This window comes from Oncorhynchus mykiss, chromosome 6 (assembly GCF_013265735.2).
Source record: "Oncorhynchus mykiss isolate Arlee chromosome 6, USDA_OmykA_1.1, whole genome shotgun sequence".
NCBI classification, from domain to species: domain Eukaryota; kingdom Metazoa; phylum Chordata; class Actinopteri; order Salmoniformes; family Salmonidae; genus Oncorhynchus; species Oncorhynchus mykiss.
Window position 1 is genome coordinate 71,187,830 of NC_048570.1, and position 60,948 is coordinate 71,248,777.

The following is a 60,948-nucleotide window of genomic DNA, read 5'->3' on the forward strand; positions in this document are numbered from 1 at the left end:
AAAGGGGCCGCAGATTGGGTTGGCTTCTGAGAATCTGTAGGCGAGCGAGTAAACTCCCACTGCCATCCGTTCTTGTTGCTAACGTGCAATCATCGACCTACGATTAAGATTATCCTACCAATGGGACATTAAAAACTGTAATATCTTATGTTTCACCGAGACATGGCTAAACGATGATATGGATAATATAGACCTGGCGGGATTTTCCATGCACCGGCAGAACAGAGAAGCTACGTCTGGTAAGACGAAGGGTAGGGGTGTCTGTCTATTTGTCAATATATTAATATATCATATATTAATATTAAAGAAGTCTCGAGGTATTGCTCGCCTGAGGTAGAGTACCTTATGATAAGCTGTAGACCACAGTATCTACAAAGAGAGTTCTCATCTATATTATTCGTAGCCATCTATTTACCACCACAGAACAAAGCTGGCACTAAGACCGCTCTCAACCAACTCTATAAGGCCAAAAGCAAATAAGTGCATCAACTACGTCGTCCCTACAGTGACTGTACGTACATATCCCAACCAGAAGCCATGGCTAGAGCTGCTGCTTTTAACCTTTCTGATCTCCCCATCCCGGATCCGGGATCGTGAATACAGACTCAAGCTCATTACCATAACGCAACGTTAACTATTCATGAAAATCGCAAATGAAATGAAATAAATATGCTAGCTCTCAAGCTTAGCCTTTTGTTAACAACACTGTCATCTCAGATTTTCAAAATATGCTTCTCAACCATTGCAAAACAAGCATTTGTGTAACAGTATTGATGGCTAACGTAGCATTTAGCATTAGCATTCAGCTGGCAACATTTACACAAAAAAACAGAAAAGCATTCAAATAAAATCATTTACCTTTGAAGAACTTCAGATGTTTTCAATGAGGAGACTCTCAGATAGCAAATGTTCAGTTTTTCCTGAAAGATTATTTGTTTAGGACAAATCGCTCCGTTTTCTGCGTCACGTTTAGCTATGAAAAAACCCCTGTATCCAGGATTGTGTAAATCTATCAGCAAGCTCATTAGCATAACACAACGTTAACTATTTATGAAAATCGCAAATGAAATGAAATAAATATGCCATCTCTCAAGCTTAGCCTTTTGTAAACAACACTGTCATCTCAGATTTTCAAAATATGCTTCTCAACCATAGGAAAACAATCATTTGTGTAAAAGTAGCTAGCTAGCGTTAGCATTTCGCGTTAGCATTTAGCGTTAGCATTAGCGTTAGCATCCAGCACGCAACATTAACAAAAACATAAAAGCCTTCAAATAAAATAATTTACCTTTGAAGAACTTCTGATGTTTTCAATGAGGATACTCTCAGTTAGATAGCAGATGCTCAGTTTTTCCAAAAAGATTCCTTGTGTATTAGAAATAGCTCCGTTTTATACATCACATTTGGCTACCAAAAAAAATCCGAAAATTCAGTCCTCAAAACGCGAACTTTTTTCCAAATTAACTCCATAATATCGACTGAAAACATGGCAAACGTTGTTTAGAATCAATCATCAAGGTGTTTTTCACATATCTCTTCATTGATACATCGTTCTTGGACACATGCTTTCTCCCCTGAATCAAATGGTAAAGTAGAAGCAGCTGGCAATTGCGCACCGAATTCGACGCAGGACACCAGGCGGACACTTGGAAAATGTAGTCTCTTATGGTCAATCTTCCAATGATATGCCTACAAATACGTCACAATGCTGCTAAGACCTTGGGCGAACGACAGAAAGTGTAGGCTCATTCGTTGCGCAATCACAGCCATATAAGGAGAGAATGGAAAACAGAGCTTCAGAAATTCTGCTAATTCCTGGGTGATGCATCATCTTGGTTTCGCCTGTAGAATGAGTTCTGGGGCACTTACAGACAAAATCTTTGCAGATTCTGAAACTTCAGAGTGTTTTCTTTCCAAAACTGTCAAGAATATGCATAGTCGAGCATCTTTTCGTGACAAAATAAAACGGGAACGTTTTTTATCCAAAAATGAAATAGCGCCCCTAGAGCTCTAACAGGTTAATGAGCAGGAGACTAATCCGGATGCTTATTAGAAATCCCGCTATGTCCTCAGACGAACCATCAAACAAGCAAAGCGTCAATACAGGATTAAGATTGAATCCTACTACACCGGCTCTGATGCTCGTCGGATGTGGCAGGGCTTGAAAACTATTACGGACTACCAAGGGAAACCCAGACGCGAGCTGCCCAGTGTTACAAGCCTACCAGATGAGCTAAATGCCTTTTATGCTCGCTTCGATGCAAGCAACACTGAAGCATGCAAGACAGCACCAGCTGTTCTGGATGACTGTGTGATAACGCTCTCGGTAGCCAATGTGAACAAAACCTTTAAATAGGTCAACATTCCCAAAGCAGCTGGGCCAGACGGACTACTTGGACGTGTACTCAAAGCATGAGCGGACCAACTGGCAAGTGTCTTCACTGACATTTTCAACTTCTCCCTGACCGAGTCTGTAATATCTACAAGTTTCAAGCAGACCACCATAGTCCCTGTGTCCAAGGAAGCAAAGTTAGTCTGCCCAAATGATTACCGCCCCATAGCACATGATAGTCATTAAGTGCTTTGAAAGGCTGGTCATGGCTCACATCAACAGCATCCTCCCGGACACCCTTGACCCACTCCAACAGATTGACAGATGTTGCAGTCTCAATCGCACTGCCCTTTCCCACCTGGACAAAAGGAATACCTATGTGAGAATACTGTTCATTGACTACAGCTCAACACCATAATGCCCACAAACCTCATCACTAAGCTAAGGATTCTGGGACTAAACACCTCACTCAGCAACTGGATCCCGGGCTTCCTGACCCCCAGATGGTAAGAGTAGGCAACAACACTTCTGCCAAGCTGATCCTTAACACTGGGGCCCCTCAGGGGTGTGTACTTAGTCCCCTCCTGTACTCCCTGTTCAACCACGACTGCGTGGCCAAACCAGACTCCAACACCATCATTAAGTTTGCTAACGACACATCAATGGTAGGCCTGATCATGACAACAATGAGACAACCTATAGGGAGTTGGTCAGAGAACTGTCAGTGTGGTGCCAGGACAACATCCTCTCCCTCAATATGAGCATGACTAAGGAGCTGATCGTGGACTAGATGAAAAGGCGGGTGGAACAGGCACCCATGAACATCGACGGGACTGTAGTGGAGCGGATCTAGAGTTTCAAGTTCCTTGGTGTCCACATCACCAACGAACTATCATGGTCCAAACATACCAAGACAGTCGTGAAGAGGGAGACTGAAAAGATTTGGCATGGGTCCCCAGATCCTCAAAAGGTTCTGCAGCAGCACCATCACGAGCATCCTGACCAGTTGCATCACCGCCTGGTATGGCAAATACTCGGCATATGACCATAAGGCGCTACAGAGGGTAATGTGTACGTCCAAGTACATCACTGGAGGAAAACTTCCTGCCATCCAGGACCTATATAAATATGTGGTCTCAGAGGAAAGACCATAAAATTGTCAGAGACTTTAGGCACCCAAGTTATAGACTGTTTTCTCTGCTACCACAAGGCCAGTGGTACTGGAGCGCCAAGTCTAGGACCAAAATGCTCCTCGACAGCTTCTACCCCCAAGCCATAAGTCTGCTGAACAATTCATAAAATCTACTATGTAGACTATGTACTGTACATGTGCTCTCCCCCTCCCCCCTCCCTTTTGTACACTGCTTCTACTCTTTGTATATTATCTATGCGTTGTCACTTCATCCCTACCTACATGTACAAATTACCTCAACTAACCTGTACCCCCGCACACTGACTCGGTACCAGTACCCCCTGTATATAGCCTCGTTATTGTTATTCTTTTTTATTTTAGTCTATTTGGTAAATATTTTCTTTACTCATTTCATGGTAAGGTCTATACTTGCTGTATTCGGCGCATATGACAAATAAAGTTTTGAATTGCCCTGGGGGGTACGAACAAAGGATTCGATTCGGGAAAGTCGTATTCCTGGTTGTAATGCTGGTAGTGCTGGGGAGTTACCACCGCTCTGATATCCAGCCCCAGGAAGAGTAGCTCCTGCTTTTGCAACATGGGGATCCTAATAAAATACCAAATACCAATAGTTCTTCCCGGCTGCATGTAATAACACAAAACATTTTCTGGGCTAATAATACTGCAAAGTTTCCTAAGAGCTAGCAGCACGGCAGCCCTCTCTGTTGGCTCCATGTGTTTGTATTGTACCGATGGCCAACCAACACCTACTCATTCGTCTGTATACCTTGTCACAACACAACTGATTCGCTCAAACGCATGTGGAAAGTCATTCCACAAATGTACTTTTAACAAGGCACACTGGTTATTTGAAATTCATTCCAGGTGACATGAAGCTGGTTCAGAGAATGCCAAGAGTGTGCAAAGCTGTCATCAAGGCAAAGGGTGGCTACTTTGAAGAATCTCAAATATAAAATATAATTTGATTTGTTTAACACTTTTTTGGTTACTACATGATTCCATATGTATTATTTCATTGTTTCGATGTCTTCTACAATGTACTGCATGTATATGCATATGCTTGCATCTGTATGTGTGCACGTATATGTGTGTGAGTGTGTGTTTAGGTATGTAAACGCAGGTACATGTGTCTGTATTGAGACTCTCTTTGCCTCTGGCTCATGGTGTTTCTGTGTGACGCCTATGGAGGAGTCCTGTGAAAGGGGGCATTGTGCCTGTGAGGAGTGTTCTCCTGGTGGGCAGCGCTCGTAAGCCGCTCCCCTCCACATGGGGCTTGTGGTCTGGGCACAGAGCTGCGGTCTGGATGGCACCAGAGCCTGTTCACTATGAGACAATACCCAGGGAGACAGAGAGAGGGGGTAGAGGAGGGAGAAAGGAAGAGTGGGGAGAGGAGGAGGGGGGTTTGGGGGGAGAGAGAATTGGAGAGGTTGAATCTGAAAATAGGGTACAATATTGGTCAGCGAGAGACAAGGATCGTATGTTAAATGGAGAGATGGAGACTTATGGAAAGAAGGGGAAAGGAGATGAGAAATTATGATATAGATAGGGAGAGAAAAATAAGCTAAAGAGAGAGCGAGTTATTCATAGACACAGAGCTACAGTGGGACGCCCCTCTCCTCTGTCCAGTCTGTCCCATCACTGCGTAGGTCTAAACTCTGTACTTGGCATCACTGCCAGAGACCTACAGGAGACTAGACCTTTGTCAGAGACAGCACATGCGAAGCCACTTGCATGGCAGTAAAAAAAACATTTTTTTTCTAGTTTTCTCCCCTCTTTTATTTTTAACTGCCCATAAAAGCTGTTCAAGGGAACTGTGGATAATTAATTAAATTAGTGGATGGGCAAGGTCATGTGACCTTTTTTTCCAAACCATAAAGTACGGTGAATCTCCGTTCGAGGTTCCTCTCTTAACTCTCGGGACAGAGAACTGCCATGAAAAGAGAAGTATATACTGTACATGCCATTTATGTTGCACATAAAGAACCATCAATAATAGTTTATTGATGATGCCTTGTAGTTATTGTTGTGTGTCTGGCTGAAGTGCTTGAAGTGGGGATATCATCCGTCTTTCCCAAAATGGCTGTTCTCTCATACTAAGGTTAGCTGGATTCACATACGTCTGACATGCATTGTCACCTTCTCATATTTGCCAAATCAGCAATTTTATTGTTAAACACAATGTTGAGCTCACCAGGAGAAGGGGGTTACATTTAAACATAACTCCCCAGCTGATACGATTTCATTTCAAGGAATAGGTTTGACAGAGTCAAGGAGAAGGGTATGGTAGCATGTGTTTGTACAGGATAAGTATGAAAATGTGTGTGTGTGTGTGTGTGTGTACCTGTGTGAAGTGGGTCTTTATTTAGTATCCAACCCAACCCCCTCTCCTTTTCTGCCATGTCTGTGGTGTGTATGATGATAAATTCCACACAGGTGTCACCGTGGTTACGGCAGGTGAGGATTGATGGTCTACAGAGGTGGGCGATCCATCACCGCCATATGGCAGCGCGGTATCGGGATTTGGGGAATGTGTTCCCGATCACACCCCATAGCGGGGCCACGCGGTAACGACCCCGCTCGGTGCGACGCCACTGGAAATCGATGCCAGGCACTCAAGGTCAATGTACTGTCGGAAAACTACTTAAGCCCTGATGGATGGAGCATTCGCCTGCACAGAGAACGGACGAGACAAGGAATTGACAGGTCCTTCTCCCTTCTTCTTCTCACACACTCAAGGAAATACACAGATGTGTGCTGGCACAGTTCTATCCCTATAGACTACCTATTAGCCACCATCTCTGTAAGGGTAAGACAAACTATTACAAAATTCCAGCAGTTATTACACAACGGCACAACGAACAATACATCCATATCAAAACCGCTCCAAATATCCAACCGTTCTGTAGAAGCGCTGGTCACTGGTCAACATGACATACTCTCTCTCTCTCTCTCTCTCTCTCTCTCTCTCTCTCTCTCTCTCTCTCTCTCTCTCTCTCTGTCGCTCTCTCTTGCTCTCTCTTTACTGACTGCTCATGACCAAAAGTATATGGACACCTGCTTGTCGAACATGGGCATTAATATGGAGTTGGTCCCCCTTTGCTACTATAGCAGCCTGCACTCTTCTGGGAAGGCTCCACTAGATGTTGGAACATTACTGTCGGGGACTTGCTTCCATTCAGCCACAAGAGCATTGTGTGGGGTCAGCACTGATGTTGGGCGATTAGGCCTGGCTCGCTGTCGGCATTCCAATTCATCCCAAAGGTGGTCAATGAGGTTGAGGTCAGGGCTCTGTGCAGGACAATCAAGTTCTTCCACACTGATCTCAACATTTTTGTATGGACCTCGCTTTGTGCACAGGGACGCTGTAATGCTGAAACAGGAAATGGCTTTCCCCAAACTGTTGCCACAAAGTTGGAAGCACAGAATAATCTAGAATGTATACTGTAGGGTTAAGATTTCCCTTCACTGGTACTAAGGGGCCTAGCCTCAACCATGAAAAACAGCCCCAGACCATTATTCCTCCTCCACCAAACTTTACAGTTGGCACTATGCAATCGGGCAGGTAGCGTTCTCTTGGCATTCGCAAACTCAGAGTTGTCCGTCGGACAGCCAGACAATGAAGCATGATTCATCACTCCAGAGAACACATTTCCACTGCTCCAGAGTCCAATGGCGGCGAGCTTTACACAACACCAGTCGACGCTTGGCATTGCGCATGGTGAGCTTAGGCTGGTGTGCGGCTGCTCGGCCATGGAAATCCATTTCATGAAGCTCCCGACGAACAGTTCTTGTGCTGACATTGCTTCCAGTGGCAGTTTGGAACTCGGTAATTAATGTTACAACCAAGGACAGACGATTTTTACGCTCTACTCTCTTCAGCACTCGGCAATCCCATTCTGTGAGCTTGTGTGGCCTACCACTTCACAGCTGAGCTGTTGTTGCTCCAAGATGTTTCCACTTCACAATAACAGCACTTACAGTTGACCGGGGCAGCTCTAGCAGGGCAGAAATGTGACAAACTGTCTTGTTAGAAAGGTGGTATAGTAAGTATACGTTAGATAATCTGTTGTTTTCAAAGAAATACATGTTTCTTCAAGACTTGAGACACCCAGCCAAGAGTGTAAACTTGAGAACTGCAATGTAATTTACATTTCCGACCAATCATGGCACGGCCACAAGGACAATGTACTGTGCCATCAGTGTGGCTTCCAGAGTGACATTGGGCTTAAGAATTACATAGAAAAACAGCTGGTGTATATTAGTTGTTGCCAAAGGATAATACAGCAAGGTCTCCAATACTGGATGTTGTTGACTCTGATCAAGATAAATATTTATGTCTTTCAGTTTCAGTAACTCAAATGTGCTGCACGAAAATAGACAAAGTGGAGTTTCCTGATGTCAATTAAATGTTTTATCTGGGCCTGTACATTTCCTAACCACACATATCAAGTATTGCACAGCTGCAGGTCATTAACATAACCAGATGAGTGCCTTGTTATTGGGTTTAGATGGGTTACCCACACACAATGCAAAGTGCATTGACATTTGATGGAAGGCATCATATACAGTAATATGAATGCAGCCCAATGCAACCCGGTCCATTATTTTACACATTCCCTATCTAACCCCACCCTTCCTTTTTACCACACAAAGGCAGCCCAAGGTGACCCCATCAGCACTGTAGTAACTGCTATCAGTCGCCGTGACGATGGGAGTACATTAATCCTGGTAAATTTCCCCAGATCCTGCCCCTCCACTTCCAGCGCAGGCTTTACTACTGCACCTTAAAAATGATAAGGTATGGACAGTGTTCGGCCCTCACAATCCGCTCCCTCCATTCCCCTAAAACTCTCATCTACAGCTTCCGGCTTGCACTAACTTTTTCCTTGAACCTCAAATGCAGCTCTCCCTCTACTTTCACAACCGCTTCCCATGCCTGTCCTACTGAGTTTCCACACAGAGGAAAAGACACATCAGAGAGTCTGGGATGAACTTGAAAAGTGACTGAGTTTAATGTTGAAACATGTTTTTTTATTTTTATTAAGTGAACTCTTGCAACTGCGCAGGAGGTTACCAACATTTTGAGGATTTGTAAACACTGATAGTTGCACTGTTCTTGGCTCAACCTGAGATATTCCTGGTCTGGGGTCAGTAGCTACTGTACCAGACAGACATACAGACAGACAGAGAGCTGGCCTAGAAGCAGTGACTGAAGTAGAGAGTTCCATAATGTTTACAGCCCTCTGATATGGCTCTATTAACCCAGCGATGGAGGTTCAGTAAGGAGGCAGGGAAACTATGACCTGATTGCAGAGAGGACTACGGGCAGAGAAATCACAGGCTCTAAATTAGCCTAGCGCACCAAATGATCATTCCAATATTAATGCCATCCCAACAAGTGCACTTAGAAAGCGTGGTGGTAGCTCTCGCAATTTTCTGCTTCAGCGGTTTGTTCTAGCCCAAGTCAAGTAATGCACTTTGAAGGGCCATGAGTATGAGTTTTCTCAATTTTTTGTTGGGAAGAGGCCTTAAAATTGCCTTGAACTTTTTTCCCTAAATGAAGGTGTAGACCTACTGTATACGAGTGCCAGTGAATCTTTGGGACTACAACTAAATGAGAAACAAAGAAAGCTCTGGTGTTACAGAATTTCCTCTTTAGTGTGCTTGTCACCACTTTAAATCTCTCATCTGTGTCTCTCAGACTGCTATATAATGTGTTATGCTTAAAACAGTATAATTTCAAATAGTTAAAAACAGATGCTTGGCATGGCAGTGAAGTCTCATGAATAACCACCTCACTGTTTATTTGTGAGATCTGCTAGACTTCTGCTAGACTTTACAATCATTCAAAGAGCGCTTGAGCTGTGATAAGAGAACAAACAGAAAGGTCTGCATTGGGACACACTCCAGGGCCTACAGGTTTCTAGTCTTGCAGTGGACTGGCCAGCACAGATAAAGTTAGGCAAAGAGGAGAGGACCACAGAGAGCTGTGGGGGGAAGATAATAGTCCCGTAATTAGAGTGGTATTAGCTAGTGTTCAAACTCATCCCTATGATAGCTTAATCTAAGCTAATCCTAATAGGTGCATAATTGCCAAACAGTGTCTATGCACTGATAGACAAGAGCAGAACACTTCATGTGAGAGGAGGAAATGTGACTTCCCTGAATGGTTATCATTCTATTACATTAAGTATGTATGGAGCTAACCACGGGCTGAATAAATGGTACACAAGGCACTTATTTCAATGAATAAAATGAATTATCCACCATGGGATGAACTTTTAAGGAAATTACTTTTGTTTCTTTAATCTAAGACGTAGAGCATCTTCCACCCCTTAACCACTATGTTTGCATGAATTTCTGTGCGTGCGTACGTGTGGATAAGCGTGCGTGCCTGTGTATGTGTATGTGTGTGCTCGTTTGCAATAGCTATCTGTTATAGATACCATGAATTAACAGACTCAAATCTGGGTGAATTACTGGGTTTGCCTCAGCTTTGGCAGCTACTGTAAAGCCACAAACCTCGGTGTGGTGTTGCTATAGTTTATTTTTCCGACCTCCACTTCTTTAGGTTGCCCTCTTGTGCGTCATGTTTGCATTAGATTACCAGTCCGTGGTGTAAATACAGGGCTCCTGTGGGCTCCTGTGGGCTCCTGTGTTTCAACAAGGTCAATGGGAAAGCCTTCTGCCATCAGCCCTGCTGAATCCACTTCCATTTCATTTCATCACATCTTAGTGTCTCATTTAGCCACAGCATTTTATTTGTATGTTTATAATGTGTATCCCTTAGGTTTCTAGCTACACTGTAAAATATGAAAGAGCACATTTAACTCTAATGGAAGAAAATGTAACTCTGCCACAGATAACATTTGGTCCCAGTCTAAAAATAGTAAAATGTACTCTGGCAACACAGTAATTTTTTCAGAGTTGTGAATGCTAAATTTAATGTTTACATTTATCTCTGCATTTCACTCTGTACAGTATTAATTGAAAATACATCTGTATGTTTTTTTAACTCTCTGCAGTGTTGTTCAGTATTCTAGAGTTAATTATTTTGAGTAGTGTTTACAATATTATCACAAGTGTTAATTCAACCCCTACGGAGCTTATATGGTCCCATTTTTCGGAGTAAGGGTGTAAAGGCTAATTTACATATTGTTAATGTGTCATACTATGGTGTCTTGCAATGTGACATTCAATCTCTAGTGGAATCCATTTAAGAGGGAGGATGTCCAGCAATATTACATCATCAACAACTTGTATTCAGAATGCATGTCAGAGCAGAGAGGAAAGTGCTGTTGTTAGAAACGACATGCATCATGTGGACTGGAACAGCCTTGCTATAACTCCAACCACTTACAGATTAGATTAGTTTAGGAAATGTATGTTACATATCATTGTGTAGCATAAGATCAAAAACAATCCGTGTACATGCGAAAACACAGATATTGAAACAAACAATTCAAAAAATCGATCTCCAACAGAAATATGACAATGATGCCCCTCCCACATCTGTGGATGCTCCATAGTTTTAACTCCCTGACACTAAATGGAGTTATAAGTACTCCAGCTATCAACACCAACTCCAGGGAGCGTATCACTCTATTGAGGGTTAACATGACTCCAGTAGAGTCTATTTAACAAAAAAAATGGCCGACTCTGTGTTTTCAACTTTCCTTGATATACTGTGTCTATATTAGGTTGAATTGCATCTTAATTGCTGCTTGCATTCTAGTTTTTATTTTGTCTTGATTTATAATCCATTGCTGTGTATATGTACAGTATGTGCTTTTCATGCTTTTCAGGTAGCTAAGAAACATGTAGCTTGGGTCAGTGTGTCATTGCCAAAATATACTGTAGCCTATACTGAGTAAGTGAGATCCTTGACTTATTTTTGTAATGGATTCCACATATTTGCTACATCGAGGGTAAGGAACAATAAACCACAACTACCTGGGTTCAACCCAACAGCTTCTAGATGGCCTTTCTCTCGCCATTTTTCATGAGCTGAAGGAGACTGTAGGAGACTGCAGCACAGTATGGCATTGCTTAACAGACACATAGGACATGGACAAGTATGATCTGCACATCACCTCTCACCACTTTTTATACATAGCTAGAGACAGGGAGGGAGAGAAAGCAAGAAAGGGAGGCAGAGAGTGAGAGCTAGAGTGAGATGTGGGATTCTTCTTTCACAATGAACAAAAATTGCTTTTAAACTGTTACGTGACTGTGGTCATCCACTCGTTCCTTGTTGGTTTCTAATGCCTCTCCCTCTTTAATGCCTGTCCAACTTCTCCAGCATCACTGTACGTCTGGCCCCCAGAATGCTGTAGGGGAGTCACGGCGTGACTTGTGTGTCTTTTATAGTAAAATTGTCAGCTACCTATTTCATTTGATGAGTGTGGAACGTTAGGTGGCTTGAAGGCATACAAAATAACTTGCTTAGATAATGCCTAGTTTAGGCATGTGTTTTATCTTCACCATACTGATTCCTTAGAATCAGTCAGTTCTGTTGAATGCTGTGGGATCTTATATTTACCCCTGCCCCTAACGAGTACTCTCCACAAAACCACACAGTACTTTCATTGAGGTCGATGTTGTCTGTAAAGTCATGCATGAAAGCCTAAACCCCTAGCTACATCCTGTATATCAGACACAGTAGCTTTGACAAACAGACCTCAACAAATAAATTCCAGTGTCACTGTTTGAAGGAACAACTGGGTATTGGTGTCCGAGGGAAGCCTTAGCTCTGTGCTCCTCACACATGAAAGCCACAGAGAAGCATTTCTGGTAAAAGATACCAGGTGTTGCACATCTTAAATACTGTAAATCCACGCTATTCAGCTCAGTGTGGCATTGCCCTCATTGACTTTTTGAGGCTTTGGCTTTTCTTCTTAAGAACCCCAGGTGAATTTTGCTAGGGGATTGCAAGCAGGCACACACACACACACACGCACACTCACACACACACACACACAGGCCGACAAAGAAAGAAGAAAATAACTACTGGTGTGTCATAAACTTCCCGGTAACTAAAACAGCACACCCAGCCAGAGCATCCGAGCCAAGCACTTTTCTAATGCTACCTGCAGGATAATGGAATATATAGGTCACTATAGATGTGGTCTATTTTTCTTACTCAGCCTCATCTGCGTGGCTTAATCTTTTTATACCCACAAATAATTGGTGCGCCAAGACAGTTGCCTGCAACCCTCTCTCTAACCTATTTAAACTCTGCTTATGCCTCTCGTACCTACTCAAACTGTTTTAATTGTATTTTTATTTAACCTTTATTTAACTAGGCAAGTCAGTTAAGAACAAATTCTAATTTACAATGACAGCCTACCCCGGCCAAACTCTAACCCGGACGACGCTGGGCCAATTGTGCGCAGCCCGATGGGACTCCCAATTATGGCTGGTTGTGATACAGCCTGAAATTGAACCAGGGTCTGTAGTGACGCCTCTAGCACTGCGATGCAGTGCCTTAGATCACTGCTCCACTCAGGAGCCCCTGTTAAGTTTGGACAAAGTAAAGACACAATGACATCTGCAAAGAAAATGTATAAATCTGTCATAATACATCATGCTTTATCTTCCTTCAAAACTTAAGAAGTCTGAACTTGTTTCCTTACTGCTCAGTCAAAGCCCAAAGCATGTGCTGTTGAGCTTAGGGATGTTGGTCTTTCTGCCTGTTTGAGCCATGTTTTGCATGAAGTTCGCTGGAGCAAAACTGTAGAGAATCAAGCCAATAAACAGTGGTGAGTCAAGTCTGGGTCTGTGGAGGAAGGAGAGACAGAGACACACAAAGACATGAGGAACTCAAGCCACAGTGGTCCTGTGGCGCTGGGGGCACCTACCCCAGGTCAGAGAAAATAATAAATAAACCCCTCTCACTAAATGGAATGGACCAGGCTGAGGTCCAGAGACAGGCACCAGAGAGACCGCCAGGAGTGCCAGAATACAGGGACATGGGCTATACCAAACCACAATAAGGGAGAACATGAGGGGAAAAGTAGCCTCCCCTCTCCGTAACACCAAGTGAGGTTCACCTCCTCCTTAACTATGTCTTATAAAGATGAGGTCAGAGGAGAGGTTACAGACTGGAGGATCTGAGTGCTTAGTCACACAGAGTCACCGCAGAATGACACACTCGTTGTCCAGAGGTTGACAAGGGGTTGTACAAAATCTTGACTGTGTGAAATGCGATCTGAAACGAGGCTGTACCACAAATGTACGCTCCACTATACATGCAATTCAAATGAAACATGTTTTTTTGCAACAGAACATTGGGAATCAATTCATACATGCAAAATAGAGAGCATTTGTTAAGTTTTAGGTCTGAATTCCTGAGGGCAAAACTTGGTCCCCTCTTACAGATATATTACACATACCTAGCTGAATAGACTGTGGTTAGGTTCAGATCTGACACTACATCCCTTTTGTCATGATAAGTGTTGTGCTGTATTTATGTGCAGGCCATAAATCACTTTACATATACTGTGTATGCCTATTTACAAAACAGTACAGTGGAAATTAGCTGTACTATTGCACAGATCAAGTTTGAGATGTTGTGCCTCACATTGGCTCAAATCTACAATTCCTTAAAGCATACATGACTGCCTATACAGTACCAGGGGATGTATATCCCATAAAAGGGGGGGATCCCAGGGTTTGGTTTCAGTGTTTTACGACCCCTTCAGGGCACTGACAACCCCTGCATTAGCCACAGTCTGGACCAGGGAGTCAGTCTGCAGATGCTAGCCGCCAGGCGCTAGCTCTGTTTGAACATGAAAAATTAGCCCCTCAGACACTGGTCGTTATGCGGTTGCCGCCTGGCTTTTCCGACATGGTCCCGGCCAAATGGAGCGCGCCGCCGGCCCAGGGATCCAACCTCGAAGGCCGGCTATTTGGGGAAGAACCTCCCTCAGGAATGTTTGTGGAGAGAACCATGCAATTAATGTGAGGAGAGGGAGAGGGAGAAGAAGCTGGAAATAGAGAAGGAAAGGGTGAGGAATATACTGTTTCAAACCTTGAAACAAGGAAGAGAGGGAGAAGGACCCCAAGGTCTGTGTCGGTCTGCGTCTCACTAGTGGATCCATTGGCATCAGGAGAGTAGAAGGCCATAAAAGCTCTAACCAAAATTACTTTTACAGTAAAATGCATTTAATGAATAAGTCGAAAATTGAATTACAATACCGCTTAATTTTTTCCGTCTATACTGGCTCTTAAAGAGTGGAAGTGCCCATAGCTCCTAATAGATGCTAATATATCTTAATTTACAGTGCAATGATGAAATAAACCCCTTTATGTATATTGTAGACTGGCAAGAGAAAAATACCATGAAGGCAGACCGTGTGTAGTAAATTGTGAAAAATGTGCTTTTCCGATATCAACTTTCTCTCACTGCACATATTAGTAGAGGAAAGGCAGTAAATCATCACTACATTCATTTGCCTGGATATTTTTTTGTGAAAAGTGGAACAGTGTTTATGTATATGTTATTAAATGCACAGTGTGTGTGTCTACACGCACACACATCCACACACGCACACACACATGCACACACACACACACATGCACTCGCACACGAACACACACCAACTGAGTGAATATGTGAAAGGTTTTGGTTTTGTGCATGTTTTCTTTTGCTTATGTACTACTGTCATCGTCATGTGGAAAATCCCATAACCCACACACACACACACACACACACACACACACACACACACACGCACACGCACGTGCACGCGCGCGCACACACACACACACATACATACACATGTTGTGCTCTTCTATCCCCATGATGACCTACAATTCATTCCCATTAAAAATCCTATTATCCTTAACCCCTAACCCTAAACCTTATGCTTACCATAACCCTAACTTTAACCTTAACCCTAACCTTAACCTGTGACCCTAACCCTAACCCAAACCCTAAACCTAACTCCCAACCCCTAACCCTAACCCTAACCCTAACCCTAACCCTAACCCTAAACCTAACCACTAACCCCTTACCCTAACTCTAATTCTAACTCTAACCCTAATTCTAACCCTAACCCTAACTCATAAGCTTAAAATAGCCTTTGTCCATGGGGATGTGGGAAATGTTCCCACGAGGGAGAATTTTTGTTATTTTACTATCCTTGTGGGGACTTTTGGGGATTTTAGGTCCCCCCCCCCCCCCCCCCACACACACATACACACCTATTTTTACCTCGTCACCATTCTCGTCACCAAACAGAGATACTGTACCATTGAGGTTATCTGGGGCAGGTGGAAATAAAGTAAAACAGAAAAACACAATCCACAAAGAGGTTACTCACAGTGTTCCTCAATATTGGCTGTAACTGTGTATGGAGCCATTGTCACTGTATGTATTACAGTAACACACAGCATGTCTTATAGTAATAGACAGCATTGCCCTTGTTGTTGTTGTGTTTAGAACTCATCTTTCTGGGCAACCTTACATGGCCCCAGATGATGATGAACTGAGTGCCCTCAACCTCCAGGGCTTCAATGGGTTTCAGAGGAAATGACAGGGATAGAGAAGGGGTAGGAAGAGAGAAGCAGCCAGAGAGGGGAAATGGAGAGTATTCAGGGAGAGGGAGAGTCAAAGGCGGGGGAGGAAGTGTGGGGAAAAGAGAGGGTCATGGAGATAGAAGGTAGATGTGTGGGGAGAGATATGGGGGGGGAGAGAGAGAGAGAGAGAGAGAGAGAGAGAGAGAGAGAGAGAGAGAGAGAGAGAGGGAGAGAGAGGGAGAGAGAGGAGAACAAGGGTTGTTGTTTGTTGCACGCTCTTGTTACCGTAACCACATTACTGGGATTCTTCATCATTGTGGCTCTGGCTCGTCATGACAGTGGTCAGGAGACGTGAAGAAGAAGACAAGAGAGAGCTCTCCACACCACAGCATCCATGCCAACCATGGCCCACTTTCTCTGAACAACAATACAACAAACACATGTTTACCATCAGGGCACAGAGGAACGGATGGACCCAGAAACAGCATAATTACCAGAGCTGGAGCGAGGGTTTGCTCTTCCAAGACAGGCAAGTGTATGGACAAGGAGCTGGGGCTTCAATTTCAGGTTAGTCCCAAGGAAGTGGATAATAGGCATGGACCCAGCTAAAGGACCAAGCAGGAGAGACTGTGGGCAGATTTATTTTGTAACTGATTACATGGACAAATCACGATTTCACAGGTGTTTGCATTTTTTGAATTTCGGAAGGGGACATTTGGCCCTTGCTTCGGCTGAGAGTTTCCGTTTAGGGTGGTGTAGACTTCTCTAGTCTCGTTAGTATCTTATCTCATATATCTCTCCCCAGAACCTAATTGAATATATGACGCAGCTACCCAAGATTATTGTTCTGGGTCAGAGATTACTGAAAGGATTACTATGGCCTAGCTCTTTTACCTTTGAAAGGCCCTGTCCTTTAGTGTGTGACAGGAAGTATGGTGCTCATACTGTGGCGAATGGCTGGTTGAGCTGGCAGAGGGCCTTAGCACAGAAGCTCCTTCCTCAGCCATCTGCACAGCTCTCAGCTCCCCACAGCTTAATACACCTGGGCCAGTTTTATATTGTTAAATAAAGCCTTTTAAAGGGATCTTTTACAGCTCCACGTGACCCGATATCATGAAGGATCTCCTTTGTTTCCGTGCCTAATCGCAGCCTCTTTAAAGTTTAATGGGAGCGAGTAAAATATTGATAACTAAAATCAGCTGGGGGCTGGCAGGGGGACAGTAGCCCCCTTCTGGGCCCTGTGTGTTGGCCCTCTCTGCCTGGCACCTCTCCAGGGGCCCTAGGGCGACCAGATGTGTGTTCTATAGGATAGGACCCTCATGTTTGTGTGTATTGGGTGGCGGCAGCTGTGCACATGTGTCTGTGTGCGTGCACGTTTGTGTTTAGGATCCTGTGTTGTTTCTTACAGTGAGGAAACAGTGTACAGTAATGTGTACGCTCGCCTGTTCTATCCTGTTTTTCTCTAACTCGAGAGGAAGTTATGGCTCTCTAGCTCTTACTTTGTGTGGCCCAAATGCTCCAAGGTGTTGACTGACAGGTCAGATGCCCGGGAAGTAAAGTTCATGTTTCAGCAGTGTAACTCGTACTTCTCCTGGCTCATTTACCTGCCAAAGAGTACAAAAGTTGCTGATTGTGATAGCCCTGAGGGCAGTGTCTACATCCATACACACAGACACGACAGGCAAGCACAGCAGATTCACCGGCTTTTAGCCCAAAGGCACACACACCGTCACTTCTCACTTCTCATTACCTTCATTACGGTCCGAACTGCAGAGAGCTGCAGAATACAGCCCTGATAGAATTACAGACAACATTAGCAGGTTCGTATATGCAGTACATGCAAAAATGTCTAGTCAATATTTACGTGTGCTTTTTGCATGGACAAACAGATAACATTAGGGAGATGAGATGGACGGAAGTGGACACAACTTGTCGGTGATCATAACGAGTTGAACAACATGAAAGAAAGAGCTGGAGAAATGGGCGTGACACCCAAACGTGTTAACGAACGGAGAGACCATGCTGAGTGGAGAGGACAGGGAGAAAAGATAAAAGACGGGTATTTACTTTCTTTTGAGATTCCAGAGGGTTCTCTCATTTATCTCTCTCTTCTTTAAACGCAGAGGCTCAACGGCGGCTGCTAAAAGCCTATAGCTCAGCACTTTCTCTTCCTTCTCCTTACCGTTTAATATTGATGATTCTCACAGGATAAAACAAGTTAAGTGGAGATATGGTAATCCCATGTCTGCTAGCCCAACTCGTTTGTTTACTCTGGGGGTGTCAACATGTAGCTACGCCGCCTCTCCACTCACATTTTATTTCACACACCGCTCCCCTTCTTTCAATGTACACACCATCAAGGTCGTGAATGGCAAAATTATTTCAGACTCTCTAATTAATTATTCATATATAAAAGCACAAATAGAGGCGTCTCAGCCTGGAGTTATTATTTTATAGAGCTAAAGAGAGTATCAAAGTATGCTTTTCTTACATGTTGTTGATTGATGAATGGCCTCACATTTTGATGGAAAATAATTACGCAATAAATACAATGGATTCATCTAATTGAAATACTGTAGTCAGATACATGTTGTATTTTCAATGGCTTAAGAACACCAAACTGGTACATGCTACAGTACTCCTTTGCTACCAGGGTTGTGTCGTTGACTCCACCGCACATCGTACGGTAACTCAAAGGTTCAGCCTTTTGGACCCATTTTGATTCAACTATTGTCAAGGAACCAAACCATCGTTTTTCTGGGGCTGGAGAGAGCTGGAGAGAGCTTACCACTTCTTTTCCTGTCTCCCTCTGAGAAAGAAACATATTTATTAATGGCTAAATAATTACTGAACTGAACTGGAGGTACGGTTCAAGGTGGACAAACAGTGTAAAATGGGCAGTGAATTCCCCATTCCTTCATATGGGACTCGTCATTTCAGATAACCTCTGCTTTTTACATCCATGCACATTCAATAGGAGCTCTATCACGTGGGCTTCCTGCTCTGGCAGAGACTGGCCAGCAGTGGACTGGGAAGAACATGGGTTTCTAATAGACAAATACATTACAAATATTCACTGACTATACCCCTTTTGCCCTCAGAACACCCTCAAATCTATGGACTCTGCAAGGAATGGACTCTACAAGGTATCGAAAGCTTTCCACATGGTTGACTTCAATGCTTCCCACAGTTGTGTCAAGTTGGCTCTATGTCCTTTGGCTGGTGGACCATTCTTGATACACACAGGAAACTGTTGAGCGTGAAATACAAAGCAACGTTGCAGTTCTTGACACAATCCAGTGCCCCTGGCACCTACTACCATACTCAGTTCAAAGTCACTTATTAAATCGTTTGTCTTGCCCATTCAGACACTGAATGGCACACATACATAATCCGTGTCTCAATTGTCTCAAGGCTTAAAAATCCTTCTATAACCTGTCTCCTCACCTTCATCTATACCGATCGAAGTGGATTTAACAAGTGACAAGGGATCATAGCTTCACCTGGATTCACCTGGTCAGTCTGTCATATGTTCTTAATGTTTTGTACACTCGGTGTATACTGTCTATTGGCTCAATGTGCTCTATAAAATCAGATTATTTTATAATGAAAAGCTTTGAACACAGTTCCTCTCATATGGATGTTCCTTTCAGAGCCAGATCCTTTGTCATTGTATTGTTTTTATGAAACGTCACAGAGTTTTATCAATTACTGAACAATGAACTGCAGATCAATTGATTGAGTGTTGGTGATAAGGAGAAAGTCAGACAGTGTAGTAAAGTAGGGTTGGAGTACACAGAAGGGACAGAGAAGAACACAGACATATTGTAGGTGGATGTTCAGAAGACAATGCATAAAACACACACAAAGCTCTCTGTCAGGCCAGTTAATATGTCCCCACATTCATTAGCTATTCGTCATGGGATCTCCATGCCAGAGAAACAAGATTACGTTTACCATGCTTCTCTGCAGCTGAGGAAAACAGTGTGGAACACAAGGACATTAATGATACCATGAGATTTGAATGGAGGAGTCAAGGATTTTAAACCAGTTACCATTCAGACATCCCACATAGCAGCTAAGTCATAGCAGTGTAGATTGGCCAATTATGTTATTTAGACTATACTTCCAAAGAGACAGCGTAGCAATGTCAGGGAAGCGAATCCAGGATTGGCATGCAATGCAGTGTATTATACTGTATAAAGCAGTTAATAATACTGCCAGATGCTGATTTCACAAGCATACATAGATAGACATGCCTGCCAAATGCCAAACAAGCAAGCCATACAATGGAGCATAGTATTCCACTATGGCTGGTGTACAAAGACGTACAATCTAGATTAGAAATTTCTACCCTAACTTGTTTTCTTTTCACATAGCGAGGGAGGTTAGAGAAGACAGGTCCAGGGTAGTCAGGCAGAACATCTCTTATGTAAAGAGGAGCCTAAAGGTATTGTAAAGAGGATTATGAGTAGAGCTATTACTATCAGTGAACTGCCTTGGCCTGGTGTTAATGTTTAGTGTGGACTCATCGCTTGGCTTGGAGTTTAACAGGGTCGTAACATGATAAACAGCATGGACATGGTCCGTGAACATGCCCCGTTGGAAATCTAACGGCTATGTTAAGATGATTCTGTCATGGAAAACTACCTTGTGTTCCAAATGTCCTTCACCAAGCCTTAAACGGGCCATTTGCAGACTCTACATCCATTTGTTTTACTTAGAAATGAATGATAAATGATATGTACCTAAGAAAATGACTTATTAATGACTCTGAAGCTTAGTCCAAATGTCGTACCCGATCAGAACCCAAAATACACACTTGGTTTACTCCAATCGTTTAAATAAAGTAAATGTAAACAACATTAAAACATTTTGATATAATGGATGGTCAGTCCTTGCACCCACAGCTTGGTCTACACATTTTTAGAGTGGTTACATTTCTCAAGACCCATCCCTCAACTTTTTACTGAAACAGTAGCGGGGTTACACGTTGCCCTTGATGGACAACATCCGTGAGGATAGTTTAGAGCTTGAGGTAGTCACCTCATACAAGTACTTGGGAGTATGGCTAGACGGTACACTGTCCTTCTCTCAGAACATATCAAAGCCGCAGGGTAAGGTTAAATACAGACTTGGTTTCCTCTACCTAAATTGCTACTCTTTCACCCCAGCTGCCTAACTAACCCTGATTCAGATGACCATCCTACCCATGCTAAATGATGTATTTATACATTTTTATTTAACTAGGCAAGTCAGCTAAGAACAAATTCTTATTGACAATGATGGCCTAGATTACGGAGATGTAATTTATAGATCGGCAGGTAAGGGTGCTCTCGATTGGCTAGATGCTCTTTACTATTTGGCCATCAGATTTGCCACTAATAGTCCTTATAGGACACATCACCGCACTCTATACTCCTCTGTAAACTGATAATCTTTGTATAGCCGTCGCAAGGCCCATTAGTTGATGCTTGAAACATTTTTTAGGCTTATTTATAAAACCCTCTCAGGCCTCACTCTCCCCTATCTGAGATACCTACTGCATCCCTCATCCTCCACATACAACACCCGTTCTGCCATTCACATTCTGTTAAAGGTCCCCAAAGCACACAAATCCCTGGGTCGCTTCTCTTTTCAGTTCGCTGAAGCTAGCGCCTGGAACGAGCTGCCAAAAACAATCTCTTCATTCAAAGACTCAATCATGGACACCCTTACTGACAGTTCTGGCTGCTTCAAGTGAAGTATTGTTGTTCCTACCTTCTTGTGCTGTTGTCTGTGCCCAATAATTATTGCACCATGTTTTGTGCTGCTGCCATGTTGTGTTGCTACCATGTTGTTGTCATGTGGTGTTACTACCATGCTGTGTTGTCATGTGTTGCTGCCTTGCTACGTTGTTGTCTTAGGTCTTTCTTTATGTAGTGTTGTGGTGTCTCTCTTGTCGTGATGTGTTTTTTTTTCCCGATATATATATTTGTAATCCCAGCCCCCGTCCCCGCAGGAGGCCTTTTGCCTTTTGGTAGGCCGTAATTGTAAGTAATAATTTGTTGTTGACAGACTTGTCTGGTTAAATATAGGTTAAATAAATAAAAATAAAATACATGGTTATGAGTGACATGTTTATGTGGTACAGTCATTGGATATGTGGTCATATGATAGTCTGTACATACAGAGAGAGATACTGTATACACAGAGAGATGCCCTATCCCAGTCTGCTGTCCCCACATGCTTCAAGATGGCCACCATTGTTCCTCTACCCAAGAATGCAAAGATAACTGAACTAAATAACTATCTCCCCGTAGCACGCACTTCTGTCATCATGAACTGCTTTGAGAGACAAGTCGAGGATCATATCACCTCCACCTTACCTGTCACCCTAGACCCACTTCAATTTGCTTACCGCCTCAATAGGTCCACAGACGATGCAATCACCATCACATTGCACACTGCCCTATCCCATCTGGACAAGAGGAAAACCTATGTAAGAATGCTGTTCATTGACTATAACTCAGCATTTAACACTATCATTAAGCTTGAGGCCCTGGGTCTCAACCCCGCCTTGTGCAATTGTGTCCTGGACTTCCTGATTGGCCGCCCCCAGGTGGTGAAGGTAGGAAACAACATCTCCACTTCGCTGGTCCTCAACACTGGGGCCCCACAAGGGTGCGTGCTCAGCCCCCTCCTGTACTCCATGTTCACCCATGACTCTGTGGCCACGCACGCCTCCAACTCAATCATCAAGTTTGCAGATGACACAACAGTAGTAGGCTTGATTACCAACAACAACGAGACAGCCTACAGGGAGGAGGTGAGGGCTTTCGGAGTGTCACTGATAAACTGAAATGGTCTACCAACACAGACAGTGTTGTGAAGAAGGCTCAACAACACCTCTTCAACCTCAGGAGGCTTAAGAAATTGGGGTTGGCACCTACAAACCTCACACACTTTTACAGATGCACAATTGAGAGCATCCTGTCGGGCTGTATCACCTCCTAATATGGCAACCTCGACGCCCACAACCACAGGGCTCTTCAGAGGGTGGTGCGGTCTGCAGTACAGGTGCTTCTAAGCTGGGGCCCGAGAGACTGAAAAGCAGCTTCTATCTCAAGGCCATCAGAGTGTTAAACAGCCATCACTAGAACAGAGAGGCAGCTGCCTACATACAGTCTACAAATAATTGGCCACTTCAATAAATGGAACTATAAGGGCACAATGCGAGTCCCAGATGCAGACACGGAAGACAGATGGTTTGAGTCTCTGATATTTCTTATAATCCAAAGGGTAGGCAAGAGAACGTTTGTGGACAGGCATAAGATCAAAGCCAGGTCAGAGTCCAGTAGGTACAGAGTGACAGGTAGGCTTGAGGTCAAGGCAGGCAGTATGGTCATGCAGGCCGGTTCAGAGTCCAGACAGGCAAGAGTCACAACCGGGAGGAATAGCAAAAACAGAGAGACTTGACAAACAAGACTAACTGGCAACAGACAAGCTCGGAACACAGGAATATGAACCCAGGGAGTAATGAGGAAAACAGGTGACATCTGGAAGAGGGTGGAGACAATCCCAAAGACAGGTGAAACAGATCAATCCGTGACAGGAACACTAGTCACTTTTAAAATGCCACTTTAATAATGTTTACATATCTTGCATTACTCATCTCATATGTATATACTGTAATCTATACTATCTATTGCATCTTAGCCTATGCCGCTCTGTCATTGCTCATCCATATATTTTTATGTATACAGTGGCAAGAAAAAATATGTGAACACTTTGGAATTACCTGAATTTCTGCATACATTTGTCATACAATTTGATCTGATCTTCATCTAAGTCACTAAAACAGACAAACACAATGTGCTTAAACTAATAACACACAAACAATTATACATTTTCATGCCTTTATTGAACACATCGTGTAAATATTCACAGTGCTTGGTGGAAAAAGTACGTGAACCCTTGGATTAAATAACTGGTTGACCCTTCTTTGGCAGCAATAACTCAACCAAACCTTTTCTGCAGTTGCGGATCACACCTGCACAACGGTCAGGAGGAGTTTTGGACCATTCCTCTTTACAAAACTGTTTCAGTTCAGCAATATTTTTGGGATGTCTGGTGTGAACCGCTGTATTGAGGTCATGCTACAGCATCTCAATCGGGTTGAGGTCAGGACTCTGACTGGGCCACTCCAGAAGGTGTATTTTCTTCTGTTGAAGCCATTCTGTTGTTGATTTACTTCTGTGTTTTGGGTCGTTGTCCTGTTACATCACCCAACATCTGTTGAGCTTCAATAGGCAGACAGATAGTCTTACATTTTCCTGCAAAATGTCTTGATGAACTTGAGAATACATTTTTCTGTTGGTGATACTAAGCTGTCCAGGCCCTGAGTCAGCAAAGCAGCCCCAAACCATGATGCTCCCTCCACCATCGTAGACTTGTCAACAAAGATGTTAGCATGTTCCAGAGATTTATTTAAGTCTTTAACTGACACTCCACGATTCTTCTTAACCGTATTGAGCCTTCTGGACTGTGCTCATTTATTTGTATTTATTTAATTTAATTTAAACCTTTATCTATCTAGGCAAGTCAGTTCAGCAATATTGCAGTCATCTTTGCAGGACAGCCAATCCTAGGGAGAGTAGCAACAGTTCTGAACTTTCTCCATTTATAGACAATTTGTCTTACTGTGGACTGATGAACATCAAGGCTTTTAGAGATACTTTTGTAATCCTTTCCAGCTTTATACAAGTCTACAATTCTTAATCTTAGGTCTTCTGATATCTCTTTTGTTCAAGGCATGGTTCACATCAGGCAATGCTTCTTGTGAATAGCAAACTCACATTTTTTAGTGTTTTTATAGGGCAGCTCTAACCAACGTCTCCAATCTCATCTCATTGGTTGGACTCCAGGTTAGCTGACCCCTGACTCCAATTAGCTTTTGGAGAAGTCATTTGCTTAGTGGTATACATACTTTTTCCAACCTACACTGTGAATGTTTAAATGTATTCAATATAGATAAGAAAAATACAATGATTAGTTATTAGTTTAAGCATACTGTGTTTGTCTATTGTTGTGACTTAGATGAAGATCAAATCACAATTTATAACCAATTTATGCAGAAATCCCGGTAATTACAAAGGGTTCACATACTTTTTTGTTGCCACTGTATATTCTTATTCCATTCCATTCCTTATTCCATTAGATATTTGTTGTGAAATTGTTAGGTATTTCTTGATAGATATTTCTCTACTGTCAGAACTAGAAACACAAGCATTTCGCTACACTCACAATAACCTCTGCTAACCATGTGTATGTGACCAATACAATTTGATTTGATTTGTATGCACAGACACACACATACACAGGTGCGCACACACCACCCGTATACTAGGTAAAGCCCATGTTCACAGCAAGGACTTGGCTAAGACAGACTCCCCATTAGGAACAATCCATTTCAGCTTCAGCCAGCCCGTGCAATTAAGCTTCATGCCGGCTGCTGCGTTGTCACAAACTCACGCGTTGCCTTTCCTTCGAATGAATCACCTGTACAGTTTAATTATTTAGCCCTTCTCATCCTCTTCAATCCTCCAGCACCACCACCACTACAGTACTTCTACCACCTCATTATCAAACTAGGGCAATTTCCCCCCAGCAAGACCATCTCTTCTGCATGTCTGCTTTAAGCAAGACTGATGAAGGCCGATAAAAGTGGGAGAGAGTGAGCCGTAGAAATGATTGGGGATAAATGAAATGTTTGGAAATCTAAACAGGAAGAGGAGATAGGTCTCTGACGGCTGCGACCGATGGGGGCAATCAAATGACATGGCTGACAGTGGTAGAGTGGTGATCTCTTGGATGCTGAATTACCCCGATGGAAGGGTGTTGTTTATGTACAGTTTTCGTATGCTGATTTAAAAGAAATTGCAAAGAGGTTACAGATATCCACTAAATTGTTGAAAAGTTGAAAATGTGTTTTTAACCTTTGGATATCCCTTGGGCAGAAGCCAAGGGATATCCAGAAGTTAAAATCACAATTCCAAGAGATCATCACTCTACCACTGTCAGCCATGTCATTTGATTGCCTGTTTTGCTGTTAATACAATATCTTTTAAGATCATATTTTTTAATTAGACAATCCACCAACCTGATTTGTATATCGAGGTCATGTACAATAAGTCCACTGGAATCCAATGTTGTTTGAGAATGCATGTGTTTATGTATTCTGTTTTATGTACTGTATCCTCTGCCTCCAGAGGTAGAAGAGAGGCAGGAGGATGGGGTACAGGGTTCATCTTTTCTGTTCATAACAACCATGTTTGGAAGAATTTAGAAATCCACTAACTAACACATCATTGGTGCACCCATGTCATCGTCAGCCATGTCAAATGGAGACGACTATAATGTCAAGCAGTCAAATGGTGAGTTGTGGAAGAATTTATTAACATCCATCCAGGGTGAGTGTTGGGGCATGTTTTTGTGGGAGGGGGGTGATGGGACCATCAGTCTCTCGTCCGACCCAGCTGCTCATAGAATATAAATTAAAACGTTGTAGGATGGGCCAGGGTCTGTGAGCTCGATCACTAATAAGGCTTTCCTGGTCGATAAATGACCCCATGCAGCAAATTAAACCGTAAATTGAGTTAGTGACGGCAAATATTTAGAGTATGAGGGACCTGGGTTAATGAATGTGCTCGGTTTGCATGGCAGAGTGGGGTCGGGGGTGAATTGATATGTAAATCTTCTCAACATTAATGCACCCAGAGCTTTGTACCATGTGCCTAACCTACCAACATACAGTACATCATTTACAACGTTTACAGTAGTGTAAACGTTGAGTCCTCTCAAAACAAATGCATTCTCAACCTGACAGCTCATTCAACATATCTTTGACATTTCTCGTATGCCCCGTCTTATTAAAAGCAGCTAGATGGTTTATGTTTACTATGGAGCCATCGGTAGCACCCTGTAAGACCTGTTATCAATAAAGCCGTTGCATGCCTCGGCTCAAACCATATTGTATGGCTGGCTAGAGAGCATGACTCACAGGCAGTATCTTATTAACCACACATTGCCCATTCTGATATGAGTGGCACAGTCTAACAAAACCGCCTAGAAGGCCCGTATCAAATGCCTTTTAAGTGCATGTGTATGATGTGGTTTGAAGCATTGTGCAATGAAATAATCAGAGCTTGTTCTAACAAGGAGAGGTGACTGTCAAAGTCATTTAGAAGTGCTATGGCTGTAAGGAAAAACCTTGTAATTAGTGCCAAGATATTCAGCGTTTTATGCAATGACTTTGAGTGGTTTTATTTTCTACACCACAAGAGCATTTAAGGACAGGCAGTACAGATGTTCTTTGTCTTTTTGAATAATCTTACTCACTTGCTCCCCTTATTTGTGATACCATAACATTATCTTATTGTGGTTGTATTAATATGATGGCCCCATTGTAATTCCTCTTTCCCTCTTCCTAGGACTGCTCATCCTTTCCCTCTTCCTAGGACTGCTCATCCTTTCCCTCTTCCTAGGACTGCTCATCCTTTCCCTCTTCCTAGGACTGCTCATTCTTTCCCTCTCTGGGACGAAACTCAATCCTTTATTTGGAAAAGTCGGGAATGGCGCAGATTCCGTCATGGAATGATCATCATGCTGAAAGCAGCTTCTCCCTGACCGCTGCTACTCATCGCCCTTCTGTGAGGTACTATTCCTTACAGCCATGGTCTGGAGGACCTGATTGAGAGCATCTGTACCCGTGTGGGTCCTCCCTGACCACCACCGGACCACAAAGCCGTGACAAAGCTAAAGCCGAATAAAGGGAAAGTTGAGGGGACTGTTGAGGGGACAGGGGAGTGGTGTTGGCCACATGTTTCGTCATGTCCTGGTTTTCTTTTGTGGCTTTTTTCATGAAGGAATTTCGAATTCCTCTAAATCTCTCTCTCTCTCTCTCTCTCTCTCTCTCTCTCTCTCTCTCTCTCTCCCCCTCTCTCTCTCTCTCTCTCAGTCTATTGTTCTCTCTCTCTCTCTCTCTCTCTCTCTCTCTCTCTCTCTCTCTCTCTCTCTCTCTCTCTCTCTCTCTCGCTCTCGCTCTCCCTCTCTCTTTCTGTCAATTGTTCTCTATCTCTCTCTCTCTCTCTCTCTCTCTCTCCAACTCTCTCTCTGCACGGGGTAAATCCTAAGTCTTTAGGCCTAAGCCCTCATGGGCAGCCATAAGTAACGTCTGGGTTTAGCACGTTGCTGGGGCTGGTTGGGGCCCTCCAGAGGAACCACAGCTTAATTAACCCAGCACTTGAAGGAGACGGTCCGTCTACAGCCTAGACCCACGGCCAACTAACGGGTTTACTGTGGGGCTATGGGCCAGGCAAATTACCCCATCTCACTCATCTTCTCTCTCTGTCTCGATCTGTCTCTTGGTTGTCTGTCTGCCTGTCTGTATCTCTTTGCCTCTACACCTCTAATTTTTCCTGTTCTTCCCCTTCTCTTTGCCTCTCACTGTCTCTCATTTATTTTCTCTATCTTTTCCACAATTGTTTTTCTCTTTGTCTGTATATTTTCTGGATCTTAATGTTTTTCCTCATAATCCTGGACTATCGGACCACCATTTTATTACGTTTGCAATTGCAACAAATGATCTGCTCAGACCCCAACCAAGGAACATCAAAAGTCGTGCTATAAATTCACAGACAACACAAAGATTCCTTGATGTCCTTCCAGATTCCCTCTGTCTACCCAAGGACGCCAGAGGACAAAAATCAGTTAACCACCTAACTGAGGAACTCAATTTAACCTTGCGCAATACCCTAGATGCAGTTGCACCCCTAAAAACTAAAAACATTTCTCATAAGAAACTAGCTCTCTGGTACACAGAAAATACCCGAGCTCTGAAGCAAGCTTCCAGAAAATTGGAACGGAAATGGCGCCACACCAAACTGGAAGTCTTCCGACTAGCTTGGAAAGACAGTACTGTGCAGTACCGAAGAGCCCTTACTGCTGCACAATCATCCTATTTTTCTAACTTAATTGAGGAAAATAAGAACAATCCGAAATTCCTTTTTGATACTGTCGCAAAGCTAACTAAAAAGCAGCATTCCCCAAGAGAGGATGACTTTCACTTTAGCAGTGATAAATTCATGAACTTCTTTGAGGAAAAGATTATGATTATTAGAAAGCAAATTACGGACTCCTCTTTGGGTCTGCGTGTTCCTTCAAGGCTCAGTTGTCCTGAGTCTGCACAACTCTGCCAGGACCTAGGATCAAGAGAGACGCTCAAGTGTTTTAGTACTATATCTCTTGACACAATGATGAAAATAATCATGGCCTCTAAACCTTCAAGCTGCATACTGGACCCTATTCCAACTAAACTACTGAAAGAGCTGCTTCCTGTGCTTGGCCCTCCTATGTTGAACATAATAAACGGCTCTCTATCCACCGGATGTGTACCAAACTCACTAAAAGTGGCAGTAATAAAGCCTCTCTTGAAAAAGCCAAACCTTGACCCAGAAAATATAAAAAAACTATTGGCCTATATCGAATCTTCCATTCTTCTCAACATTTTTAGAAAAGGCTGTTGCGCAGCAACTCACTGCCTTCCTGAAGACAAACAATGTATACGAAATGCTTCAGTCTGGTTTTAGACCCCATCATAGCACTGAGACGGCACTTGTGAAGGTGGTAAATGACATTTTAATGGCATCGGACCGAAGCTCTGCATCTGTCCTCGTGTTCCTAGACCTTAGTGCTGCTTTTGAAACCATCGATCACCACATTCTTTTGGAGAGATTGGAAACCCAAATTGGTCTACACGGACAAGTTCTGGCCTGGTTTAGAAATTATCTGTCGGAAAGATATCAGTTTGTCTCTGTGAATGGTTTGTCCTCTGACAAATCAACTGTAAATTTCGGTGTTCCTCAAGGTTCCGTTTTAGGACCACTATTGTTTTCACTATATATTTTACCTCTTGGGGATGTTATTCGAAAACATAATGTTAACTTTCACTGCTATGCGGATGACACACAGCTGTACATTTCAATGAAACATGGTGAAGCCCCAAAATTGCCCTTGCTAGAAGCATGTGTTTCAGACATAAGGAAGTGGATGGCTGCAAACTTTCTACTTTTAAACTCGGACAAAACAGAGATGCTTGTTCTAGGTCCCAAGAAACAAAGAGATCTTCTGTTGAATCTGACAATTAATCTTAATGGTTGTACAGTCATCTCAAATAAAACTGTGAAGGACCTCGGCGTTACTCTGGACCCTGATCTCTCTTTTGAAGAACATATCAAGACCATTTCAAGGACAGCTTTTTTCCATCTACGTAACATTGCAAAAATCAGAAACTTTCTGTCCAAAAATGATGCAGAAAAATTAATCCATGCTTTTGTCACTTCTAGGTTAGACTACTGCAATGCTCTACTTTCCGGCTACCCGGATAAAGCACTAAATAAACTTCAGTTAGTGCTAAATACGGCTGCTAGAATCCTGACTAGAACCAACAAAAATTGATCATATTACTCCAGTGCTAGCCTCTCTACACTGGCTTCCTGTCAAAGCCAGGGCTGATTTCAAGGTTTTACTGCTAACCTACAAAGCATTACATGGGCTTGCTCCTACCTATCTCTCTGATTTGGTCCTGCCGTACATACCTACACGTACGCTACGGTCACAAGACGCAGGCCTCCTAATTGTCCCTAGAATTTCTAAGCAAACAGCTGGAGGCAGGGCTTTCTCCTATAGAGCTCCATTTTTATGGAACGGTCTGCCTACCCATGTCAGAGACGCAAACTCGGTCTCAACCTTTAAGTCTTTACTGAAGACTCATCTCTTCAGTGGGTCATATAATTGAGTGTAGTCTGGCCCAGGAGTGGGAAGGTGAACGGAAAGGCTCTGGAGCAACGAACCGCCCTTGCTGTCTCTGCCTGGCCGGTTCCCCTCTTTCCACTGGGATTCTCTGCCTCAAACCCTATTACAGGGGCTGAGTCACTGGCTTACTGGGGCTCTCTCATGCCGTCCCTGGAGGGGGTGCGTCACCTGAGTGGGTTGATCACTGATGTGATCATCCTTTCTGGGTTGGCGCCCCCCCCCCCCCCCCCCCCTTGGGTTGTGCCGTGGTGAAGGTCTTTGTGGGCTATACTCAGCCTTGTCTCAGGATGGTAAGTTGGTGGTTGAAGATATCCCTCTAGTGGTGTGGGGGCTGTGCTTTGGCAAAGTGGGTGGGGTTATATCCTTCCTGTTTGGCCCTGTCTGGGGGTGTCCTCGGATGGGGCCACAGTGTCTCCTGACCCCTCCTGTCTCAGCCTCTAGTATTTATGCTGCAGTAGTTTATGTGTCGGTCAGTTTGTTATATCTGGAGTACTTCTCCTGTCCTAATCGGTGTCCTGTGTGAATCTAAGTGTGCGTTCTCTAATTCTCTCCTTCTCTCTTTCTTTCTCTCTCTCGGAGGACCTGAGCCCTAGGACCATGCCCCAGGTTTACCTGACATGATGACTCCTTGCTGTCCCCAGTCCACCTGGCCGTGCTGCTGCTCCAGTTTCAACTGACCTGAGCCCTAGGACCATGCCCCAGGACTACCTGACATGATGACTCCTTGCTGTCCCCAGTCCACCTGGCCGTGCTGCTGCTCCAGTTTCAACTGTTCTTCCTTATTATTATTCGACCATGCTGGTCATTTATGAACATTTGAACATCTTGGCCATGTTCTGTTATATTCTCCACCCGGCACTGCCAGAAGAGGACTGGCCACCCCACATAGCCTGGTTCCTCTCTAGGTTTCTTCCTAGGTTTTGGCCTTTCTAGGGAGTTTTTCCTAGCCACCGTGCTTCTACACCTGCATTGCTTGCTGTTTGGGGTTTTAGGCTTGGTTTCTGTACAGCACTTTGAGATATCAGCTGATGTACGAAGGGCTATATAAATACATTTGATTTGATTTGATTTGATTCCTCAAAGTTACCCCCGCTCCCCCTTAAAGCCTCTACCACTACTACTCATTCCTCTAATCTCCTCTCTGGCACGGTGATTTGTGTGAGTGTACTTTATCTACCACTGTAGTTACTATGTATATCTGTGGTGGGCCGGCTAACGCCAGGAAAGATAAAGACGTGTGTGAATTTTTCATTCAAGTACCGTACGATACTCCAAACATACTCCATCTCTGAGGAGCAAGACGTCGTTGGGAGCGGGACGGAGAGTTTGGGGTTTGAGTGGCTCGGTAATCTCTCTGTATCTCCAACCTCGACATGACACGCTCTTTCCTCACCACTTATTGCAGATGGGTGGATGTGATAAGAACGGGTAAACACACTTGGGCAGCATGTTTTCCAGTACACGTGTTCGCCTCTCAAACCATTCCCTGGTGCCACCACAGCTACTTTACAAATAATGGCCCCCATGTGTTAGGGCTCCAGGGCTGTGCGGGACTGGGGGACTGGGCTCGGTGCCCAGTCTGAAACCCTGTCAGGACGGCAGTAAATTTCCCCTTGTTTTCAGCCATTGTAATTTAGGGTCCAGATGTGCAGGAGACTGAGGACAGAGTCAGATAAACAGCTCGTTACATATTTATTTTCCATACATATTAGGATACATGGATTTCCGTTCTCTCCACCACCCCAGGGCAACACAACGAATCAAAAAGCCGTGTATGCATTGAGGCTTAGTGGATATGCAACTTTTGTGTATTGAGATTCAGTGAGTGTAACATTTATGTGCATTAGGAAACATTGAATGTCGATTTAGATGAATAGACTCTGCTTACTATGTCGAAAATCCGTCGCACAGGTATAACTATCATGCATTGTAGTACTTATGCCATAACGAGTAGCTCCAATACGAAGAGTGTCACTCATCTATAATACATGCTGTCGCATCAGCTAGGGTTACCTGGATCGCTCTTCATCCACAGCACCATCCACAGCACCTTCCACAGCACCATCCACAGGACCTTCCACAGCACCTTCCAGAGAGAACAGTGACAGAAAATACTGTGTGCGGTACAGTATGGGCTTTGTGCGGTAAGATACAGTTTATCTGTGTGGTGGACAGAGACCACAGGTCATGCAAGGACAGAGTTAGTGAAATGTGGAATATGTTTATGGTCATGAATGGTGAGCTGAACATATAGATGCTATGGTATTTTTCAACATACAGTAGCAGGGATTCAAATTTTTCTAAATTCCATTTTCCCGGTCAATTGGTTGAGGATACATGCTAATTTATATGCAAATGATTCATTCCCTCACTGTAGTGTCTGCATTATGAAGCAGCATACTATATGCCAACACAACCCATAACACATTACCCCTATCATCATTCATGGGGCGGCAGGGTAGCCTAGTGGTTAGAGCGTTGGACTAGTAACCGGAAGGTTGCGAGTTCAAACCCCCGAGCTGACAAGGTACAAATCTGTCGTTCTGCCCCTGAAAAGGCAGTTAACCCACTGTTCCCAGGCCGTCATTGAAAATAAGAATTTGTTCTTAACTGATTTGCCTGGTTAAATAAAGGTAAAAAAAAAAAAAAAAAAATTCACAATACAACAGTCTACTGTGTATGTTCATCCAGGCTCTTTTCTCTGTGTGCAGTGATGCATGGCCCGTGCCAGGCCCAGGCAAAATGAGCACATACCAGCGTGCCATGATTTGGCCCCCCTGCCTCTCTCTCATTTCATTTGATCCTGTGGTGCTGCCAGTCTCAGCCTGCGCTGCCGGAGACACACACCAGATTAATGCCCCTTAATTAACAGTACAAAGTGACTAATTGGGGAGCATGTCAGAGGTATGTGTACAATTTGCACATCAGTAATGATAAGTTTGGAGAGATCCCCAGTGTCAAGAACACATCTAATTGCAACAGGGAATTATAGATACTGGTTGTTAATGCTACGGTAATTATACAGACATAGAGGGGGCACACACACACACACACACACACACGCACACACACACACACACACACACACACACAAATGTGTGTCAACAAATATACACACACGCACACACACACACACACACACACACACACACACACACACACACACACACACACACACACACACACACACACACACACACACACACACACACACACTGAACATTTTGCTTTACCTGTGTTTTACATATCTTCTCTAAGTTAAACATATCAGTAAAGTTCTGTTTGTCTAAACATTCCACAGGCTAAACTGCAATTAACAGCAGTGCTTTACCACACACCTGATTTTGTCCTTCTCTTCCCAACCTAATATTAATAAACCAACCAAATGGTCATTAACCAGTGCAGGGCCAAACAAGTAAAAAAAAAGAACCAGTCATTAAATGACAGTTATTAGTGATTTTGTTCTTGTCAGTAGAAACCAGTTACCCAGTATGTGTAATTCCTAGCTACCATTACTGAAGCATTGAAGAATAAGATATGGATAACCACAAAACATGGAAACACACAGTTGTTCAGAGACAGTCAACCATAGGCCTATCAATACCCGGCCAAATCTAAGGCTGTATGTGTGTGTGCGGGTGTGCATACCTCTTAGTGTATATGTGTGCGTGTGCACACCTCATAGTGTATGTGTGTGGGTGTGCATACCTCTTAGTGTATATGTGTGGGTGTGCATACCTCATAGTGTATGTGTGTGGGTGTGCATACCTCTTAGTGTATATCTGTGGGTGTGCCTACCTCTATTTGTATATGTGTGGGTGTGCGTACACATGTGTTTGTGTGTGCATGAATCTGTGCCCTGTAAAAATGGCTGCTGTATGGGTCATTGCCAGACGTCTGTGGCCACACAGAGAGAAGCAGCAGGGGGCCGTCTCTTCCCCTAGTTTACAGCCCTCTGTGGAAGGAGGCTCATTCTCTCCCCTGACTGTCTGCTCCTGCTGCTGCTGGCTGCACTCTTTATTTTGCTGCTTATGCTACGGACGCTAATATTAGATCAGCCGAGACTATTGCTCGATAGAAAATGCTTTATGCTCGTTAAAATAATTGCTCTCAGTTTTCCAACCAATAAAATTGCCTTTGTAATTTGGTGAGGAATGTATCTTCTGAGACAATCACTCTCAGGCCGGAGCGATGGCAACAGTTTTAATTAGTGGCATCGGATTTCCACTGAAATGAATCCTGGGTTCTGCACATAGCGGTAATTGTTGGATAATAGTCTTATTAATTCTGCCACACTAAAGGGGGTGAACAACAACTCCATACCCCTCGCACCTCTTCGGGGTAATTTGGGCATTCCGACTTAATGGAATTCCGATCCAATGAATACGTGGCTACTCATTTTATGCAAGCACTCTCTCTCCAAAGGATGGAAACATGGGTGACTGCCGGGAGCATCCCGCTGTTCGGCTCACAAAGGCCGGGGCTCCCTTAGTCCTGCTGAAGAATTCCGGAGTGCCACGGGGCTGCCGGCCCACGCTGGTCACCGCTGTGGGCTTTCACAGGAGCGGACCTCGCTGCTGTAATCCCATAATCCTGCTGCACGGGGGTCGGGGAGAGGGGGAGGGGGAGTGGGGGGAGAGAGCTTTAATTAAGATCTGGAGTGGTGGAGGTGAGGGGGAGAAAGGAGAAGTGTGGGGGTGAGAAGGGGGAACCATGTCAGGTTGACTTTGCGATGTGGAGTAAGAGGGCTACTTGTTCAGGTCAGGGGCAGCCCCACATTACTCCTGCTCCCTCATTGTTCCTTTATTTTCAGAGAGCCTCTATGTGGTCTGTGGTCAGAAACAGTGTGTGTCTCAATGTTCTCCCCAAACCAGCTGTATCACAAAATAGGTCTCAAGCGTATGTATTTTACAAACATGTTCAACATGTACATTTGTCTAGAGTGGATTCAATTTAAAGTACTTACCTTTTAATAAAAGTTAATATGCTTCCCTCAATGCTGTGAGTAAAATAAACAATATTGTTCTAGCCCCTGTAGTTGGGTTTGAGTTCCTGTAGGCGATCATGTAATTCCATTGTTGACCACATGAGGCCACTGTCCTGCGTCGATGTGTGTTGTTCGTTTAATATGCTAAACCCTGTAGAAGAGGAATGGTCCATCCTTCTTGCTATCATTTTGTAGAAGCATTGTCTGTAAGTAAAATGAATCATAACATAACACAGAATTTGTTCTTAAATTACTTTTGGTACGGATTATCGTTATAATGAGATTTATGAATTTTCTTGATAGCCACATGGATATCTGTTCAGTGCATTTGATCTTGTGATGTTTTGGGGAATTATTTGCATCTGATTTAATGCATAATACCGCTTATTTCTGTGTTTATGAACACGTGAGAATTAAGCCTAGTATTCAGCTAGCGTACAATAAGTCCTACAACATACTACTCGTTGTTCTTTTCCTTCTATATTTTAGTTTTAGTCATTTCAGTCAATAGTACTATATCTCCGAAGCGGCGGCAATAAATGATCCTTCAACACTACAGTAGCTGTACCGGGTTTATCTATCTGCTAAGCTTAAAAAGGGGACTCTTTTGCGTCATTCTATTTTACGTGTCCTAATGTGCAATGGTAGTAAAAAGCATAATACTAATGCTGTGCTGTAGAACCTGGTCTAAAATGTAATGTTACTACAGGGCCAACTCTCACTCGGTCTCTCCGTAATAAAATGACATCACTTCAGTACAAATCCCTTTACTTCCCCCACCTGGCCCCCCTCCCTCAGTGGGATTTCATTTCCTGCAGTTAGCCTGCATTATTGCCTCCTCTCCGGGGCTATTGATTTTACTGAATATGGTTATTACAATGCAAAAGCCTGCTAACTCTCCAACCATTCATTCTACAGCATCTCACAGCAACCAATACCTCTCAGATCTGCATTAAGTTTAGCTGGAAAACATTCATTTCTGTTTAGACGATCAATATTGCTTACAGACTAATTGGAATATTATTAATCTAATATGATTGTAACATTTTGAGTAACATGGATGTTCTACTCTTAGGAAAGTAGGGGAAATAGCTAAACAATTGTTTGAATATTGGGCTTTCAGCAGTGTGTGTGTGTGTGTGTGTGTGTGTGTGTGTGTGTGTGTGTGTGTGTGTGTGTGTGTGTGTGTGTGTGTGTGTGTGTGTGTGTGTGTGCATGCGTGCGTGCGTGCGTGCATGGGCGTGCACATTCTGCGTTTATATTTTAACCGATGTGTGTGAATAGGATTTGCACTTATATATTATATATATATCTTCTGTAATGCAGCGATAGTTATGGACCCAATGAGAGTCCAATTATTTGTCCTTCAGGTTACTCCAGCTCCCTTCCACCCCCTTCCACCCCATGCCCAGCTGAGAGTTTGTCAGGGCAGGGCGTAGGTAGGTCGGGGTACTGAAGGGCCTCGAGGGCCAGGAAGCAGGAAGCACCTGGGGTCTTCTTGGGGTCCTCCTGGAGCCGGCAGATACGCCCGGCCTGCTTTAATACAATCACACACTGACAGCAGGGCGGCCTCAGCTCTGCCTGATGGATATTGCTCTTGTCAACACCGTGCCACAGATCCCAGGCTCTCCTATCAGGAGCATGACCTTGCCCACTGTGTGCGTTTGTGTGTACGTGCGTGTGATGTGTGTGCGTGCGTGTATGCATGTGTGTACATGTGTCTTTGAGTCTAGTATGTGTTTGGAGGGAATAGATCTGAGTGTGGCCCCTCTCATGACTTACTTCAGTTTCAAAATGTTGGCTTTGTGTGGCATTGTCCACATTCCCCTGATGACAGATAGACAGGAGGGGATGCTGTCTGTTTTGCCCCACACACAGATTCATCGAGCAGGGGCTTCACTTCGGGCACTTCCTCAGAGGTTTCCACCACTCCTGGTGTACCCTTTTGAGTATGATCTTGACCCTTGATCTTGACCCCTTTGAGTATGGTGATCTTGACTTGTATAATTGATTAGCTCCTTTATACATGAATACAGCTGTTGACTTCTATGAGAGTACCAGGGCAATGTCACCACCGACCACATGACATGACACTAAACAGGTAACACATTAACTCTCCATGGACTGGATCCATCAAATCATTGAAACACAGTTCATACTGACAAAAACAGGTCACACAGGAAAAGTCCAATGCTAAAGTCATTTGTACATAGCAACATACTGTATATAGGTAAAACATATTCTGTAGATAATCAGACTACACTTCTATCAGTCAGACCACCTCTCATATCAGTCAGGTTATCAAAGGGGAGAACCTATGTCATAGCGCCTGTATGTTATCATAAACCTGACATAACCTGACATATAGAGATCATATGTCATCTACACAACGGTATCCTCACTGTAATTGCAGATTGCTGAAATAAAGGTTCATTTCCCTAACTACCCTCATCAGATCAGATCAGATGTATCTATCCCCTATCTATCACCATATGTACAGGTACAGACACAGTTACATTAGGCGTGACAGGGAGCACACTCTCCCAGTTATATGTCAGAGGATAACTGTGAGCCCTGGGTGTTCTCTGGAGTTGTGCTTTGCTCTGCATTGGGAACCTTTGAGATGTCATTCGATTTTATCGCCCTGTAAAAGAATGCTGTTAGGGCCAGTGGTGCGCATCATGTGATTACAGCATGGTATTCTGAAGGGGCAATAAGAGAGAGGCATCTCTGGTTGGGGAAGAGGCAGGGATCTGGAATAAAGTGGCTTGGTTGTATTTCAGTGGGATAAAGGACACGTAAGAGTTATGGCAGTAAACCTTCAGTTTCACTATGAGCTGCAGGTACAGTATCACAGCTAATCTGAGGCAGTCTGAGTGGGACTTTAATCTGAGATCTTATGTCTAGCAGTTCAGCACCTACATTACTACACCAGGAGGTTTCTGCTGTTATACAAAGGATGTTATATTGTGTTTGTCATGTGCTAGGTTAACATCGATATTCAATAGTGTTATGAGTAGCTTTCATGGCCAAGCTACAGTAGAGGCTCCAATGGGAAATGGTAGCCCTGTATATGATTTCACCAACATGAATTAAGTCAGAGAGCTAGAGTTATTCTCTGGCCTCCGTGAGAGGAGGAAGAGGATTCACAGAAAAAAAACAATAATTAGCTGAGCTGATGTAAGGCTGATGGTAAAACTAAACTACATTACATTTACCACTCATTCTAAAGGCTCACAAACCCACAGTTAAATGGATAAAAGCAGGGCCTTAGAATGAAACAGAAATACATTTAGTCTCCTTCTGAGCGCTGAACACAGAAACTCAAATCGAACGGGTTGTAAATGAAGAGATTCATTCATTACGCCGACTGTGAAGCTAGGTAGTATCAGTTGATAAGAGCAGGTTGAACACTAGATGATTCCCCAGTGCCCAGGTGGGATTACTAACCTAATCTCTTCTGTCACATCCAGTGATGGCCCAAATCTCCCCTCGCTCTGAGGGACATTCAACCTGTCAATTCAAATGAGCGGGGTCTTAACCAACACCTCTCTCCCACTCGCAGAGCGCTCACATGCACCGAGACTTGTTTAACATAGGCCATGTAATGTCTGCTAGCGGCATGCATGCTTAAGCCAGGAGATCAGAGACTCACTCCATTGAGGGGCAGGGTATTCGGGTTTAGGCTTGATGTTCCCTTTAAAATAGAATTTGTGTGTCAGCCTGTGAACATGTGTGTGTGTGCATGTACAGTGTGTGTGTGTGTGTGTGTGTGTGCATGTTTTTGTCCCATGTGCACTGTAAGTTCAACTTTATGAACTTCAACTACCAAAAGGGCTTGATGAGACTGACAACCATCAAACCACAAACATATTTACAGACATTACAACATAGCAACTGCATTCTTCCTTATGACTCAAAGATGCATCTCATTATGAGTTTCAACTGAATATCCCTGTAAATGTTGAGGAAACTACACAGAGTTGAGATAACACGTACAGTAGATATACCCATAACTGGGAAGTGTTTTGAAAGCCCAGCCCATGATACCATGGGATATAAAAGTCCTGACAAAGTGTTGCTCTTCTAATCTGCAGGTAGGGTTAAGGGTCTGAGGGTAGGAACACTGCATCTCTTATCATTATCATAAATCATAGTATTTAGTCATTCAATATCACGCTGTCCCCCAGGACCAAAGTCTGTTGACAGGAGCACTGTAGCTTTACATAGCACCTCCAAATCCATACCGAATGCATTTTTAATTGGTAAATAAATGCAAAATGCATGCTAACAGGCGACTGTAGTGGTGCTCCTGAATGTTTGAATATCATTCTGAACATGATGTGCCCGTTATGGATAATGTATCAATGTGTGTTTCCAAGGTGATTTATAATAAGCAAAGCTTCCAGTCTTTTGATGAAGCATCATGGATACTCTTGAACTGACATATTACTTCATCTAGCCCTGGTACAATGTCCAAAATCTAGACTCAAATGTGATGCCTTGTATACCTGTGAACCAAATAGAATGTGATCCAAATATTTGTTTAAAACAAAAGGTTTTAACCTGACCATTTTGAAGGGATGAGAAATAGCATTGTTTTAAATTGTAATGTATTTAATTGCTTTTAAGACAGTTCACACATCAAGCAACATAACAAATAAGAATATAAACAAAGTACAACATAACAAAAGTCCCACAATAAAACAGTGGTATGTATAACAGATATCTCAGACATATGTATGATCATACAGCCAATGTATGATTACAGTCCCTTAATTCTTTCTCATTTGAATAAATTGTACAACAGAGAAGGACAGTGCTAGGTGTCAAATCCTGACAATGCCCAGTTCAAGCATAAACCCTGGGTAGAGGGGCTCATTGAATGTGGTCTGGAATGTATACAGGTGTGGCACTGTGTCAGAAGAGACTCTGTAGAAGGACAAAATGCCGGCCGGCCAGTTCTGATAAACCTACTCTTTTGGCGGGTTGGGATTCTCCCTGGGGTTTAAGGGAGTTGTTGGGGGGTGGGAGAGGTATATCTTCCTCTTCATTGTTGTGGCAGACCAGACAGAGTAACCATGCCAAGTGATATATTTTCCAGAGCAGTTAGACACCAGGATTTGTCATTGGATCCACGTTTACAGAGACGGCTATGTCTTTTTCTGCTGATATCTTTATATGTCACCCCGATCTTAGTCTCAATCCTGTTCCACTGTACACCCCGATCTTAGTCTCAAGCCTGTTCCACTGTACACCCCGATCATAGTCTCAAACCTGTTCCACTGTACACCCCGATCTTAGTCTCAATCCTGTTCCACTGTGCACCCCGATCTTAGTCTCAAACCTGTTCCACTGTACACCCCGATCTTAGTCTCAAGCCTGTTCCACTGTACACCCCGATCTTAGTCTCAATCCTGTTCCACTGTGCACCCCGATCTTAGTCTCAAACCTGTTCCACTGTACACCCCGATCTTAGTCTCAAACCTGTTCCACTGTACACCCCGATCTTAGTCTCAATCCTGTTCCACTGTGCACCCCGATCTTAGTCTCAATCATGATCCACTGTACACCCCGATCTTAGTCTCAATCCTGTTCCACTGTACACCCCGATCTTAGTCTCAATCCTGTTCCACTGTACACCCCGATCTTAGTCTCAATCCTGTTCCACTGTACACCCCGATCTTAGACTCAATCCTGTTCCACTGTACACCCCGATTTTAGTCTCAATCCTGTTCGACTGTACACCCCCATCTTAGTCTCAATCCTGTTCCACTGTACACCCCGATCTTAGTCTCAATCCTGTTCCACTGTACACCCCGATCTTAGTCTCAATCCTGTTTCACTGTACACCCCGATCTTAGTCTCAATCCTGTTCCACTGTGCACCCCGATCTTAGTCTCAATCCTGTTCCACTGTACACCCCGATCTTAGTCTCAATCCTGTTTCACTGTGCACCCCGAACTTAGTCTCAATCCTGTTCCACTGTACACCCCGATCTTAGTCTCAATCCTGTTCCACTGTACACCCCGATCTTAGTCTCAATCCTGTTCCACTGTACACCCAGATCTTAGTCTCAATCCTGTTCCACTGTACCTCCCAGTAACATCGCCCAGTCAAACCGTCTTTACACAGCACCTGTGGCCAGTGTTCAAACCTCTCTGGATGAGCAGGATATTGTTGATTATTTTCCATCACCCTCACCTGTTCGGTCCTCTCAGAGGGAGAGAGGCGTCTGTGTTCTGTGTCTGGGTCCAGTGTGAGCTTGCAAGCATACTTCCTAAATAGCCATGGTTTCACCCAGAACTCTTCATTATGGTCCACGTCGAGTTTCTCCAGTCTATAGTGTGGATCCTCCAGTCTAGCTGAAAGAACCTTCAAGCCTGATTCTCCTGGGTGATTGAAGCTCAGGTCCAGCTCTCTTAGATGGGAGGGGTTGGACCCCAGAGCTGATGCCAGATAATTACAGTCCTCCTCTGTCACACCACAGAATGATAGCCTTAGTATCTCTAGTTTACAGTTTGGATTCTGCAGACCAGCGGAGAGCCATTTCACTCCTGTATCGTGCAGGTCATCGTGACTCAGGTCCAGTTTTGTCAGGGAAGAGAGGCTTGCCTTGAGAGCTGATGCCAACACTTCACAACATTTCTTGGTCAGGGAACATCTGTTTAGCCTTAGTGTCTCCAATTTAGAGTGTGGACATTTCAATGAAGTAAGGATGATTGTCATTCTGCCATCATCATCATCATCATAATGATCATATTAATAATCATAATCATCATGATCATCATCATAAAACAGTTGAAAGTTCCTCAGGTCAAGCTCTCTCAGTGGTGAGTCTGCAGATTGGAGAATGGAAGCCAGTGATTCACATAGCTTGCATGTGAGTGTGAGAGTGAAGCCAGACAGCCTCAGTGTCTCCAGTTAAAGGTGTGGCTCTTTCAGTGAATCGAAGAGAACGTTCCGTCTGTGCTCCTCAACATCCCTAACCCCCCTGTCATAATAAAAATCTTAATTATGCAGTGTCACTCTGACACTCAGGTCAAGCGCTCTCAGAGGTGAGTCTGCTGATTGTAGAATGGAGGCCAGTGTTTCACAGTACTCCTCAGAAGGTGTAAAGTCAGGCAGTTTTGCCTTCCTACATTTCCTCACAGCTGGGCTCAGTCTCTCACGCCCCCTCTTCTGATATGTTGTATTTCCTCAAATCAATCTCACCCAGAACACACCTTGGCATCAGCAGTGCATTGGTCAGTGCTGAGCAGTTTGTTTCTGAAAATGTTGTGTCTGATTTATATCCTGACTCCAGGAACTTCTGTATGTCCTCATGTGCAGAGTTGTCTTTCATCTCAGTCAAGCAGAGGAGGAGATGGATGTACCTATCAGGTGAGACATTCCTTATGGAAGGCTCCCTGAGGTATTCCTTAATTTCCTCAAAAGGATCTGAGCAGTTCAGTGTCTGTGGAAGTAAAAGACTCTGATTGGATCCCAGTGAGATGCCAAGAAAGAAGCGGATGAACAGGTCCAGGTGTCCATTATCAATCTCAAGGCTTTATCCACAATCATCTTTAGCAACTCATTCAAGGGAAGTTCTGTAGACACATTCTTCATAAAAGACTCCAGGCTCTTGATGTTCTAGGTGTCATGACTGGCCTGTTTGGGTCAGGTAATCTTTCACACCCATCAGTGGGGAAGAGATCGAGAGGTATGGAGATGTTTTTTTTTATGACACCTCACGCCCATTATAAAACTTAAGGCAGCAGACAAAATCCCCTTTTCCTCTCAGTATGGATGAATGGAATGTATGATGGGCCTATGGAGAACCTACTCCAGAACAGTAACATGCAATAAATGGACTTTGGGACAATATGTTTTGTCAGCCAATATGGTAGCAATGACGATAGATGGAATATGAAAATGAATGTCGTTTTTGTTATGTTATTAAAAGTTAAATGACGATGTTATAACGAAAACAACATTCTAGGTTGAAGAGTTTTTACCATACAGTGGGGCAAAAAATTATTTAGTCAGCCACCAATTGTGCAAGTTCTCCCACTTAAAAAGATGAGAGAGGCCTGTAATTTTCATCATAGGTACACTTCAACATAGACAAAATGAGGAAACAAAATCCAGAAAATCACATTGTAGGATTTTTTATGAATTTATTTGCAAGTTATGGTGGAAAATAAGTATTTGGTTACCTACAAACAAGCAAGATTTCTGGCTCTCACAGACCTGCAACTTCTTCTTTAAGAGGCTCCTCTGTCCTCCACTCGTTACCTGTATTAATGGCACCTTTTTGAAATTGTTATAAAAGACACCTGTCCACAACCTCAAACAGTCACACTCCAAACTCCACTATGGCCAAGACCAAAGAGCTGTCAAAGGACACCAGAAACAAAATTGTAGACCTGCACCTGGCTGGGAAGACTGAATCTGCAATAGGTAAGCAGCTTGGTTTGAAGAAATCAACTGTGGGAGCAATTATTAGGAAATGGAAGACATACAAGACCACTGATAATCTCCCTCGATCTGGGGCTCCACGCAAGATCTCACCCCGTTGGGTCTAAATGATCACAAGAACGATGGGCAAAAATCCCAGAACCACACGGGGGGACCTAGTGAATGACCTGCAGAGAGCTGAGACCAAATTAACAAAGCCTACCATCAGTAACACACTACGCCGCCAGGGACTCAAATCCTGCAGTGCCAGACGTGTCCCCCTGCTTAAGCCAGTACATGTCCAGGCCCGTCTGAAGTTTGCATGAGAGCATTTGGATGATCCAGAACAAGATTGGGAGAATGAAACCAAAATATAACTTTTTGGTAAAAACTCAACTTGTCGTGTTTGGAGGACAAAGAATGCTGAGTTGCATCCAAAGAACAACATACCTACTGTGAAGCATGGGGGTGGAAACATCATGCTTTGGGGCTGTTTTTCTGCAAAGGGACCAGGACGACTGATCCGTGTAAAGGAAAGAATGAATGGGGCCATGTATCATGAGATTTTGAGTGAAAACCTCCTTCCATCAGCAAGGGCATTGAAGATGAAACGTGGCTGGGTCTTTCATCATGACAATGATCCCAAACACACCGTCTGGGCAATGAAGGAGTGGGTTCGTAAGAAGCATTTCAAGGTCCTGGAGTGGCCTAGCCAGTCTCCAGATCACAACCCCATAGAAAATCTTTGGAGGGAGTTGAAAGTCTGTGTTGCCCAGCAACAGCCCCAAAACATCACTGCTCAAGAGGAGATCTGCATGGAGAAATGGGCCAAAATACCAGCAACAGTGTGTGAAAACCTTGTGATGACTAACATAAAATGTTTGACCTCTGTCATTGCCAACAAAGGGTATATAACAAATTGAGATAAACTTTTGTTATTGACCAAATACTTATTTTCAACCATAATTTGCAAATAAATTCATTAAAAATCCCACAATGTGATTTTCTTGATTTTTTTCTTCTCATTTTGTCTGTCATAGTTGAAGTGTACCTATGATGAACATTACAGGCCTCTCTCATATTTTTAAGTGGGAGAACTTGCACAATTGGTGGCTGACTAAATACTTTTTTGCCCCACTGTATGTACCTTACATTTGCATAATGTACGTTGTGTGGAAAATGTCCAGATCAAAGATAATGTTTTTGTAAAGATGAAATGTGAAGTTACTTGTTTAAATTGGATTTGAGTAAAATCCAGACCTTGCCTCGTAACTAGTTAAGCCCAGAGAACTTGCCCTAAAGACAGAAACGCCCATTTCTGACCCGAGGGTATAAAACATGTGAGTTAAGAATTAACGTTATGACTAGGGACCACGAGCTGCAGCCAAGGTCCAATTAGTTGTAACCCCAAAACACAACACGGGGCTAAAGAAGACAAAGGAACCTTTTTGTGTTTAAGAGGGTGAATTCAAGCAGGACCACCCGGTTATTCTCCTCAAGGAATCATGTGTCTACACTGCTTTCATTCCCACGCTGGAACCACCTATATGGCAGATTAGCCGTCCTCAGAAGACCCCTCTTTCAGAACAGGGCGAGGAAACAGACCACTAAGAGAAAGGACACTGATATTGTGGGGACAATCCAACAGTTACACCCCTGTAACCGAAGAAGTGCCGTCATCAGAGGAGAAGGCGAAACAAGTCCACGAGGTGATACCCCATCAGAGGGCGACCTTTGACACGCAATTACATCATTATATTCTAACCCATAAGCAGTTCTGGGCAAGGTTAGGGTTAAACTAAGCGTAGTTTACAAATGTACCCAAGTGTGCTTTTCTCTCATGCACTCTATCTCTTTCTCTCTCTTTTGAAATCCTTATTTTGTGTAACACTCATCATATTGTTTTGGCCCGCTAGGGATGTGTTTCAGTGTACTAAGTTCTAATCAATAGCTCAGACTGTGTGTATGTGTATCTTATATTATCATATTAGCTTTATAGTAAATAAATAATCAACTCAACTGGTGTGGTACGGACTTATTTAGTGTGACTCGGGTTCGTGCAGATTCCCGGATTATGTGACGTTCAGAACGAGACCGTAGAGGAAATAAATTAATTTGCAACTGTTGTAAAATCAATATTCTAATATCCTTTAAGTTAATTTGGGAAATAGAAACTCTCCCATGGTGCCCCAGGTTACTGACTTAATAATTACCTGATTAATTTAATCACATTTATTTAAACAGTTAATCATTTGATGAACAGCTGTCGTCACATTAATCAATCCAACGTCATGACATTGGTCACACAGCAGTATAACACATAAAGAGCAACAAGAAACTCCTGAAAGCTCAGGTGAACAAAGCAGTGCACCTTCATCTGATAACACAAAGACACCCTTTTAATTATTTACATGCAAAACCCAGAGTACACAGAAGCTTCACTGACATCAATTCCACACTGTCTCAGGTCATCCTCACATAATATGATATTCCCTTTACCAGCTCATCAAATGTCAGCTGCCCCAGTTTGAGAATGATTCCTTTGTTTGTTACCATGATTCTTTGTGGATCATGCTCATTTTGCCCATCGTACTTCTTATTCTTTAGGTCTGTCTGAATAAACACAAGGTGAGTGTACATCTCAGTCAGAGTTGTGATCTCATCACTCATCTTCACACAACATTTCCTCAAAAACCAATGCAGTAATCCAACAGAAGACTGGTATGTGACATATGATGTAGATACTCCTCATTCCCTTTATCTATGACATAATTCTACTGGCCAGCTTCTTTTCATGGAATCGCTTGTCAATGAACCACTTCCTGAAATATTACTCTTTCTGTTTGTCTTTGAACCCTCGTACTTCCGTCCTTTGGTTGATGCACTCACAGGGTATGAGATTGGCATCTGCTGGTCTGAATGTTATCCAGAGGAGAGCTTTGGGAAGCAGATTTCCTTTGATAAGGTTTGTCAGCAACACATCCACTGATGACATCTCTGTTAGATCACTCAACTTCTTGTTCTACCAAAAATCTAACGGAAGTTTGCTTTCATCCAGACCATCAAAGATGAACATTACTTTACGGCCAAGATATGTATTTGTGTCGGTTATCTCTTTAAGTTCAGGATGGCAGTAATGTATAAGTTCTTGAAGACTGTACTGGTCATTTTTTTAAATCAAATTCATCTCTCAGAATGGGAGCACAAAGATCAACATCCTTTCTCTTTAACTCTCTGTATAATGTCACCCACTTTCTGCAGTGCTCCTAGTCTGGTGATCATGGTCCATGGCTGGCGACGTAGCTCCACCCAGCCCCTGGACCAAGACAGGTTCTGTCTTCAGTAGGATCCTGTGGAAGGCTGATTTGACTTTTATTCCCCCTGAATTTAAGGCCTTGAACAGCTCCCTCACTTGTTCCTCTCTGGTCCGGGCAGTGTGAATGTTTGAATACACCTCTTCATGGATCGTACACTTCTGGAGCAGGTGATCTGCTATGGGCATCACCGTGGAAACCCTCTGAATGAGATCTGTGCCTGTCCACAAACTGAGCATCTTCATTTTCCTTTTCATTCAGTCTCTCTAGAGAGTGTTGCTCCATTGTTGAGATAGCCAGCGTTCCTCTCTTCTCTTCTCTCTTCTGTCTCCCCATCTTCTCTCTCCTTTTCTGACTCCTCTTCTTTCTCAATCTCCTCTGTTCTTAAGTAATACCCTCCATATCTATGTATACCCAGTATCAATATGAAACCTTTCTTGTAACAGTAATGCATTTTTCACAGTGTGATGTTGTGGTGCTCAACTTTGACTCTCTGCCTTACATTTAGCCTCTCTAGAGAATTGTTGCTCCATTATTGGGACAGCCAGGGTCCTCTCTTCTTTCTTCAGTGTCCCCCTCTCCTTTTCGGACTCCTCTTTTCTCTTCTTTCTCATTCCCCTCCTTCATTTTTAAGGTTGTGCCCTCCAAATCTCTGTATCCCCTGTCTCAATACAAAACATTTCTTGTAACATGAATGCCCTTTTCACAGTGTGGCGTTCTGGCGCTCAACTTTGACTCTCTACCTTACTGTCACTAAGAGCGGGGAGTGTGTGGGAAACCCATTTGAGCAAACAGGAAACCAGCTATGCTGGTTGGGTGAGAGAGAATGGGGGAGAGTTGAGAAAGAGTAAGAGACTCCTTCCAATTTTGTCAAGTGTGTTTATGTCTATATATGGATTGCAGCCGATACCAGGGTTTTTTATTGGCCCTCCAATGCGTTGCATAGCACCACCCCATTTGATGCACACACACTCACACAACCATTCACATTCCTTCACACTCTTCACACACGCTGCTGCTACTCTGTTTATTATCTCTGCATAGTCATTTTTCACCTACCTACCTACATGTACATATTATCTCAAGTACCTCGACTACCCCGTACCCTTGCACATTGACTCGGTACCGGTTATTATTATTTTTTTATTGTGTTATGATTTTACCTTCAGTTTATTAAGCAATTTTGTCTTACTTACTTTCTTAAAAAATACTTTTTTTTAGGAATTTCACAGGAAGATCTACACCTGTTGTATTCGGCACGTGACAAATAACATTTGATTTCATTTTGATTTGATAGTCTAGGAAAGCCACATGGTTCTGAAATATGTTGTTCATAGAAATTACAGTGAAACTACGAGACACAATTCTGAAGCCAAATAGGGAAAATGTAAAATAGTCCAGATATCATGGCACGGTCATAACATCCATGGAATAAAGGTAAATATAAGTGACTGCATGACATTAGTCTGTAATAGCATGTTTTCTCCCTCCGTCTCAGAGCTTAAAGGGATACTTTGGGATTTTGGCAATGAGGCCCTTTAGCATTTGGTGACAGTGCCAGGATTGACAAACTGAGAAATATTTTGACAGACAAGTTTATAGAGATTGTTTCCCTTCCATGTTCTGTAAATATGGACAACCAAATACTTCAAGAGGAACTTATTGTTCCCTCAACACATCAAAATAAATAAATAAAAAATATAAAAATAATTGTGGTTTATGAGGTCAGCATACAGCCATGACTCTTTATACTTTATAGTAAAGAAGTAAGATAGGAGAGTGTGAATAATGACGCCGGAGAGGATGGCTGCCGTTTAACGGGCTCCTCACCAACTGTGCTGTTTTGTTAGTTATTTTGTATTGTTTGTAACTTATTTTGTACACAACATTGTTGCTACTGTCTCTTATGACTGAAAAGAGCTTCTGGACATCAGAACAGCGATTACTCACCTTGAACTGGATAAAGATTTTTTTCTTTAATGAGTAAGACACAAAGGATATACTGATTTCCAGAGATCAGCCCCAAATCCACGTCATTCACGTGAAGAAAAAGGCAGAGATACAGAGGGAGAAGGTCGGTGTGCCTTGTGAGAATTCTAGGGCAAGTGAGTAAATCATCACTACCGTTGGTTCTATTGGCCAACGTACAATCACTGGAAAACAAACTCGATAATCTAAGGTCGAGACTATCCTACCAACAGGACATTAACCTCTCTGGGATATTCAGGACGGTAGCGTCCCACCTCAACAACAGCCAGTGAATGTGCAGCCAGTGAAATTCCTCAAAATGTACAAGTATTTCACACCATTTTAAAGATAAACTTGTTGTAAATCCAGCCAAAGTGTCCGATTTCAAAAAGGCTTTACGACGAAAGCACACCAAACGATTATGTTAGGTCATTACCTAGTCACAGAAAAACACAGACATTTTTCCAGCCAAAGAGAGGAGTCACAAAAAGCAGAAATAGAGATAAAATGAATCACTAACCTTTGATGATCTTCATAAAATGACACTCATATTACATAATGTTACACAAGACATGTATGTTTTGTTTGATAAAGTTCATATTTATATCCCAAAATCTCAGTTTACATTGGCGCGTTACGTTCAGTATCCCAAGTTGAGACTACTGAACAATGACTCAAATGGCCACCCAGACTAGTCACTTTACCCCTAACTACATGTATAAATTACCCTGACTAACCTGTACCCCCGCACATTGACTCGGTACCGGTACCCTGTATATAGCCTCTTTGTTGTTATGTCATTTTATTGTGTTACCTTTAGTTAGATTCTTTACAATAGTAAATATTTTCTTAACTCTATTTCTTAAACTGCATTGTTGGTTAAGGGCTTGTAGAGTAAGCATTTCATGTTGTATTCAGGGCATGTGACAAAACATTTGATTTGATTTGAATGTTACTCAAAGTACTGTATGTTCGATGTTATACAGTGCCTTTCAAAAGTATTCATCCCCCTTGGCGTTTTTCCTGTTTTATTGCATTGCAACCTGTTATTAAAATAGATTTTTATTTGGATTTCATGTATGGACATAGACAAAATAGTTCAAATTGGTAAAGTGAAATTAAAAAAATTATTAAAATTACAATCAAGTGGCACCGTGAAGACCAATGAGCTCTCCAAACAGATCAGGGACAAAGTTCTGGAGAAGTACAGATCAGGGTTGGGTTATAAAAAATATCAGAGACTTTGAACATTCCACAGAGCACCATTAAATCAATTTTTAAAAAATTGAAATAATATGGCACCACAACAAACCTGCCAAGAGAGGGTCGCCCACCAAAACTCAAGGACCAGGCAAGGAGGGCAACAAAGAGACCAAAGATAACCCTGAAGGAGCTGCAAAGCTCCACAGCGGAGATTGGAGTAGCTGTCCAAATCAAATCAAATCAAATGTTATTTGTCACATACACATGGTTAGCAGATGTTAATCCGAGTGTAGCGAAATGCTTGTGCTTCTAGTTCTGACCATGCAGTAATATCTAACAAGTAATCTAACCTAACAATTTCACAACAACTACCTTATACACACAAGTGTAAACGAATGAATAAGAATATGTACATAAAAATATATGAATGAGTGATGGCCGAACGGCATAGCCTCCTGAGGTTGAAGAGAACTTAAAACTTTCCACCCTCTCAACTACTGTCCCGTCGATGCGGATAGGGGGCTGCTCCCTCTGCTGTTTCCTGAAGTCCACGATCATCTCCTTTGTTTTGTTGACATTGAGTGTGAGGTTATTTTCCTGATACCACACTCCGAGGGCCCTCTCCTCCTCCCTGTAGGCAGACTCGTTGTTGTTGGTAATCAAGCCTACCACTGTAGTGTAGTCTGCAGTACTACTCAGAGGTCAGTGTCACATTGGTACAGAAGGAAATACCAGCACGTTCACCTTTATGGAGCTACCTACTAAAACTTTATTGCGGGGAACAGTTACCTTGCAATAACTACTTTTCAACTACTGCGAGAGCTGAACTTGGGTATCCCTGTGCTATTGCCAATGAGACAGTCAAAGCTAAAAGTCCTAGAATTCATACAATCAGAGTGGCAAAACTTAAAGGTGCACTGTACTATATAATAGAAATACCCTCCACTTTTCAGATATTCAGGAGTGCACCTTTAAGTCAGGTTGAACCCAGTGACTGTATGCAAGTGTGCATTCTTAAATAAACTCAGAAACCCACAGTACGGTTTAACTCAGCCAAATAGCTTATTTGATGAACTGATGACATACCCAATCTCCAACTGCCTAATAACACTCAGCCAGCCATACCTTTCATTCATTCATGAATTTGTTAATTTGTTCGCTCATTCATTCACTCATTCATTCGCTCATTCATTCATTCATTCATTCCCTATCCCTCTCAGTTCATGTATGATAGCACACTGCTATCTGTCCTATCGGCTCATTATCTTCTTATGAACAGAAGTTTCATTCTCCTCCATCCACTTCAACACGGTTAATTATTTCTAAACTTGCTTGAACCTAACGAGTGTGCTCTGAATTGTGACCAGAACTCCAGAGCTATCACAGCAATCAGTGTCCAAAGGCCAAGGCACAGCTCCATGTGTTGCTGCACATGCTCCTAACTCTGGTCCTCTCCAGGTTGGGATAAGGGCCAACCTGTGAGCTATGGCACATCAAATCTAGTAATATGTCACAAAGAATTAGACACAAGGCCAATGGAGTGAATGTGATTCTAGTTGCTGTGACCCTGCATTTTGAAACACACTGTATTATATATTATACTGTATTATGCATATTGCACTATATGTTGCGACTGACTCCCATCAAACCGAATCTCAAGTAGCAAAAACCTAAATAGAATCACATTTTAAACAAACATTTTCTCCTTTGCAAATTGCTAAACGGGATTATCTTCTTCTTAGAAAACAGCCTTCAAAGTTTTGTGAGCCAAGTCTAGCTAAAGATAACGCTTGCTAGCTAGCTAAGTTACACCCACACATCTCTCCCTGGTCGAGGTTTTTCTTTTTCCTTGGTGCAAAAAGTTTGTGTACATCAAAAGCCGACAGTATTGTACTTGTAATTGTTTTATAGCTACATAGGTATATGCCATTTGCTGGAGTTGGGTTTAGCTAAATAATTTTTGCATGGCTAATTTCCCTATCTAGCTTGATATGCAAGGCTTACAACAACTTTGACTTATCACACCATGTATATTCACTTACTTGATTGGTTATTCTACTTGAATTTTCTAAAAGATGGGATTTAAGAGCGGTGTCATACATTTCACAAGGAATCAGCAGTTTTTTATGACTACCAAGACTTACAAAATGTAGTTACACAAAATATTACATGTCTTGGAAGCCATTTATGCACCCAAATTATTTTTAACCACATATTTTGAAGCAGTCTCCATTGTAATGTACAATTTTGAAAGCAGCCGTATGCTTAAATGAAATAGTTTCATACATTAATCTAGATGCTCTCCATACTCATAAATGACCAATAATAAATGCATGCCTAACAGTGATATATTGCTACTATGGCACAAGTAGCCCAGCGTAACTCTGGCAGGGATCTGTGTGAATGAGGTCCAAAGTTGAAATTATACTGTTTATAACTGTAATTGGCGAAAAATGGAGATCAACATTTACAGCATTCAGGTGACCGGCAGTAGTTACCAGCCTTTATGGTTTTACTGCTTATGTTTCCTTATTAGCAGGAAGCTATCAGCCTCCCTATAAAAAGGACACAAGAATAAAAGGTATGAAACATTGTACAAATTTTACTCAAAGGTGACTTAGCTCATATAGCTGCTATACTAAACTCTGGGAATGTGTACAGTTGGACCAAATAATTCCAGATTGGGTTTACTGTATATCTGACAGATGACAACCGTTCAGCTATCATGCCCTTGAGCTCAGTGAGCCATATTGTGTGGACTATGATATATTCAGAAGAGACCAGATGAAAGCACACAAACACCAAATAATTTTGAGACCATTTACACATTGATTTGTATTCCTGCATTTGTGACAGCTTGCTTTTAATTCAATTGAACTACAGGTCTCTCCATAGGTGATTAGGGACCAATATACAGCAGCATTCAAGTTCCATTAAAATACTTCTCAATAACCTCACTATAACGAGGTCCTTCATTTAACCCATTAGTGTTAACGCTCAGAGGTTCAACTAGTTCAACCAATTAGAGGTAATACAAAGACTAGGTGAACATGTCCTATCAGTTTGATTGCACCTATACTCTTTTACACCCCACACCTGAGGGGAATGTCATTACGTAATGTGTTTTTACCTTTCTGAGATCCTCATATCTTCAGGATGGTTTGGGGAGGAAGGAGAGGGAGGGAACTGAGAAGGGTGCCAACCGTAAACAGACATGCGGTAAATCAATAAATCCACAGATTTAAGATACGGTCCTTATCAAATTCTTAACATGACCTTATCAAAATATCAGCTCCTAAAGCCTTATGGGTGATCTGTGAAAACATTCCTACTGCTACTGCAGGATTTCTATTGCTACTGCAGGAGAGGAAGGGCATCTTCTCACAGAGAGAGACAAGAGAAATAGAACAAAATAACCTCACAAATAGTTGGACTCTTAATTCAGTAAATTAAACCATGCCGAAGCTGATCTAGTAAATCCAATTTCAATGTACTTTATGTTGGCCATTATCAGACATTATGATCATTCAGGAATATGTCCAGGCAAAGTCATCTTCTAGCAGTCAGACAGAGTCTGTGTCTTATCCAGGTTGACACTCTGGCCCACTGTTATTACTCTAGCATACAGTCCCACCAGGAATACTACCAGTGTCTTATCTGTGGTGGAGTAAAGTTGGTGTGGGACATGAGTGTTTGATGAATGATTCACCCAGCTAGATAGAACAGTATGGTTAACATAATTCATAACTGGACAATAAGGTCAGCCTCTTCACAATAATACATTCTTAATTGAGAATACTGTAGTGGACTAGATCAACAAACATATTTTCTCATCAACACAAATATCACTTTTGAGGGCGACAATTTATAGAGCATAATACAACAACATGAGCAGTACACCAAAATGCACCATCTTTAGTCACACATTTTCTCCTCTGTGACATCAAGGTTAATAAAATAAAAAGGAGCTTTTGTTTGAACTGAATAAATAGCTGTTTTTAAAAACCCAGCGAGCCTCAATGTCATGTAGCCCATGCAGCAATGCTGAGGACGGAGGCGGAGGTAGACATCTTACACAGCCCCAGCAGAGGATCACCTCACCTGTCACTCACCCAGCGGGGGTGGTGAAGGGTAAGGAGGAGACAGGCACGCCGGCTAATCATTTTGTAATCAGGCGTCAAAACAAAACAAAAAAATGTTTATCTGATCAACGCGGGCGGCTGCCAGAGTTGACATGAGCATTTTTTCCCCCTCCCGTGTCAGGCCTAATGGACAGCGGTGCGGAGGGGAGTTAATTATTTTTGATGACGTTCGCTGCTAATTTCCCATTTATATGGAGCCTCTTTTCTCCTCCGCCGTCAGCGAGGATTTATCAATCAAATCAGGGCCCTGAAATGGGCCTGCTGTGTGTTCACACACACACACACACACACACACACACACACACACACACACACACACACACACACACACACACACACACACACACACACACACACACACACACACACACACACACACACAAGGGTATCTGTACACCATCTATACACACATACACATGTGCGCACAAACACACACACAATGGGTATTGTTCTCTTTCTCCCTGGTACCTCTTGAGGACGTTTTTTTGTCTTAATGAGAAAGGAGAGGCAGCATTGTTTGAGAGAAGGCAAAGGAAACAGGCATGCGTAGACATGCTTATGACGCACAGACCAATTCCCTTCTGATACTCAGACATGCTACACAAATGGCTCACTCATAGTGTATGGGTAAATATGCTCTGATTAAGGTACAACATACAACATAACACGTACATGCATTAGGACTGAGGAGTTACCCATGGCTATAAAGCACACATCTGGCCACCCTACCATAAAGACCTGATTGGTGGAGTGCTGCAGAGATGGTTGTCCTTCTGGAAGGCTCTCCCATCTTCACAGAGGAACTCTAGAGCTCTGTCAGAGTGACCATTGTGTTCTTGGTCACCTCCCTTTTTTGGTACCATTCCCCAGACCTGTGCCTTGACACAATCCTGTCTCAGATCTCTACAGATAATTAATTTGACCTCATTGCTCTGACATTCACTGTCAACTGTGGGACCATATATGGACTGGTGTGTGCCTATCCTAATCATGTCCAATCAATTGAATTTACCACAGGTGGACGCCAATCAAGTTGTTGAAACATCTCAATGATGACTAATGGAAACAGGATGCACCTGAGCTCAATTTTGTAAATAAGGTGTATCTGTTTTTTTTTTTTTTTTATAAAATTGAAAAACATTGATGAGTATCCACATTTTTTTGCCATTTTAGAAAAAGGTTGTAACGTAACAAAATGTGAAAAAAAGTGAAGGGGTCTGTATACTTTCCGAAGCCACTGTATATACACGCATACACAGACAGGGGTGTAAAGTAAAAATACTTTAAAGTACTACTTAAATATGTTTTTGGGGTATCTGTACTTTACTTTGCTATTTATATTTTTGATAATTTTTACTTCACTACATTCCCAAAGACAATAATGCATTTTTATTCCATACATTTTCCCTGACACCCAAAAGTACACATTACATTTTGAAAATGGCCCAATTCACACACTTTTCTTTGTAAATTATTTTTTTGAGTCTTGGAGTGTGCCTCTGGCTAACCATAAATAAATAAAAATAAATAAAATAGTGTCATCTGCTTCGCTTAATATAAGGAATGTGAAATTATTTCAAATTTTACTTTTGATACTTAAGTATACTTTAGCAATTACATTTACTTTTGATACCTACTTGACACACACACACACACACACACACACACACACACACACACACACACACACACACACACACACACACACACACACAAAAAGTACTATATTTTACTATAGGATACTACACTGCTTACTATAGAATTCTATAGTAAACTGTAGTATACTGTATAATACTATACTACACATGGTAGAATCCATTGATCATGGGTAATTCTTACTAAATAATTGTATATTATATTGTAGAATACTCTAGTAAATACTACAGTATACTATAGACAGCAAAAACACTATGGTAAATATTACAGTATATACCACAGTATTTAATTTGGATTTAGCTTGCCCATTGCCCTCCCAGATATCCCAATTTGTGCCACCCATAGGTGAGAAACCTACATGACAAGTATGACCATATATGCGTTCCCTACAGGTTATAGGCTTTTTACTGTTTCCGGGTTATATTCACCAGGCAGGGTTCTGAGAAAACAGCTCCACCACGGACAACATTCTGAGATTGGCAGTAGACACTCATAGAGCTTTTAACAAGAAACAAGTAACCATTTCTTTGACATCAAAAAAGCATTTGAAAAGATGTGGCACAACGGGCTGCAGGATGCCAACTTGAATCTTCCAAAACAGATGGTTGTGCTTTTAAACATTTTATTTTTAAACAGAGGGAAATAGCAGTAAGTGTGGGAATGGCTACGTCTGACAGGTTCTCGCCAGAGGCTGGAGTTCCTCAAGGCTCCACCCTCAGTCCACTCTTTTGCGTAATGTACATTTCAGATATTTATATTTACCCCAATCCTAGAGAAGACCATGTCTCTGTTTGCTGATGACCTGTGCTACTGTGCATCTTCTATCAACTTCTCCCATGGAGCCAAAAAAGCTTCAAACTGAATCGTGGTAATACATGTGGAGAGTAAAACTGAACACGCAAAAAACACAGTGTCTTATTGTCCAAAACAAGAAAGACAAACTAAACAGTTGACCTCACTCTCTAAGTGCAAACACTTCAGACCAATCCTACAACCAAGTTTCTGGGTGTCGCATTACAATAATTAATGAAGTGATGCACCCATATTTATACTATAGTAAACTGTAAAAACTACAGTATACTACAGTCATGTCCAAAACACCACAGTAAATACTACAGTCACTATACCATAGTATACAATAGTATTTTTTCATGTAGGCACACACACACGCGCATGCGCACACACACAGCAGGACTTTATACAGCTGTCAGGACCTGTGTATATGGCCCTATTCCTAAACTGTATTTGAGCTGACCGGTCCTGTCGTCACCAGCTCTGTCACTGTCCTATCCAGTCTCTGCATCATCACTCACAAGAATGTTAGCTCCTCTACACAGGCATGCACGCATGCACGCACACACACACACACACACACACACACACACACACACACAGACACACACACACACTCTCTTACATTTTCTCCCACACGACACGACCATACCCACTCATTTTCTGTGAAGCATAAAGTGAATCATTGCTGCTCCTGAATATACAATAAATTAGTGTGTGTGAGTGTGTGTGTTACTGTATGATGGTTCCAAAGTGTAAGATTGATTTAGTTCAGGGTGACTCAGAGTACCAGTGGCCTTCAGCTCTGACAGCAGCTGTCTTACAGAGGAAAACCAACGTGATTGGCAGGCAGGTGGGGCTGCTTGTGTTAGAGAGAGAGACAGACAGAGAGAAGAGAGAGAGAGAGAGAGAAGGAGAGAGAGAAATACTGTCCTTTAACAAACTGAGTGACACAAAATCAGAGGGGACACTGTCAATGTAGACAGAACCTCTGTCACTTCCTCTGTTCCTTCCTCTCTCTCCCTATGTCACTTCCTCTGTTCCTTCCTCTCTCTCCCTATGTCTCTTCCTCTGTCCTTTCCACTGTCATTCTTTCCTTTTGATCCCCTTTCCGTCCTCCTTTTCTCTCTAATGATGTCTCTTCAACACTTTCCCTCAATTTATATCACATTATTTTGCGGTTCCTGTCATTTTTCCCTCTATCTCCCTCTTCTCTTCACTCAATATGCCCTCTGCCCCTTTCTCAACCTCTCCATTGGTGAAAACCATTGGGGTTTGCTGACAGATCCACTTTGAGTGCCAAGACCTCTTATGCCCGGAGCAATCACTCCACTCCATCACTGAGCCGCACCACAGATACCCATATTTCACTTTGCCCTACCCTTGCCAATGAGCAGTACTGTATATGAGATGGATGGATGAAATAACTGATGAGTAGATGGATGGTTTGATGGACCGACCTATGGATAGATTGATAGATGTCCTTACCTGGGTTTACCTCGGTATGCAGACCGTTAGTTCATCTAAGAACCCAGAAAGCCCCAACCCCACAGGCTCTGTGGTGCAGAGCAGTCTCATTCCATCTCCCCCTAATGCCGCCAACCAGAGCTAAATCCAACCCACTGACAGCTGGCTCGCTGACCCAAGGAGCCTCTCCTAAACCCTTTTACATTATTATATGTTATCCTAATGGTAGCAGTCAGCATACTAAATAGCAGTATTGTGCCTGATAAACGATGGGCCTTTCAGCTGATATATGTGGCAGGGCAAAAAGTGAGGAGCAACGTTTTATTCCTGGCCATCAATCTGGCCCAGGATCCCTGGTCCTGGAGGAGATGGTGTTAATTCATTTTAAAGGGACTCGGCAGGGGGGGGGGGGCTCACCCCGTGATTGAGATCCCCAAAGCGGAGCTGCTTTATGGGCCTCTTAATTTAGAGTGTCAGGCATTGCCACAGACACCTTGTCTGTGAATGAAAGGGGAGAAGATGAGCACTTGGGGCTGACCACAGCGGGAGAGATGAATTAGCAGCAGTAGGACAAGCTCACCTCGCCGTGTGTGTGTTTGACTCTCTCCACACATTCAAAACAAAACAGGCCCCCACAAATAACAAGGCTTTAGGACAGGCTGAGGGACTCAGACCATTGCAGGTGTATTCACTCCATGCCAGACTGCTAAATTATTTATATTCACCATCCATCTTTGATTGGATGGGAAGTGTTGACATCCATATATCTTGTAGGTCATAGATATAAATGACGATGCGCAGACACGCATGTCCCTAGTGTCCCGTCGCACTCCATATGAGGAACAATAATCAATCTCTTGCTCTGACATCGAATCCCTGGCAATGGAACAAACCAGACGCAGCTGAGAGACCCTGACTAAACAGTGGCACTGTAATACGTCTTTATTACAACAACAATATATTACAAACCTGAACATTACCACATTTTTTGGGAAGATTGTTTTAAAAGTCTTCTTTTGAACAATTGACTTTTTGCACTCCTCAAAAGTATCTGTTGAACGGCTAAGCATCAAGGTATGATTCCAATCAATCAGAGAGACAAATCCTCTGTGTGGTGCCAGCCGTGCTCCATTCTGGAAGAGACAGGCTTTCTCTTGGAATACATACCAGATCCCCAATTTGTCAGGGACACAATGGCAACGCTAGCGGAGCCCATTTGCATCATTGTGTGAGCAACAAATAGAATTGATTTCATCATTGATTATTGTCTTTTTGGAGAGATGAGGTGTCCCTGAAGAGGAGTTGAAACTGTTGGACATCAATCAGATCAGTAAATGTATCTTCCCTGACCTTTTCTTGTCATTAAAAGATATGCAGAACATATTGCCTTGGGCAATGAGTAACAGAACAAAATACCTTCCAAGTTCCTTACTGTGAAATGGAATAACCAAAACTCCCAAGGAAAGTATCTAAGCAGTAATACTACTCTATGACTAATCTTTACCGAAATTATTTTAAAAGAAGACGAGGGAGAAATGTTATACTTTCAGTTGAATCAAAACAAAAGTCCTCTACTGTACCAAAATAAACAACATGGTATCAATAGCTCTATGTTATCAATATACATGTTCAATCATTATCTTATCATGTGTCTCCTAAAACAAGGGAAACAAGACAGACTAATCTCTATTCAGCTGAAGTAAACACCAGTAAATGTGGTTATGTAAGACAAGAGGGACATGTTAATCCAACAACACCCTTTCAAACATGCTGTCTCTGCCTGGCAACTGTACCGTTTAACCATTACCCCTGAAGAGTGTCCAAGCTGCATCACTTATCAGGGGTGTTTGCAGTACAGGATCAAAATCCTTCATAGAATTGACTTAGCTTCACACAATGAAATATTGTGAAAGACGATTCAGTTACTTTTTAAATCATTGCACTCTGTGTATGCCCCTGCTGTTGGCTGCTTTGACCCAAAATGGAGACTTGTCAGTGTCATAATGTCATTACCCACAATGCATTGGGTCACACTGCTTGTTTCACACCGCTTGTTTGAGCAGGGCAACTCGGGTCTAATTGAAGATGCATATCACACTACAACAGTTGCATATTAACAC

The 60,948-nt window shown here is 42.8% G+C and overlaps 1 protein-coding gene across 1 annotated transcript; it reads right to left on the reverse strand.

The window, feature by feature from the left end:
* Window positions 1-40,617: 40,617 nt before the first annotated feature.
* Window positions 40,618-42,576, reverse strand: LOC110506109 (ribonuclease inhibitor-like). The gene has a single exon (XM_036981776.1). The coding sequence runs from the start codon at window positions 42,574-42,576 to the stop codon at window positions 41,854-41,856; it is 723 nt and encodes a 240-aa protein (XP_036837671.1). The 3' UTR covers window positions 40,618-41,853.
* Window positions 42,577-60,948: the final 18,372 nt, after the last annotated feature.

Coding starts and splice junctions, on each gene's coding strand:
- LOC110506109 (XM_036981776.1), bottom strand. CDS start 42,576: ATGACAATCATCCTTACTTCATTGAAATGTCCACACTCTAAATTGGAG.